General features: G+C 38.1%; 2 protein-coding genes across 2 annotated transcripts; both read right to left on the bottom strand.

Annotated features, from left to right (window-relative positions):
* Nucleotides 1–1,206: 1,206 nt before the first annotated feature.
* On the bottom strand, nt 1,207–4,160 carry LOC140229868 (uncharacterized). The gene is made up of 4 exons (XM_072310079.1): nt 4,088–4,160; nt 3,223–3,342; nt 2,186–2,395; nt 1,207–1,589 (listed from the first exon to the last, which is right to left on the bottom strand). Exons 1-4 carry the CDS (start codon nt 4,158–4,160, stop codon nt 1,207–1,209), a joined length of 786 nt encoding a protein of 261 aa, XP_072166180.1.
* A 14,297-nt stretch (nt 4,161–18,457) lies between these two features.
* Nucleotides 18,458–33,980, bottom strand: LOC140229723 (uncharacterized). The gene is made up of 4 exons (XM_072309963.1): nt 33,704–33,980; nt 32,040–32,123; nt 31,665–31,723; nt 18,458–18,568 (listed from the first exon to the last, which is right to left on the bottom strand). Exons 1-4 carry the CDS (start codon nt 33,978–33,980, stop codon nt 18,539–18,541), a joined length of 450 nt encoding a protein of 149 aa, XP_072166064.1. The 3' UTR covers nt 18,458–18,538.
* Between the last annotated feature and the right edge of the window lie 26,968 nt (nt 33,981–60,948).

Genomic DNA, 60,948 nt, shown 5'->3' with positions numbered 1-60,948 from the left:
ATCGTGCATTATGTATTTGTAATTACAATAAGTATTTTTGAAGATATTTTAGAGTGGCCCACAATCTACAGCCAATGCTTTTTAGAGGACTTCTCAGTTCTTTTTTTTTTGTTACCCTTGAAACAAAAGTTTGTGATTCCAGTATGTGTGCATATCTTTAGCAGTTTGATGATTACCACTTATTGCCATATTTTGTAATGTATAAATGCTTGTTATTGAATTTTTGATTTGCTTTCTGTTATGTTTTGCTGAAAGAAAAAAAAATGAGATTGAAATAAATGAAATGAGATGAAGCTATTGTTGATTGTAAACTGCAAACTACTGCGCACTTACGATTTATCGGAAAATTGATTGGCATAGGGTAAACACAGATCGACCTGCAAATTGCATTAGAACCAGCATATTTGAAAGAGATCTGTATAAATCTATGCAAGACCCACAGTCCATGATATTTGTTTCATCTTCATTTTTCCAAGCATTCTCTCGTATAATCTCTCCCTCGATAGCTTATTGTCTTTCTCAAAGCGGACTTTCAGCATGAATTGTAGTTGTTTTCTTTTCATTCGTTTTTAGTTTTCAGCCTACTTTTAAATCTGTTTACATTTTTGGGCCTAATAAATACAATATATGCTTGTGATTTAGCCCCCTCAACATCATACACATACTTTTGTTTTATGGATATTTCGTACACTATTGTTGCTAACGTATACTGTTGTTACAACATGGTTTCGATTATCTTTGACATTGTAGCAATCATTGGAAATTACTTATGTCTGTCACTTCGCCCTCTTTAGTCTCAGGAGAGCGGCGTGATTCTGTTTCTTCTTGCACTCCAGAGAGTATAATTGTTATATTCGTTATACACTAGTTTGTATGGAACATGATCACTTTCTCTTCAAATTATGAGTAACTAATTAGAAATCAATAATAAGAAAAGAAGAACAGATTTATCTGAATAACCAAAGGAATGCATTGTGATAAAGGAATTGAAAAATCTCGTCAATATTCAAGTTCCTGAACAAGGTTCAAAGTTCACTACTCATGCCTGTTTTAAACTAGTAAATGTCGATTTTAAATGTTTACACTTCTGAACGTAGACAGGTCTACCATTTATATCCAGGTACTGACAATCATTCTCGTTGGAAAGTAAAATAATACAACATGAACGACATAGTGGAGGTCTAATCAAGTAAAAACAAAAAATGATTAAATACCAATACTGATTCTTTTCGGTTGATTGATCGGCGATTTCGTCGACGCGACTGCGACTGCCGAGATAGGGATTGGAGTCGGAATGGATACAGATATCCGCTTCACTTCGGAGTGGGTGGACTTTATTTCAGCCACGCAGGCAAATGTTCCAGTTAAATCTGGTGTTAGCGTTACCGTGGCATAGATGTTCTGTGTTCCATTATTGTTGCTTACAGTCACAAGATTTTGCTTTTGATTCACTCCATTGTGAAGCCAGTATAAGTTGATCAGCTCCTGCTGCACGTTAACGGCCTGACATTGCAGTGTTGTACCTTTTCCGTTGTAACTAATGGAACAGTCTGAACTCGAACATTCATCGACCGTGAGGAAATCCGGGTCTGGAATGAAATCCAAAACAAACACACTTTGGTACCATCAGCTAGCCCTAAGAACATGCAAGTAGCATACTGTAAACACTCACGTCATCAATAATATTATGCCAGCGTTACAAGAATTACCTACTAGTATATGTTCGTCATAAGAGATATGTAATAAACTTTCAACGGTATTTCTTGTTAAGTCTCTCAGCACCATTATCCTTCATATTTTTCGTTCGGAAAATGTTTGTACTATAGTTAAGAAAGTCAATTACTTCCACTGACACAAATCATATCAAACTCATGAAGGTAAGGTCTAATTGTTGCAACTTTAGAAATGACGATTATTTTGAATTCGAATCGTCATTTCCACTACTCCGGAAATTAGAATAGTATTCAAGCTGCTTGATAGCTAGATGCGATCGACCGAGAGATATAGCCTTGCAAACGAATTATTTTGTATATAAATCTTTTCAGGAATACCCTAATGGTTGCCACCTTCATCTTTACAGCCCAGACATAGATTACAAAGTAAGGATAATAGTCACTATTTGCATGTATTGATGCATTGTTGATGCATTGCATCTTTATTCAAATTTTATACAATACGAACAAACCTGTGACAGACACATCCGTATAGTTTTGAATAAGGTTGTTCCTGACATCAGCCACTCTGCAGTAATATCGCCCAGCGTTTTCGTTATTGACTGTGTGGATGATCAGCGAGTAATTTGAGTCGATCGTCATCTCTCCACTACGGTAGCGGCTACCATCGGTCACATTCCGATACAAACTAACCAAAAGGGTGACAGAATTTGGAGTAGGTTCTGGAGGCAAGGTCAGGCAAGAGACAAGAGAAAATGAAGGAAAGACGTTCATACTGCGTCATAGATGATTTCACTTCTACTTACAATTATGAGCACATTAAATGCAAAAGTAGGCACAAACAGGGAAACTGTTGTCGGAGGAAGGACAGATCTTGTTTTTCTACAGAGTCGTATTTTTAGGGAATAGCTTTTTATGATAACCGAAGAAGTATAGTCCTGTAGATTACGTGTAGTGGTGGACAATTTTATTGTCCTAATAATTGTTTTATCGGTCCTGTATTCCTCTGAAACAAATCAATGTTCGATTACATAACGAAAAACAAACAAACAGACATTGGACATCTCCTAAAGATAATTTTGTTTCCGCTCGATAATGATAATGCATAGTCGGCATGTTTTGTACTTGTGAACGGATATCTGCTTCTCTCCCGGCGTTGTTCCAAAATAATACAAGTTCATTCTTATTCTTAGAAAAGGAAAAAAATAACCTTTGATATTGCTCTTCTTTGCTGATGTATGTGTGTTCTTTCCTTACTGGCTTGCCTTTTTGTTGTTGTTGTTGTTGTTGCAATTTTGTGTGTGCGTGCGTGTGTGTGTGTGTGTGTGTTTTAACCATACAATAGACAAGCTCGAAATTAATTTTGCCTCACATTTTTACTATGATAGTCGAAGACGAAAAGCATGGTTATTTGAAAAAGCTAGGTTGTGCCTGATAGGAGAATGACATGTGTCTATTAAATTCGCTTTATGGGTGCGTCAAATCACCAAAATTATAACCAAGAGCCAAAAATAAATATATAACACTCTTTCTCTCGTACAGTGATCACCTTTCAGCCAGTACACTGCCTGTGGCACTACGGAGAACTGACACTTGAGTTTCCCTGGAAGTCCTCTTAACAAAAGTGAATGACCATCAACAACCACGACGTCATCTGGAATCTGACAATCTGTTCAACAATTGAACACAAATGACACTATAAACACATTTCAGTCCAAAGTTTATGTTGTACATTGAAACCCCCAGAGACCCCCTCCTCTCCAAGATCAATGAAATTAGTTCATTCCTGGCAACATTCATTGAGCCATTTTAAACTGTCCTAGAAACTTTCTTGAAATGACAATTTTATATTTGTATCATGTTATGTGGTTGTTTAAGACCCTTCTTTACCAAATTTCATCTAGATTTGCACAAGGTGACTTTATTTGATAAAATCAGTTATGTTTATATATTTATTTGAGTGCTTTACTATCGATTGCTTTGTATACGTAATGACAAGTAAAGAGACAGTGCGGACCTGACCTTTAACCTGATTGGCACTGAATGAAAACGATAATATTATACATCGTGGATCCTTTTCATTGTTATTGTTATACAGAAAATAAATTGACATTTACCTGTCCAGAGTTTATATCATGATTTTGAGTAGAAGAAGAAGAAAAAAAATAGACGAAGCAAAATACATTTCACACCTTTGAAACAAAAATAAACCATCCAAAAGGTTACTTTAGTGTTAATTACACCTATCAATTAAGTCTCTACTTTCATGATAACAACAAAAAAAGACAGAGAAGAAAACAAAGTAATGTGAACAAATGCATATTGCGTGTAATTATGAACTATCATATCTTCATAAATTATGTGTTTTTATCTAAGTGTCGCAATAACTACCGTGTTACCATTTTGTAACTTACCAATTTCTGTACAGATTACCATAAGGCATGCAGTGAAGATAGCAAAAGCGGTCACGGTCCTCTGGTAACACATTTTGTTAAATCTTTTTCCTTTCCATAAAATCAAAAACTCTGTGAGGAAAGAATGAATATACAAAACAGTCTTTGAGCCATGTGTATCAAGCAAAGAAATAATAGCGCACTATGATAACAAAGTGCATTATTCTAAATGTATAGGGTAAAGTAAACCATAACTATATAATTATACACAGTGATGAGGGTTTCAAGAACTTGGGACATGATGCTAATCGAAGGTCTACAGAGAGGTCAATATTCTGTTTAAACAACTTCTGGTTGCCGTTATTTATGCTTCTCCATGCTTCTTATTTATTTATTTATTTATCTCTATCTCTCTCTCTCTCTCTCTCTCTCTCACTCTATCTCTTGCTTTTCCTACACCCTTACATTCATTCATAATGTTTCATTTCATGGGGGTTTGGTACCCTTGCCACCCCCTCCCCATCACCACAAGATATATGTACCCAAGTTAAAGTGGTACTGGTAACTCCGGAGTTTGTAGCAGCGTCATTTTATACTGAATTAATTATAACAAATAATAAAGGTATATAAGCCTTACATTGGAAGTTAAGGTGATCAGCACCTTGCGCACCACGAATATATTACCAGTGTAACAGCGATATTTTGTTCATAAATTTGCTCCTCTGCATCCATATTACAACAAGAAATTTGCACTGGCCAGGCAATAAGTCGTATGAAAAAGATATTTACATAAGCATGAATGATGAATGATTGTTTAATTGTCGTTAAAACTTCGTGTGATTTTTATAATCAATTGATGGCATATTGCAAAGTCACCATGAACTTCATTTAAGTGAATACGTGATGCTTTTATTACTGTTTTGAAAAAAAAAAATGTTCAATATAGCTACAGTATTCTAGTCCCCCTGAGATAAATAAACATTAAATGTAGTAGTCAAACACCAAATGATATCACGAAGTAGGACAATTCTGACCTTGAAGAAGTCCGTCTTTCAATGTGGTAAATAGTTAATGTTTGGATTATTTTTCAAATATTTTCTTTTCTGGTAAAAATTCCCATGGGAGAAATTATCGAATAATAAAATTGAGATATTAAAAAAATATGGCGTTTTCAACAGTTTGAATCGTGAGTCCATTTGAATCAATTTTACATATTTTATCATCTTCTTTGCTTTTCAATATATTTCATTAGCTCACAAGTCTCGTCTTGTATAGTTGCTCTGTTTCACAAAGAATTTGTAAATCCTTCCAAACCTTTTGGGAGAGGATTTTTGTTACAAGCTAAAGGCTCAAAGGGGAAGACATCTAGCAGCAATACTGATACCTCCAGGTTTAAGGTGTTTGTATTCATTTATTTTCTAATCATTTATTTCAGTCAACCACATAACAGCACTTATTGTAAAGAAAGGCTTGCAAGACCGTGTTGTAGGTGATCAATATGAAATAAAGAATCAATTAGGTACAGATAGTAAACAGCCACGTGCCATTATACGCCTGAGACTGCATGTGCCCTGCACTCAGTTGTTCTTGTTGGTTGTTATAAATGATTGACTAGTCCTTGCCCTTACACACAAAAAAAGAAAAAGAAAAGGATATTATACCATTGGCATTACCGTTCATTTATTTCCTATGGTAGACACAATTCATAGAACCTTTCAGAATTTGCCATGTATCCCTACCACTCATTTATCATTCAGACTTCTTTTACCATGAAATATTCAAAATTGCCATTCAAACCAATTTAAAAAAAATGGAACATCCAAGTCAGCATAACACTGACCATAATTCACAAAATACCATTCAGTCTACCACTGGTTTACCTTTCAGCATACCAGTCAAATAACCAGTATTGGTCTACCCTTCATTATACCACATACTGCATTAGCTTATCATTCAACATACCATTAGTTTACCCTTTAACACACCACCCCAATTACCATTGGTCTACCCTTCATTATACCACTGATGCAAGAACGATTCAGCATACCATTCAGCATACCATTGGTATACCATTCTCTATACCATTGAAGCAGACGTCCCACTTACCATCAAACATATTATTCGGCATGCCATCGGTTTATCCTTTGGCACACCACTCCAATTACCATCGTACCCTTCACTACACCACTGAATCTAACCATTCACCACAGCATCGGTTTACCCTTCAGCTTATTATTCAAATTACCATTCGTCTTCTCTTCATTATAGCATTATAATTACCATTGATCTACCGTACCAATAGAGCTTACCGTTCACGAGGCGCACAAAGACCTACGTGCGAGCTCCCTGTCGATGGCGTGACCTTATAGCTGATCCGTAGAAATTTCCACAAAATGGCTGCCATTAGATTTTGCTTTAACAAGAATGCCTGTACATTTTCAAAGGGAAGTTGAACCTTTACACACGCGATTTAAACATGATGTTATGATAGCCATCAAAACCTGACATTTAATGCTGAATAATCTCAAACCGGCGGTCAATCACATCAAACATGCACAAGTATACACAGAATGTCCATAAAACGGGGATTCCCCGCGAACATTATACTCTGGGTAAGTCCTACAGGATTTCGTGCGAGCAAACGTCACGAGGGCATGAAGATAGGTCGTATATGATGTAGGCCCTATGTTGCAGTGTAAGCGCACGTACAAAGTAGATTTAATCAAGAACGATCGGCTGGACTTTGGGGTCGACAAAGGAAATAAACCAGTGCACACTCCCTATCATGAAAAACTCTGCTTTTGTGTCTAAATCACTACCTACTCCAATTTTTATGTGCTCTCTCACTGTGCTTAATATTTTCTGTAGGCCTTAGATGCCATCTTATTCAATATTTTGTCAGTTTTTAAATGTATAGTGCTTGGGGCTGCATTTTATTCTTTTATTTGACTGGCCTATTTTGACATTTTTTTTTTTTCATGAATGGAGGACAAGGAGAAGGACAAGTTCTCCTTCACATAGAGATGTGGATTGAGAGAATACTGCAATATTCAAGTGATATTAGTAGAATATATCAGTGGAAGTTTGCGTGACATCTACCCTCAGCGACTATCGCGTGACGGAGTTCATACCAGGCTGTTTGGGGGGGGGGGGGGTCCACTGCAATCCGTTCAAAAGTCCCCGGTTGCATGACGAAGACTAATACTGGTTGTGATATCATATGTGTACAAAGATATCAAGAAAATGAAATGAAAATTCAATATATTTTCCTTTATATAGCATAATATGACGGCACATTACTTGCCTCTTTCAGAAAGCAGGGAGAATAATATTATGTCAGTGAAAAGTTTAGAGAATGCATTTTTTTCCCAAAAATTGTTATTTTTTATTTCTGTTTATGTTTTTCTTATGTCGTTCTGCGCATGTGACATCATCACCTGTGTATTTCTCATTCAACAGTCCACCAGTACTGCCCAGAAACTGTAAAAAAGTCATAACTTCTTGAATGGAATGTCCGATCTCTACCCCCCCCCCCCCCCCCAAAAAAAAAGTATAGACCTACATGAATCGCCAAACTTTTGATAAAAGATTACATGGTATAATCGACGGACTCTAATAGACACCTACAACATGTGTCTTATATAATGTAGGGTGCCTACACAATTAATCAGCAACACAAGTATGACAATTGAATCTCTAGACAGTGGAACAATGAGGTCAACCCTACAAAAACAGAAAAACAATAGGTCTGCATTTATTTAATTTGTTTTAATGATCCGAAACTTAAGAACAATTTAGAATTGCTCTTTCAGTAAATATGAAAAGCTTAAGATTGACTAGGTTGACCGGTTTCACCTATTTGAGTCACGGCGACTCTAATGTGGGTTTTGTGATACTCGAGTACACGGTCAAAACGACAATCGTATAGGCCCCTACATACAATTTAGGGGCTTCCCAAAATCATATGGCTAGATTTTATAACAGTAAAAGGGTAGTTTTCTGGTGTTGAGATCCACACACAGTTCTCGATGGGAAAACCTTTTTTGTGAAGATTAATTATTGTGTCCAGCCTCTCGTCACGTCGAAATAGTTTATAACATTAAGGTTTGGGTTGCATCTTCAAGTCTTCTATTGCCTTTTTGTAGTTCAAGTTCTGCTTTGTGATGTTCTCACAGGAATGCCCAAGCCGTCCGTCCTCTCTGTTGAGGCCAATGCTATGTCTAGTGTATTATAACTTATATAGATATTCAAATGGAATCAAAGAGGGCGCTTCATCAGCTTTTTATTTTTTTTTTCCTGCTGGCAAGTAATCGAATAAAATAAAGGGGTTTACTTCTTTCCAAGCTAGCTGTTTATCGCAATTTATCGGAGTTATCTCATAGTGACATTTGACAGCTATTATAGCGCGAGGCTGTTAGTGTAGACTTACATGTCCACGTATAGGATTCGGGGATCTATATGATTTTAACCAAAGAGGACCTCATCACGGAGCGACAGAAAATAGTCAGCACATGTGGGAGAATATCAAGCAGAAGCGCTTGACAAATAAAAGAAAGCATGGACACAAGATGCCCGAGTCTTCTTAAAGGGACACAGTCCTCACGAAATTTAAAAAAATATGTTGTTGTCGGTACCTCCAATGAACTACTTTCACCAAAAACAAACTTTAAAATCACCAAATAAGCTCGTACATTTTGTTTGAAAAAGTGTGACTCTGCATGGTGAATATGCTAATGAGCAAGTCTTGGCGGAGAGTCATACGTCGTCGATGCACAACTCTTCCCAGCCGTGTTCTGCTCGTTATCCGTACGCTCCCTAGTTTACCCGGATGCATGAAGACGTCGGTGGCTACTCCGACTCGTATTTGACATTGTTTCTACGTTGTGTGTGTGTGTGTGTGTGTTTGTGTGTGTGTGTATGTATTGTGTATTATATTCGCACGTGTGGACGGTACAACTAGATGATAGATCTACGGTAGATACGCGTACGCACCCCGTACGCGGTTTGCCCTTCGCACTTTTCCAGTCTCAAGCGCAGCTGCAGCCCTACCTGTCGCCGCTCATGCATGTTCTATAGTACGTACAGAGTGTACATATTTGTAGGTAGAAACGATTCCACACAGACCTGCTAGTACACTAAGGGGCGACCGCATTCAGCGTCGTCTGGTCAGGCTATCTTACAGCAGTAGTTTTGCTCGAATCGTGCAGAAAATTTCCCAGGAAAATCTTTTTTTCCGTCCCAGACCAACAAAGGTATCGTGAAAGGTGAGCTGTATGGCTGGGAAATATCGGTACAACGATGCCGAACATAAGAAACTTAGGGCCTACAAAATCTCGAAATCGTGTTGTGACCTACCTGTGCGTGGACAATTTGTGAAGCGATGTTTCTACGTGGACCGGCAGGCTGTGGCCCTCGGTTATAAACCGAGAAAACTCCTGAAACCAGATGCAATCCTTACCATTTGCTCACATGAGTTATAAAACAGAAACACCTCGAGCATCGACTTCGAAGAGAACCGAGGGAAAAAAGCGTAGAGAGGTAAGGAAAGTGGCTAGCTATGTTTAATTTACCGCGGGCCTGCAGCCGGGGTTGGACTGCAGTACAGTGCCACTGAGCTAGCTGCTGCCAGTGCCGACTGGACATGCACGGCAAAGTGGAGCGAAATCATATCCCTACGACCCCCTGTGTTTACCCTTCCCGGCTCACGTCATATTTTTTTTTTTTCGAGGAAAGGCGATTATTTGACTACTTACAGAAATATTGAGATACAAACAATGTTTTCTTTGAAGAATTCGACTCTCTCATGCACAGGTTATCTTCGGTTTGAATGCCAAAATCGACTGGACGGAGTCGAGTGTATACTGTGTATGTGTATACATTGGTATGGTAAGGATTTGCGCGCGAGAGTGGTTTCTACGCTATGAAGTATGCAACACGGACGGAAGCTAGAAAACGACCGTGCCTATTTGATGTCAAGTTCATGGTATATTTGGTTTAAAAATACATATAAATTTATGTTTACAATATTAATTTTTCGTAAATTATATATATCTAAGCTTGAAATATTTTGTTTGAAATTATAAAACCACAAACTTTCACATTATATGATAAAATTGCAACTAATCATTTGAACACTTAAATTGGTTTTTAGAGGCACGGCTGTCAACTTGGTGAGTAGGGCATGCACTACGTAGCATCTTTTTGCCGGCTCTTTCACGATCGCTTGCAGGAATTATTTTTCAAAAATTGCGTACGGAGACAATTTTTGATGTCCAAGCGTATAAATTGGTGAAAGTTTATATTTTTTACTCTTCTTAATTATCAGTACAGTGAAAATCTCAGGACTGCTTCCCTTTAAGGTAGACTTGCTAAGGAGGTAAACGCTGTATTTTTAGTAGAAATGTCCTACTTGGCACAGATGTTCCCTAAGGCAATTAAAAATTTTTCATCTAAAGAGACACTCTGTATCTATGCAAATAAGCCTTAATTTGCATAGTTTATGCAGAAATACATTATGAAAATTATTAGAAAATATATGTGCATCCAGCAGAAATACCTAATTTGGTAGAAGTATTCTATAGAGTAAGTGGAAACAATTCCTGCAAAATTGATTTCATACCTATGTAAATAAACATAAAATTGGCATTATTACGCAAGTTGTTGTGCCAAAATCTACATTTTTGAAAGAATTTCTAATCTATTAAGCACTGGATTTGTAGTAGAAAGTTTGAACCTGGGATGGATGTTCCTTGGGTCAAAAGCAAATGATTCATCTAAAGAGACAAAATGTCTCGATGCAAACAACCTGTTATTTGCGTAATATGCATATCAATACCTACATATAGATAATCAGAACAAACAAAAAGCCATTATGTGACAATGTTCTAAATCGCTTTAAACTTAATATCCAAAAAGCTAGTAGAATAAGACGATATCCTCACAAAACTTTTCCGTTGCTTAGATTGTTTCCATGTTATTTAGTTGACCTAGGCATTTTATGCATAAATTATGTAAATAAGTATACAAGACGTGAATTTTCGAAACATATCGATCTTTGAAATAATTTTTGCTATCAATTTTCTCTCATTGCATAAATGCTTTGCAGGGTTGGAAAATAGGAATCGATAGTGACACTCTTTAAATATGATTGTGCAAATATAACAGTAGGGCCAACATATGCAAATCGGAACAACATTGCTCACAAAAGGATTGTTTTTCCCTTGCAAATAGTACACAACTGAGGTCATGGTTAGAAAATCATTATGAAAAACACTACCATAGTGAAAGTGTGAATTCTGATTTTCATTGTATTTTGTTGGCAACCAGGCGAATGAGAGGCTTTTTACATCAAACTGATTATAAACTTATGCAAATTATGTGGATGCAACCTGGGTATCGGCACACATTAAGAACTTACAAGCTTGAGTTAGAAACCTAGTCTGTTTCTGAAAAGAAGAATTTCTCTCAGTCAACTATACTAAGAAATTTATACACGATTACATTTTGATCAGGCAATAATATGCAAAAATTGTCATGTGAACATTATAGGAGATGTTATACTTTAAGTCAAATAATCGTAGTCGCTGACTTAAAATCAGTCAATTTTAACCATAAATTAAAGCAGAAATAATATGTTCATAGCCATAAAAGAGTATTTAGATTTCCTTTACAAGTACTAGGATGTGATTTTTCAACAGATTGTCACATGCTACTGTTTACGAGGATCGTAAATGTCATATTCTCCCTGGTTGTGATTGTTTTCCCGTGGGATAATGTAACTCCCTGGCGGTCCAAAGAACGTTATATTCCACCACATATCAGCTTATACCTGTATAGATGATCATGGCCTACCTTATCCTGAAGCTTTAAAAAAAATTATGTTAACTGGTTTTGTGTACAGATGTCAGAAGTTAAAATAAAATAAAAAATACACAGGTAAAAATGTAAAAGGTAAGAATGTCAGAGGTTCTACATGTGTGCATAAAAATCAACTTTCATGCGACCCATACATTAAATGCAATGACGTTGATGATTATACCATGTCACTGAATTGCATGTCTTTTCCTACTCACCAAGAGGAAACAAAAATATTGAGAGGGGAGGGCTTAACATTTTTTTCGATAATCAACAAGGGTATTACTGTCAGGTAGAACATGCACAAATATGGAATACTTTTCATGATACCTTGATTCATATTCAAGATATGGAAGAAAAAGTGAACTACAGCACTTTCATTTCCCAGAGAATATCCATTAGGTAATACATGTATATATTAAGTTTCAAGAAAAATCCTACAAGCATTGCAAAAATATGAGGGAAATAGCGAAATTTTGAGGGCCCAATTGACCTTGATCTTTGACTCCTGAACTTTGACCCCTAAATTCCCTGGAAAATCCCTGCCAGAACCAAGTTCCTTAAGACACCTTGAACCATTTGCGAGATAGAGAAAAAAGAATGAACAATTTTAACATTTTCACCTGACCTTTGACCCCTTGATCTGAAACTCTCTGGATAATCTTATTTTGGTAGTACATCGTATTCAATCACTAAGTTTGAAGAAAATACCTTCAGACGTTGCATAGTTATGGGAGGAAATAATGCTATTTTAGTATTGACCTTGAACTTTTTGACCTTTGACCACTTTCCGATTTTACTTGCAAACATGCTTAATTAATTGCCCCGTCATACGTTATCCTTGGACCAGGTTTCGTGAAATTTGCTCAATCCAGTCTTGAGTTATCGCGTAAACTTATACCATTTCTTAAGCCGACCTTGACCACTGACTTCTGGTACATTCGGGTATTTGTATGCCGAATATGCTGATTAGGCGGTATTTGCATAGAGCAATAGTGTTTACATATTACAAACCATTTCCTTTTGACTAAAGAATATGCATACTACTTTGATAGTTTTCATCATAAAATGCACTTCTTAGACTGTAAGAAAAACTTTAAAAATAATGCTTTTGCTTTACTTTCTTCAGCAATTATGTAAATTAGCTGGTAAAGATGGTTCAATAATTCAAATTATTTTCCTCATTTTGTTTCAAAGAGTATTTCTAAAGGGTACTATCTATCTAGGATTAGATTTAAGGGGGGTTTCATTGTTTATAAATCAATTCGCATAACTCGCATAATTATGCGAATTTCATGTTTATTTACATAGGTATGAAATCAAGTTTTGCAGGAATGTTTACACATACTCTATAGAATACTTCTACCAAATTAGGTATTTCTGCTGGATGCACATATATTTTTTTATCATTATTAGATGTATTTTGCATGAATTCTGCAAATTACAGCTTATTTGCATAGATACAGATTGTCTCTTTAGATGAAAAGATTCCCATTGTACCGAGGAACACGTTTGCCAAATAGGACATTTGTACTATAAAATGCAGCGATCACCTCTTTTTTCGCCCTTAGCAAGCCTACTATATCAACTATTAGTGGATGGGAGGAAGGTGTGTATTGTCGGTGATATGCAACATGTTGATTCATTTGAAAATGTTTGACTTCCTACAGTAAATGTGATCTTTTGCCACTATTCTCCACATATGTCTATAATATTTTCAAACAGGCAAACACCAAATATCATGGCTTTGTATTAATGTAAACTCAATGTACTGTTGGTCTGTGACAGTTTTGATCGCGGTCATGATTCACTGTCGTTACTTCTATTTGATGATGCTAAGAACGGTTTTCTCTATTTAAAACAAATGAACCAGAGCTCACACATTTTAACTCAGATCGTTCATTACAGTTTTAGAATCAAATAATTATTATTGTTATATCAAAATATCATTATTATTGGAATATCAAAATGTTTGAATAATGGGTTCTCATCTCGTCTGAAGAGGAGAATCCTGAGGAATAACTTTCATCAGTTCACAGTTGAAAATATAGTCTTGTAGTCCCATAGATCTTATATTTTCAATATATGAATCATTGTTAGATGAATTGTTTGTTTGAATTTGGTTGTTTTGAATCTAGTAGTCAATGGTTATTCTGCAGACAGGAAAGACTTATACCATCAAGGGGTATATGTTTTTACACTAAACCATAAATATTTTTTTTTACATCACAGTAAACTAGATTGTGTTAAATACCAGCAGTTTTTCTGGATTGAAATAAGGGTAGAAAGTTTGACAAACACAACATGAAGGACGTAATACGGAACACGTTTACCATGTTGAAACATCTTGTGTTATTAATCTTTAATGTCTTCATAAATTTGAAAAACACATTGAAACGTGCAATTTTCGAAAACTATTGATTACATAAGGCTTATACAAGAATAACTAAGAGGAAAGGTCGTGATTATACTGTATAACGGTCTCATACCCTACATATTGACCATGGTTTATGCTGGGAACTATCTTCTCAATGCATTATGGCTAAACTACGACGCATTCCAGATATGGAAGGATTGTGTTGGATGAAGAATTCTGCACGTACATAATCATGAAATTAATCACGCTAGTAGTCTGTTTTCCAGAGAGATAATACCTTCCATTTGACTTGTTTATGCATAAAGCCTTTAATCATCTGAAATATTTGATAGTATTAAGAACTCTCCTGACATATGTACAAGATGCCAAATGCATCTTTTTTTTTTATATATATCTCAAAATCCAAACTAAGTATTGTATAATGTATATTGAAAGGTCAATACAGCACCATAGTTCAAGCAGATGTCATAATATCCCGCTTTTCGATAGATTTTTTGAAATGCAGAACAACCTGCATATCACCATCTTCAAGACGACATGTCAATTTCTTTCCACAACTGACCAATAATGATCACACTGGGCGGCGAGTTGGCTCAGTCGGTAGCATGTCTGTCTCACGATCACGAGGCCCGGGTTCGAACACGAGAGTTCAGTCTGGACCTAGCAATGTTGTGTGTAAGCATACCGTCCCCTCTAGCAAGAGTCAAAACACCCTGTCCCTCGGATAGGACATAAAATGGAGGTCCCGTGTATGAGAGAGTAACAACTCATGCACGTTAAAGATCCCGTGTCATTTATTCATCGCAAAGATCAGGGTGTTTAACCTTGTGAAGTGGTCTCACCTCACATCCAACTGGACCCTATGGAAGACCAGCTTAACGAAGCTGAATATGGGCTGTCCAGACATCTTCTCAGATTAAAAAATAAAACAAAAACATTATTCTTGGTACTCCCATATATATAAATATATATCACATATAAACTATTAAACCAGTTGAATTAATAAAATCCACTAATTTTGTTTTTTTTTTCTCTCTCTCTATTCTATGATATCTACGCAATGTCTTATTCCTACTATTATTACTATGATTGAATGTATTCTTGTGCTATTTTTATCTATGTATACTGTTCTTGATTTGTTAGCAGGGCCGTTTTGCATATCAAGTCGCTGGATCTGAAAAAGTTGTCCTGTACAAATGTGATGACATAACAACGTACTGTCTAACCTACAAGTTAAATCATAAACACATACTCATTTTCCTGTTGGTTATTTCGATTTTTTTTTTTGTATACGACTTACGCTAAACTTTTATATTCTGATCTCTATCTAAACTTGCATTCAGTTTGTAATACGTGTTGTTACTATAATTTACTGTATTTCGTGCAATTTGGCTTTTTTACATGTAAGCAGGGTCATTGTGTAAATCAGTTCCCCAATCTGACAGGGCTACTTTGTGCAAATGAAAGAGAGTTTATAATTATGGGGAAAAATGCTTGAGTGTGCACAACCCAGGTTTAAAAACTTTGCACCGCCTATATTCTGCCACGTCCCTTGAGCACCTTTTATAAATTCCATGTGATTCAGCACGAACTTCTAGGCAGAACAAAGGGAGGTTTTTGACATTGATGACTCGGTTAAAAAAATGTCTATACTTCGTAAAGGTAATTCATGTACGTTTTGAATGTTTTATCACAAAAATTGAAGCTATAGAATAATTATGGACATGTGACGCTCTGGTCATCGACGGAACCCCCCCCCCCCCAAAAAAAAAAAAAAAGAAGAAGAAAATCCACAACAACAACAACAAACAAGCAAACAAGTCATTCACCCAAATGACATAGATATATCAGGTAAACATCTACAATACGTTTATATTGCTAAACATAGTTGCTTGTTTCTGTTTTTACAAAATGGGCGAATATCAATAGCTATCGAAATATACTTTCTTTACTATAGTTCACACTTTCAAGAAGATGACATATGGAATGATATGTATAATTTTGAATTCACGGTACCACTATTTGGGTGAATGCCTATTCATCTGTATGTCCCGGCATTTGTCTCCAATATGTTAACTTCCTAATCTTAACTTCCATATTAACTTCCTGCAGTTGTTGGAATAGCAAGTTAAGATATAGTTCAATGCACATGCAGTAATTCAATTTTTGAAGAAAAGATAACCGCGATAACAAAACTTTAACAGCCTTGGGTTACACGCTTCTTTTACAGAAATACGGCAAGTGAAAGACAAGTATAAACATTGACTAAAGATTATGAAGACAGGACAAGGAGTATAGTTACACATTGTAATCCATATTTCCATAATAGCAGTGACGTTATCTACTCTGCGGACTAAGACGAGAACTGCTTTAAACGGGAATTTGGTTTATTCAGAATATCGTGTGTTCCAAACAAGGTATTTATTTTACATCAAATCTGTGTTTGTGTGTGGTTGTTAATATTTTTGTGTGTATGGTTACATCGTCACTGTACTTCATCATATAGTCATGGTTGTCATGTTTTTTGCAAACTCTCATCTGTATAATCTTAAATATGAAACACTTATAGGCCTAGTTTGCGGAAATCATGCTTCTGATGTTAGAAATCAAACTAATATCTTAATCTACAACTTGCATGGTGACAAATTAAAAAAAAATGGTGTCATGCTCAATCATGTAATTTTAAAATATTCACAAAATGTATAATGTATGTATTTATGAATACGATATTAATTCCCACAACAAACACCAAGTATGTTAACACAATATAATCATATCCCTACTAAAGGCATCACCGTTGCAAAGTAGGTGGAATTTGTTTCACTTTTGCTGTAGTGGTAGCTTCTACGAGCAGTTATAATTCTTTAAGAACTTCTTCATGATTCTGAAATTCATCAATGGGACACAATGAAATGCACTGGAAACTTTTGAATATACCGCCCAATAATTTCCAAGCAACCCTCTAATATTTCTTCGTAATTGAACTAAAGTGAACATATATTTGTTCGATCCGTACGTTAAAAAGACTAGCACTACTCTTGTGACTGGCAGTAATTAAAGCGGAAGGAGTAAATCAACTTTAAGATTGGACACCTTACAAATGACAAAATGCTTTACCTGTTGTCGGATTGCAATAATTTGTGATATTGACTCAGACTTTAGGTTTAATTCTTCTGTGTTCATGTACAGATCTAGAAACACAACAATGCAGGCACCAATGATAACTTGTTTAAGATGTCGTCAATGTTTTTGTTTTTTCACGTGCTGGTAAAGTGGCAAACATCACCATCTCCATCAGTCTTGTTAAAGTGCGAACTACAAAGCTAAATACAGAAAAGGAACCGCATTTGCTCATTCTCAAAGATGTGTAAATATATATATATATATATATATATATATATATATATATATATATAAATTTCTGGTAGATGGACTAGACAGTCTATATCCATGCACAGCGTACAAGTGGAAGTCACGTCATGACTTCAAATGTATAATACAATACAGCCCATTTCACACTATTGAATTCGTAGCAGAAATAATGCATACTCAGCGTTCTTCACAACCCCATATCGTAAGAGTCAGCATAATTCTGGTCCCTTGTATTTAGACTGTTCCATTAAAGAAACAAATACATCATCCTTTGCTAATCCCTGATAGTGAATAAACTCTACAAAAAGCGCAAAAACAATACAATTTCACCGCCGTAAAGTTCTTGCCAGATGTATACTATCCCCAAGAAGAGTGATATCCATATCTACATTTCACCTTGTGCACGGGGATTCACATCAACACGCACTGGTAAGGCCGTGTGTAGCTGAATCTTCTGGTGTGTGTAAGCAGCTTCTCCATTCGGAAAGGGTTTCTTTTCTAAAGTCCTCCTTGAACCAAGGCACCAGTTACGCCTTTGCGTGCAAGATTAATCTCATGTCCATAGGTACGTGTGTGAAATTTGTACACAGAAAAGGTTAAGAAAGGCAAGTAACAAGATGCTGAAAGTCCTGTTTCAGGGCTGACAATCAAAACACGTCTTCACGTTGGCGTGTGGGTATGAGACATAGCAACTTTCCACATTTCCACCATTCCATGTGATGCTGGTTGAGGTGTCAAGGATGAGTGTTTTCAATGAAGTTCATATCAAGACTTTTCTCATTTTCATTTTTTTTAACCCTCTACGTTCTACCGAAAGAACGAGACACGAAGACCAGAAGACTGTTCATATCCCAGACGTGACTGTCAAGTTATTTCGAAGCTATGGAGGCATCTACATGCTGGATTGTGCCAAGGAGAGGCAACGAGAAAGACATAGATTCAAGTTAATAATCATCCATTTTACTTCAATTGAATTGTCAATGTCATGACAATAATTCTTCGCTCATTTTGATTCGATCGATTTGTTTTGTTTCTGCATTTTCTAAACAAAGTATATAAAACATAGCAAACAATTTTCCATTACTATAACATATTACATTCAACACAAGATGAATAGAACTAATACAGTCATAATGTACCAAATAGGTGAATCATACAAAAACAATTGGAAAATCATTGATTATTCAATCGATTTAATACATACAAAATGCAGGAGATCGCCAACTTAAGCTGAAACTTGAGTTTGATGGCGGCCTCACAAAAATCAGGACATTTTTTTTTTCTTTACACTCTGTGTGCTTGACCAAAGTGTCACTCAATAATGGGTGACAGTGTGTCTCTTGGGTGTGATGCTTCTGTGTGTGTAATGTGTGAGTGTGTGTGTGTCTGTGTGTGTGTGTCTAGCAGCATGGTATGTTAAGAAGAGATTGTCACACACGAAAAAATCTCACGCTGCCCCATCGGACTCAACAGTTCGCTAAAGGACAAGTTCATCTTTTTACGCATGTGGATTGCATGAATGCAGAGTATCAGCAGCACACATTAGTGAAAGTTTGTGAAAAATCGGACAATCCATTTGATGTTATGACGGTTAAAGTTTCTTCGTAGTCGCTGTTGTATGTGAAAACTACTGCAGTTTAATGATGTCACTTGAGGAGAAAGATATAAGGGAAATATACAGAGTTACAACAAAAACAAAAACATATATATACATACGTGTATAATCGGTATTTTTTTTTTTAATAAGGTGAATATTCCCTTGTCTTGTCAATGACATACCTGTACTTATGTTAAAGGGTAAAATCATTCAACATGACTTCTAAACGAGGAATGTCGAGCGATGCTTCATTATGGGAGAAAAGTAAAAAGAAGATATTATGTTGAATATTTACGTGATACGCTTTTAGCGTATCACCTATTGTGATTGTCAAAATCTGTCTTTTTAGGTGATACGCTTACAGCGTATCACCTATTGTGTTTGTCAAAATCTTCCTTTCTTTCTTTTTATTCTTCTTTCTTTCTGGCACATTTTGTGTCGTGAATATCTCAACATTGACATGACGGAATAACATGACATTTTCAGTCAACATGTCTCATGACAACATCTAGCCACAATAAGGTTTTCATGACAGTAACATATCTATGACGTCATCTAGGCGCCATTTTGTGATTTTCGGACCATGTTACATGATCGATCATAACTTCATAACTAAAGGTCATTTCTGTATCATTTTCATTGAACATAAAGTTCAGGTCACGCTCTATCTTACTTTTTAATGCTAATTACCTAGGACATCATAACGCGCGCATTAGCGCGCGTCAAACTTTTAAAACGCTCAAAACGACTTCCCAATGGGAAATCTCGAAGTTTCAGACAATTTTAAGCGTTCCGCGCGTTCGCGTCCGTCCGCGCATTTCCGCGCACAGTGCGCGTAAGCAACATGAAAATGCACATTTTTTGACAGATTTGGATTCCTGATACATTAGGTAACAGTATCCATTGATTTCCGATCAATTTCGACCTATAACAAAGGAATGCGCTGGCGTCAAAGATGAAATTTCGTGTGCGCGTCTATGTGGAAATATAGCGAAAAACATGTCTTTGTTTATTTCGCCATAGCTCTTTAAAACGTCAGGTGACCCTATGTTTTTATTGCATATTACAAAAGCATATGAATTGAAAATAACGTTTCAAGTATCAATATTTCCCTAAATACATTATGACGTCATCATATCATCATCTGAAATCAAAAAAGTGGAATTAATTTTTTGAGGTACTGTTTCTGACATTCATTTGCTCGTATCTCTGTTGTTTAAGCTCAATATTATCCCAAATTCAGATATGTTGTACTTTGAACATTTGCCTTTTGAGTCCATGCCATGGTTATGAAATTTGATGACGTCATCATACCTTAAATTGTGATTAAAGGTAAAGATGCAAAATCGGACCATACTACGTGTTATGTCAATGGGAGGTGATTTTTTTTTCAAACCATGCATTGACTTGACAACGTTTAAGCACCTTTATCTCAGCTGATTTTGCTTCATTTCTTCTGAAACTTAAGTATGTTGTAGCTGAGACAATAAGCTTTAGTAATCATGCATTTTATTTTTTGAAATCCTATCATCAGGTTGACAATTTTGCAGTTTAAAGCTGAAAATGAGAATGGAATGTGGACAAAACGATTCCCGATTCAGCTTTCACATACATAAGTTTACGTTCCTCATATTTTCTCGCCGAGACGTATGGCCGAGTGGTTAAAGGCGACGTCTCAGAGACGTGAGGTTGCGGGTTCGAACCCCACAAGATCACGAAACAAAACACTTAGCTATTTTACTTTTTTTCTTCAATTTTGTATTACATATTCGTCCATGTAGAAATCACGTTCGTATAAACGCACCTATACACACACACAGACACACACCATATCCCTTTTTTTTTGTGTTGGAGACCACATTGCTTCGACTGCTGCACAATTTTGTAGGCTGACTTTGTCAAACCGATCATAGTATGTAATGACGACGACGGAGGTGTTGTACTTTGAACAATTGTCTTTCAAGACCATGTCATTGTTTTGTACTTTGATGACGTCATCACACTGAAAATTGTGATTAAAGGCAAGGTATCAAAACTAGCCGATTATAGGCTTTATGTCTACGGCGCGTATTTTTCCCAAGTTGCCAGAAATGGCATAGCGACATCAGTCGTTACAAGGCCGCATTTCCGTCTAGCAATGCAATACATGTTCACGCGGCCACGATTGTTGAGTGGGCATTGACTTTTTCCCCCTGTAATATCCATACATTTCTTTTTTGCCTTACCATGTCCGGGGATGTCCCGTGGCCGAGTGGTTAGAGAAACGGTTTTGCATGCACGCTCAATATAACTTCAAGGTGCCTATATCACATTCTTTTCTTTGTCGATCACAGATGACCGACACCTGATGACCCCAAGCGTATCACCTAACTCGTCAGCGTGACGAGTTTCATATCTCGTTTCTTATTCTTCTTTCTTTCTGGCCTATTTTGTGTCGTCAATATCTCAAGAATGACATTACGGAGTAACATGACATTTTCAGTCAACATGTCTCATGACAATATCTAGCCACAATAAGGTTTTCATGACAGTAACGTATCTATGACGTCATCTAGGCGCCATTTTGTGATTTTCGGACCATGTTACATGATTGATCATAACTTCATAACTAAAGGTCCTTTCTGTATCAGTTTTTGTGGACATAAAGTTCAGGTCACGCTCTATCTTTCCTTCTCTGATGCTAATTACCTAGGACGTCATCTAGGACGCGTAAGCGCGCGTCAAACATTTAAAAGGCTCAAAACAACTTTTCAATGGGAAATCTCGAAGTTTCAGACGATTTTAAGCGTTTCAAACAATTTTGCGCGTGCGCGTCCGTCCGCGCATTTTCGCGCGCACAGCGCGTCAGTAACATGAAAATGCACATTTTTTGACTGATCTGGATTCCTGATACTTTGAGTAACAATATCCATTGATTTCTGATCGATTTTGACAAATAACAAAGCAATGCACTGGCGTCAAAGTTGAAATTTCGCGTGCGCATCTATGTGCAAATATAGTGAAAAAACATGTCTTTGTTTATTTCGCCATAGCTCTTTAAAACGTCAGGTGACCCTATGTTTTTATTGCATATTACAAAAGCATATGAATTGAAAATAACGTTTCAAGTATCATTATTTCCATAATTACAATATGACGTCATCATATCGTCATCTGAAATCAAAAAAGTGGAATTATTTTTTTTAAGGTACTGTTTCTGACATTCATTTGCTCGTATCTCTGTTGTTTAAGCTCAATATTATCCCAAATTCAGATATGTTGTACTTTGAACATTTGCCTTTTAAGTCCATGTCATGCTTTTGATATTTGATGACGTCATCATACCTTAAATTGTGATTAAAGGTAAAGACGCAAAATCGGACAAGTTTACGTGTATTGTCTATGGGAGGTGATTTTTTTTAAAAGCATCAATTGACTTAACAACGTTTAAGCACCTTTATCTCAGCTGATTTTGATTCATTTCCTCTGAAACTTTAATATGTTGTAGCTGAGACAATAAGCTGCAGTAATCATGCATTTTATTCTTTGAAATCTCCTCATCAGATTGACAATTTTGCAGTTTAAAACTGAAAATGAAAATGGAATGTGGACAAAACGATTCCCCATGTATCTTTCACATACATAAGTTTACGTTCCCCATATTTTCTCGTCGAGACGTATGGCCGAGTGGTTAAAGGCGCCGTCTCAGAGACGTGAGATTGCGGGTTCGAACCCCACAAGATCACGAATCATTTTTTTTTTATTTTACTTTTTTTTCTTCAATTTTGTATTACATATTCGTCCATGTAGAAATCACGTTCGTATATAAACGCACCTATACACACACACACAGACACACACACTAGCCATATCCCTCTTTTTTGTGTGTTGGAGACCACATTGCTTCGACTGCAGCAACATTTTGCAGATTGACTTTGTCAAACCGATCATAGTATGTAATGACGACGACTGAGGTGTTGTACTTTGAACAATTGTCTTTCAAGACGATGTCATTGTTTTGTAATTTGATGACGTCATTACACTGAAAATTGTGATTAAAGGCAAGGTATCAAAACCAGCCGATTATAGGTTTTATGTCTGCGGGACGTATTTTTCCCAAGTTGCCAGAAATGGCATAGTGACCTCAGTCGTTACAGGGCCGCTTCTCCGTCTAGCAATGCAATAGATGTTCACCAGGCCACGTTAGTTGAGTGGGCATTGACTTTCCCCCTGTTATATCTATACATTGTTTTTTTTTTTTTGTCTTACCATTTCCGTGGATGACCCGTGGCCGAGTGGTTACAGAAACGGTTTCGCATGCACGCTCAATATAACTTGAAGGTGCCTATATCACATTCTTTTCTTTGTCGATCACAGATGACCGTCATCTGATGACCACAAGCGTATCACCTAACTCGTCCTCAATGTGACGAGTTTTCATGTCTCGTTTTTCATTCTTCTTTCTTTCTGCCACATTTTGTGTCGTCAATATCTCAAGAATGACATTACGAAATAACATGACATTTTCAGTCAACATGTCTCATGACAAAATCTAGCCACAATAAGGTTTTCATGACAGTAACATATCGATGACGTCATCTAGGCGCCATTTTGTGATTTTCGGACTTTGTCACATGATCGATCATAACTTCATAACTAGATGTCATTTCTGTATCATTTTCGGTGGACATGAAGTTCAGGTCACGCTCTATCTTACTTTCTAACGCTAGTTACACAGGTCATCATTACGCGCGCGTAAGCGCGCGTCAAAATTTTAAAAGGCTCAAAACGACTTCCCAATGGGAAATCTCGAAGTTTCAGACAATTTTAAGCGTTTCAAACATTTTCTCGCGTGCGCGTCCGTCCGCGCAATTTCGCGCGCAGAGCCCGTAAGCAACATGAAAATGCAATTTTTTTGACTGATTTGGATTCCTTATACTCTGAGTAACAATTCCATTGATTTCCGATCGATTTCGACCTATAACAAAGGAATGCACTGGCGTCAAAGTTGAAATTCCGCGTGCGCGTCTTTCTGCAAATATAGTGAAAAAACATGTCTTTGTTTATTTCGCCATAGCTCTTTAAATCGTCCGTTGACCCCATATTTCTATTGCATATTACAAAAGTATATGAATTGTAAATAACATTCCAAGTATCAATATTGCCAGGAACACGCGATGACGTCATCATATCGTCATTTTAAATAAAAAAGTGGAATTGATTTTTTTGAGGTACTGTTTCAGACATTCATTAGCTCGTATCTCTGTTGTTTAAGCTCAATATTATCCCAAATTCAGATATGTTGTACTTTGAACATTTGCCTCTCAAGTCCATGTGATGGTTTTGAAATATGATGACGTCATCATACTAGAAATTGTAATTAAAGGTAAAGACTCAAAATCAGACAAGTTTACGTGTTATGTCTATGGGAGGTGATTTTTTTTCAAACCATGCACTGACTTGACAACGTTTAAGCATCTTTACCTCATCTGTTTTTGCTCCATTTCCTCTGAAACATACGTATGTTGTAGCTGAGACAATAAGCTTTAGTAATCGTGCATTTTATGTTTTCATATCTCCTCATTAGGTTGATAATTTTGTAGTTTAAAACTGAAAATGAGGATGCAATCTGTACAGAACGATTCCCAATTTTTCTTTGCAACTGTATATTGATCGAATCCACGCTGCCACTTGTGAGAAGTTGAATAGCGCCATCACAAGTCAACTAGTCACGATAGTATTATTATATATTTAAGTTTCGCATTCACTCTTCAGGACATCCGTGTGGCGTAATCGCTTAGCGCTGGGTGTTCATAACGCCATACCGGAAGGTGAGAAGTTCGACTCCCGCAGGACTTTTCCCGTTCTTTTTGTTTTTCTTTTCTTTTTTTTTTTCGGCAGGTCAGCTTTACTCCGATGTCATTTATCATATTATTTTATCAAGTGTACGTAACCCGTGAACACGGCTGCTCTATTTCCCTTGTTTTGTATTGGAGTTTGGAGATTGGGTTTGCTTCATTAATTTTGTCACACTTAATGTTGTAAATTGCCCCTTGTTACAGTGTCCCGCTTGCCACCTTTCGTTTGCTCTTTCCTTTTCTCTTCATTGGTTATTGTTATACTGTAACAGGATAGGTAGGAACATGTACGTTTGAATAACTTGCAGGAATGGGAGCTGAATTGATTACTCTAGTCCAGGTGTATGGCGTCTCGCTCATCTCTTTGAAATTCCAGGTCGTTATTGTTTGACCCAATAACGGAGATGTAGACAGGTTTTATGTTGCTATAGAGGTATCTTGTGCCACATGAATTGAAGGCATCACTGTATAGTAGTAGTAATGAACTTTTTCATGTTGTAAATGATATAAAGATATGAATTTCACATCCAGTCTTCGGGACAGCCGTGTGGCTTTATAGTCGCTTAGCGCGCTGCATGGTCATTATGCACTACCTTAGGACGAGATGTTCGAGACCCGCAGGACGCTATTATTTTTTTTTTCTCTCTCTTTCTCTGTTTTTCTTTTGGCAGTTCAGCTTCATTCCGATGTCATTACCCCACGACACACAGTCACTCAAGTTCCCTTTTTTTTTTGTCGGAGGCTGGAGGTTGGATTTGCTTCATTTATCATACGTAATGTTGTAAATTGCCCTTGGTATACAGTGCCCCGCTTGCCACCTTTCGTTTTCTCTTTCCTTTTCTCTACGTTTGTTCCTGTTACACTGCACAAGACAGGTCGGGAAATAATTTACATAATTCAACTGGAGCAGGAATGGCAACTGAATAAATTAACTCTAGGCCAGGTGTATGGCGTCTAGCTCATCTCTTTGAAATTCCAGATTGTTATTGTTTGACCCAATAGCGGAATTGTAGACAGGTTTTATGTTGCTATAGAGGTATCTTGTGCCACATGAGTAGAAGGCATCACTGTTTAGTAGTAGTAATGAACTTTTTCATGTCCCTCCATGTCAGTTATAGGGGCTATAGGGGTTGTGTGTCTATCTGCCAAAGAAAAGGAAAACTTATTTTCGTCATGGCTGTTTCTCTATACGTAGCCGTAGGTGATGAGTGTTGTTGGTATCTGAGCAGTAAATAACGCAACATCAGGCTGAAATCCCCCTTAGTTATACGCGCTAAGCGTTCAATTGATATATTTATCATCTTGATTTATGCAGTCAATCGCTGCTAATGGACGGTTACAGAATTATGTTATGACACCTTTCACTGAAAGTTTGTAAAGCAAAGTTTGTGGACAAGGCAAGCAATTGTACATGAATAATACCATTGATTTCAGAGGGAAATTATGGTATACCTAAATGTAAGGGTATCATTGCTTTGAAATTGCTGAGACAATATTATCTTGGCACGAGGGCTTCCACTTCTAATAACTGATCCCTTTGAAGATGTGTCAGTCACGGGTGATCGTCATGATTCACCTTTCACGTAGAAGGTATACGTTCCACACTCTTAGTTCGAGAAGACTTACCATCATACTTCAAATTGTGATTAAAGGTAAAGACTCAAAATCAGACAAGTTGACGTGTTATGTCTATGGAAGGTGATTTTTTTTAACCATGCATTGACTTGACAACGTTTAAGCACCTTTATCTCAACTGATTTTGCTCCATTTCCTCTGAAACTTAAGTATGTGGTAGCTCAGACAATAAGCTGCAGTAATCATGCATTTTATTTTTTCAAATCTCATCAGGTTGATAATTTTGCAGCTAAAAACTGAAAATGAGAATGGAATGTGGACAAAACGATTCCTGAATCATCTTTCACGTATAAGCTTACGTTCCTCATATTTTCTCGTCAAGACGTACTGTCATGGCCGAGAGGATAAAGGCGACGTCACAAGAGACGTGAGGTTGCACACGTACGGGTTCGAACCCCATAAGAGCACGAAACAAAATACTTATGTCTTTTGCTTTTTTCCTTTTATGGAGTATTCACCTTCGTCCATGTAGAAATCACGTTTTCATGTAAACGTACACACACACACACACACACACACACACACACACAATATCCCTTTGTTTTTTGTTGGAGACCACATTGCTTTGACAGGCAACTTGGACTTGAAATTACAAATGTTAAAGTGAAGATGACTTTTAAAAGACCGCATGGCCATGTTTGATTTTTTTTTTTTACAATATAAAGACCTATTGGTAAATATTCATTCACATATCCTTTCCAATCAACTTACTTGGACACGCCGACACCACTACACGAAATTTTCAATTAGTTGCATGACAGAAACAATTTCATCTGAATTATGTAGGACTGTATAAAGAATTGGACTTCACGAACATTTCTCAATATTACTTCAAGTCGCTACTTTACATTATTTTCATTGTCGATCACTGAAAATGAGAATGAAATCTGGTTGAAACGATTCAAGATTTATCTTTGTAACTGTATATTGATCGAATCCACACGGCCACTCGTGGGAAGTTGAATAGCGCTATCAGTCACTTGACGTATATAGCCAAAAAACTGAATATAAATGTATAGCATACATAGATATATTTAAGTTTCGCACAAGATCTTCGGATCTTCCATGTGGCAGAATTGCTTAGCACGCTGCGTGTTTATAATGCCCGACCGGAAGGAGAGAAGTTAATCGAGTCCCGCAGGACTTTTTCCTTTTATTTCTTTTTTCTTTCTTTTTTTCTGCAGTTCAGCTTCACTCTGATGTCATGAACACAGCTACTCTATTTCCCTTGTTTTGTATTGGAGTTTGGAGGTTGGGTTTGCTTCTTTAATTTTGTCACACGTAATGTTGTAAATTGCCCCTTGAATTAAAACAGTACCCCGCTTGCCACCATTCGTTTTCTCTTTCCTTTTCTCTTCATTTGTTCTTGTTATACTGTAGCAGGATGTTTAGGAACGTGTACGTTTATATAATTAACAGGAATGGGAACTGAATTAATTAACTCTAGTCCAGGTGCATGGCGTCTCGCTTATCTCTTTGGAATTCCAGGTTGTTATTGTTTGACCAAATGACGGAGTTAAAGACAGGCAGGGAAGGAAGTGACGTGATATTGCTTCATAATGAGGAATTTCGGGCAACACCTTTCCAAGTGTAGTGATTATGACGGCGTTCTCTGTCGTTTATTTTCGTCATGGTTGTTTCACTAGTTCAGCCATAGGTGACATATGTTGTTGGCATCTGGGAGAATAGAACAGATCTGTACCAAACTGGAATAGCCCTATAAGCAATGTGGTAAGCGTTCAATTTTTTGCATTATCTTTCTTCTTTAAAGTCAGTCATTACTGATCGAAACACACAATATAATATGACACGTTCTACTGGTAGTTTAGGAAAAGGGAGTTACTGCACGATGCAATGATAAATGTGCTACCATTGATTTTAGAGACGTCATTGTGGTGTGGTACTGGTGATGGTAAGGGAACCATAGATTGCTTTTAAAGTAATGAGACAATCATTGGACCTTTGCATCAAGACCGTATTCCCATCTAGAATATAATGCATGTTCGTGCGGCGTTTTTTTTTAATCCTGACGTGGGCATTTTCTTTTTCTTGTTTTTAATTCAAGAATGTTATATCTAAATTTGTTTCTTTCCCCTAACATTTTTTTTTGTTGAATATAAAGTTGGACGTTCCGTGACCGAGTAGAAAAGCAGCGATTTAGTTACAGTTTCAATGCATCTTGTTTACCATCTTCTCTTACATTAAATTGATGGTTTTTATATTTGACATGGTGTGTCTATTTGCCAGTTTATGCTCATAAAACACTGCTATAACAACTAATACATTTGCTTCACTTGTCACACGCAATGATATGGATTGCAGTTGTGCATGCAGTTTTCCTTTTGCCACCTCTCGTTTTTCTCTCCCCCTTTCCCTCACTTTGGTTTTGTTATACTGCAGATGGGAATGATTACAATAACATAACCCAACTTGAGGTAGGAATGAGAACTGAATAAATTAACTCTAGGCCAGGTGTATATAGCGTCTCCCTCATATCTTTCAAATTTCAGGTTGTCATTGTTCGACCAACGGAGTTGAAGACAGGCTTTATGTTGCTATAGAGGTATCTCGCGCCACATGAATGGAATGCATACGCTGTTTAGTATTAGTAATGAACTTTTTCATGTCCATCCCTGCCAATAAAAGTGTGTTTGACGAGGTTCTGTGTCATTCTGCCTACGAGAAAACAAAGTTTTATTTTCGCCATGGCTGTTACGCTATGCGTAGCCGTGGGTAATGGATGTTGTTGGCATGTGGGCAGTAAAGAACCGAGTATCATGCTATAATACCCCCCCCCCCCCCCGTTAGGTTCTAAGCGTTCAATACGGTGATATATCTTTCTTCTTTATTATATCAATCACTGCCGATGGAATTACAGAATTATGTTATGACACGTTTCACTGAAAGCTTAAAAAACAAAGTTTATGCACGATACAAGTAATGGTGCATGAGTCCTATAGACCATTGATTTTAGGTGAGAAATTATGATATGCCTATAGTAGGGGTGTCATTGATTAGGAATTAATGAAACGATTAAGCACTCCTTCCACTTCTAACTGTCCCCTTTGAATGTGTGTCGATCACGTGAGATCGTCATAAATTATCATTCACGTATAAGCTTACGTTCAAAGTGTACTCTTAGTTAGAGGAGACCTATAGTTACATGGTTAAAGGCGATGTCTCTTTTGCTGGAGCCGTACGTTTGGCCCATTTTTCTTTTGCCCTTTTCTCTTTAATTGAGGTATCACTTTCGTCCAGGATAAATCACATTCTCATGTAAACAGACACCCTTGCTCTATATCCCTTGTTTTGTATCGGAGGCTTCATTGGTTTTAATGCTGGTAAATCTCACAGGCTTGTATATAGCTGTAAGAGATCTCTGAACTGAGCATTGTAATAGCAAGATTAGAGGGAGTCATATTGGTTATGTAAATAATGGTCAAAGGTCATGTTTTAAAAGGCCACTGTTAATGCCAGGATGGTTATAAACACTTAATTGTCATATTTTATTTGTACGTGCCGAGGATCGCTTGGACCCCGTTTAGAGTGCGAGGCTCGGCCGCGGCTCGGCCGCGGCTCGGCCGCGCCGAGCCCACCTTCATTTCGGTGTAAACGCGCAAAAGGCCAAATGCGGGGCCAAAATTGGCCTCGCATTATGCCACGCTCTGGAGGTGGTCTCGGCCGCGGTCGAGCCGCGGTCGCGCCCGGCCTTTTTCTCAGTGTAAGCGCAAAGTGGTCTAAATGCGCGGCCAATTTTAGTCTGGCTTCCAAACCCTCGCCTGTACTATTTCGCTATTCAGGATATTAACCACTTTAACGTCGAAAACTAGGATAGTTTAAGGTGATTTTGTCCTGCAAAGGATTTTCTCCTTCGGCAAAGGCCTTTGCCCGAACGGCGACTTCGTCGCCATGGAATTCAGTTGGCAAAGGATCTGAAAACCAGACAATACCAAATTGCGTTTGTTTAAAAGTAGAGCGCCACTACGACAAAATATTGAAAGGTTTGAATCAAAAGTGCGGCCGAGCCCGGCAGTGTAAACGGACTAAATTGCGGGGCTCGGCCTCGCAATTGAGGTTGGCCTTGGCCGCGGCTCGGCCGCGGCTCGGCCCAGCCCCGCACCGTAAACGGGGTCTAAGTTTATGCACTGTACGTACTCAAAAAGTCCGTAAATCGACTTAGTCGCACACGCACAGAATTTCCACTTAGTTTGTGTGACAGAAAAACAAATGTGATCTGAATAATGTAGGCCCAAAAAAGTTCAACTAAGTATCTCATTATTACTTCAATGTGCTATATTACATTCTTTTCTTTGTCGATCACGGATGACCGACATCTGATGAACCCAAGCGTATCACCTAACTCGTCCTCAGTGTGACGAGTTTCATATCTCGTCTGAGTTGTGTTGTCTTCATATCATACGCATATGACATCACAAGCTGTAGTAGTTTTCTCTTCCAGCAATGGCAGGACTAAAATTTAAAATTCATAACTTTCAACGGACTGTCCGATTTTCTTCTATCTTTTACTGGTGTCTCCTACTACTATTGCTGCATGTTCTCGATCTACATGTTATTATTATTATCATTATTATTATTAGTAGTAGCATTATTATTATTATTATTTTTATTATTATTATTATTATCATCATTATTATTCATAAAGGTTAATCTTGCCACGCCTGATTCTGTGACTATGTGCATAGGGTTGATGTAAGTTAGCGGTATACTAAGAAGCGATTATCAAGTACAATTTGTAATAGCAAACACTCTTAGAAATATAGGTTCATCTTTGCACCTTCATCAGTGTCATACTGGATGCACCTTTAAAGGGGATCCCATTGTGACTGAATCTGAACTGTGACTGAAGCTGAATCTATTCTTCCTAGAGTGTTCAACAGAAGACAAAATGCGCAGCTGCAAACGTACCTGTTGCTCCGTCGGACTTGAACTGTTCGTTAGTTGTGTAACCTTGCCATGCTTGATTCCTGGTTTTCCAAAAGAGTACATCAATGTACACAAAACGGTTACTTTCAGTTCATTTAAATTCTTTTTAGTTCACCTTTTTTTGACAAGCACTTCTTTGATCCATATAAATGCAATGCAAAAACTTGAGGTTTCTTTTCAAAATGTATTTTGTACGTATTGTAGGACCCCTTGTCAGAGCAGTTCCGAGTGAGCTTTAAAGGGATATACCCAGCTAAAGGAAAAGTAATAAATAAAAGGATAAATGCAACCAACTTTTTCACGTCTAGTTATACTTACGTTGACCAGCTACGAAACACAGTGAATAGATGGGCTTACCTGTCATGATTTCGTTCGCCAAGTTGATGAATCCGGCATCGTACACTTTATCGCTCAATTTCTTGTGCATTCTTTTGCGAAATTCTAGTATTAAAAAGAAATCAGGGTAAATACACGTGTACATTGTATTACTATTGAATTGAACCTTGTCATTCATTGTGCCCGTTTCCTTATGCGTGACCAATACTCTAATCACCGTTATGACTCAGACAATAAATCCAGAAAAGAAAAATAAAGTCCATAATCGTCAAACCTTCCCTTCATACTTTTGTAGTAAAAAATTGACCCCATTAAACTGGTGCATTTCATACGACGGGGAGTGTCACATAATGTGTATTGGTGTTTACTCCTTTTAGCGCGTTTTGTTCTTATACAAAGTCATTTGGCTTTGCATGGATGGATGCAAACATGCCGATGACGGGAAGCCATTAGTTTGTTTCAATCTGATGGATGAAACGCAACTGAAACTCAACTGAAATACATTACAAGCCGACCAAGCTGCGTGGTAAGACCTAATTGCAGTGTGGAGGATTTCGTTAAAGGCCCCGTCCCACTAGAGCGAATGACCAACGAATGACCAACAATTTCAAGACGCATATTATTTGTGTTGATACTACATGAGCTCTTAACATGTTTCACGTTCTCTCATTTTTTCTTATTCAAATGGATTCTCAAGGATAGGCTGCGCCCGATTTTTTTGAACATGTCCAAAATTTGGAGAATATCGCTACGAACTCCTCCGAATAGGCAATGTATACAAGAACGTCACACATTTTACGAACTTTTCTAAAGGGGCGCAAACGTGTCTTCGAATGCTGGAATTCATCGGGCATTCGTTAAGCATTCGCTCTAAAGTGACAGGCCTTGTTAACCAAGGACTTATTAAACGAAAAAGACGAAATAAGTAATTATGTCGTTACTTTTACCTACTACCACTTTATGACAATGAGAAAATGATGTGACCTCACTAAACAACAGAAATTTCATAGAAATGTTTAAAAACGTTAACACACTTTGAGATCATTCAGCTAGCAATGTCGAGATCGGCTGAATGAGAGAGTTTAATACTCAAATATTGTAATTATTGCATGGTTTTCGTCATGCTTTAAACAACACACACACACACAAGAATGAAATGGGAGTAAAAGTTCACTTCTCGTGTTTTTTTTTTCTTTTTTTACATTGACCGAGAATAAGATTTAGATCGTGACTTTTCAAAACCTACCAAAAAATACTGCCGCTGAGGTCCCTATTCAATCACAGCACTACATTAGTAACTAAAGTTGAATCTATTGCAGCATCAAAAACGTTTGTGTCATCGTCTCTCGCAGTCGATTACTAAATTTCTAATATCATCACAAGTTCGCAGATATATATATTTTTTTACTTGTATTGTTTGTTGTGATTGAAATTGGACACTTCAAAGCATGAACAACATGAAGACAATTGTGCGCCAGCCAGAGTCCGGAATCGGATTACACAGAAATCCGGATAAGTGAGATGGCCGTATACTCTGATGTCGCACTGCAGTGGATTGAACGTCATGTAAAAGGATGCATGTCCCTGCAAAGTTTCAAGCCAAGGGTCATACACACAATAACAGTTGCCGTCAACCCACACCTGCACGTTTTGACAAGTGGCCTTTCCAATCAAAAACCTTTTACCTTGTTCGGACTCAGGTGCAAGCTTGTTGAATAAATTTCGAGAGTTTTCCTTGCCCTGCTCAACCCATTTCACCAGCAGTTCAAGGACGTCATTGTCAGATTGTCGGTCGGACTGCTCTGTGTCAATATCCAAAACTTTGCACAGCCTGACGGCTTCACTCGTGGGAATGTGACGCGCCAGATCAGTGAGAACCTCTCTACTCGGGACGCAGTCTCTGTATTGGCCTAGTAACAGACATTGACAACAAATTTCGTTTGTCAAAGGATAAGTGAACATGTCAAAGGATTCATTATGTGGTACAGTCATATGAAAAACAAATCAATATCGTGTTACTATTTACGTAATATAACTCTTGCTACGAAACTAGCTTACTTAACAGAAACATCTGAATTTCCGGTTATTGTTGTATTGTCTCTTCCCTACTATATGAGATATCTTAATATCAAAGCGCTCAATTGACTAGACTGCAACTTATCGGACTTATTGTGAGACAGTAAAGGAAAAAAAGATCTTGCCAGAATACAATTGAAATTCCATGCTTCAAATATGAGATGCAACTATTTCCACCGAGATTGTATTTTACTTAAGTTCTGAATCATTTCCAATCAATACTAGTTTAATGCATAGCAAACAGAAATATGTCAGTAATTTGTTTACTTAAGTTCTGAATCATTTCCAATCAATACTAGTTTAATGCATAGCAAACAGAAATATGTCAGTAATTTGTTTCGTTTTGCATTCGCTGCCTTGTAATAAGAGGGTATCCAACCCCACGTTGGACTTAGTAGACTGATATTCAACAGACATATTTGTAGAGGTTTCGTTAAGATAAATATTGATGGAATGATATAGTATTTGTTGCACTCTGAAAATACAATGAAGTGATGATATCATTGCCTTTCAAATACCCACTGTTATGTTCAGAGAAATGTACACTGAAAACCATAATAGTAGTACCTGAGTGCAACTACCGGAAGCCCTTCACTTTTGTCACCCAGCCACTCTACGTTTTTTTAACACAACACCAGTATTTCGTATTTTCTTTGATTTCCTTTCAAAAACCATATCAAGAAAGGTGATCATGTAACAAAAATAATTATTTGTGTCAGTCAGTGGAAAACACGTGAGGCTATGACAACAGCACCTTAACTAGCGTACATGGTTGCCCTTCATGACAATGTTTTATGAATAATGAAAAAAAAAACTTTTTTATTAATAATTTTTGATAAAACTGAAGCTTTTGACGATTTAGTTCAGTTTAATTACGGAAAACAATTTAGCATGGAGAGTAGCCTATTTTCAGGGTTTGCTTTCAGGGAAACGTACAAAAGAAGAATACATTTTTTTCTGTTTCTTGTTCTTTTTTTCTTTTTTCTTTTTTCTTTTTTTTTTTTTTTGGGGGGGGGGGGTTGGGTTCTGGGGGCTTATGTGAGAATTACAATTAGGAGATCCATTCTCCCAAGTCAGGATGTCGGTATATCAACATTCTACATGAATGTCACCGGCCCACATCTTTAATCCATTGATATTCCATCTGTGATGCAGCTCTATCTTTCTATGCTGACTGATGCAGGTAAATGTAGGTTCTTCATGTGGGATTCATTATAATTCATAGAAATGTATCAGATTTAAATAAATAAATAAATAAATAAATCACTCGGTATCCAAGTTAGGTCTATATTACCCGTTAGGATTCCCATGGCAACAGGCTTATGTCCAGCGTCATACATGATATCAGCTAAGGTGGTACGATGGTTGCAGGCTGGTGGACACATCATCTTCCTCCACTCTGTCAGCATCTTCATGTTCTCTTGGATCTTGTCTCCTGTACGAGTTTGGGCCTCAGTGTGATCCTCAATGCAAAGCATTCGGGCTAGCACGGCTGGTTCGATTCGTGTTGCCACGACCATCAGATCGCTGGTACTCACGTCGAAATCTAAAATGTCACAGATAATAAGGGGTAATTCGGTCATAATGTTTCCTTACGAATATGCCATGTATTAGAGTGTTAAATTTAATATTGGATAGAAGCTTTCCAGGTTGTATGTCCCATTGGAAACGTCAAGAAACTGAACATGCTCGAAGAATAAATTTAATATCTCCATCATAGTACATGAAATCTTACGGTAATACGCGTCAAACCTGATTGTAAAAAAATAAAATAAAATAAATGATAGATTATCAAACACCATATCACTAAAAAGTATGTCCCTCCATTATTTGTGTATAATGTACACTATAATATAGTGTTAAAGTTTACTATTATTATAGTAAGCTTGATTGCGTCTGTACAGCCCTAATGAGGGTGTAAAGAAGATGATAAACAAAGAAAAAAGACTGAAAGCTTGGAAGGAAACCAGGTTGATCTAGCTACGTCTATGTCCTTTTTATGCTTTTTATTCTCTCATTGAATACTACACACACACACACACACAAAAGGAGGAGCTACGCTGATTCTGTAGACGGTCGGAACCCCTTCTTTCACCATATACATTGAGACACTTACCAAAGTAGAATGTTCGGGCTATTTGTTTGTAATCGCACTTTCTCAGTAGTATGGTAATCGCTGTCCTAGTCTGATCCATAGGCCTATTTTTATCCTCTCCACACTGTTGTCTTATAACTTCAGCTGTTCCTTTGTTACTTCCTTCTAAAGATTGATTGACTTGGAATTGGCTTAACCGGTGAGTGCTGTAACCCAGAGCTCGGGCGAATGGGTAGACGTCTCCCATGAGTAGGCGCATGGCCAATCGGGAAATCTCAGCTTTTGATGGTGCGTTGTATCTTTTCTCCCCAAGAAGCTCCTCTGTGAACAGTCGGAACATGACAAACAATTCATTATCAAATCGTAATGTGTATGATTGTAATGAAGGACATTGCATCGTTTGCACAATATCATGGAAGTCTACAGGCATCACGCCAATCAGCCTGTTACATTGATCACTAGCATGAAAACGTTAAGGCCGTGTCACACCAGCCTTGCGTGCGACTTCCGAAGAACATTTTTGCTATCCGGAGGTCCCCGCAGATGACCCGCACATGACAGTACCTAGCATGTATCTCAAAAGTAGTTACCCGGAGGTGCGCACGCTGGCTCTATTTACCCGCTGCCAAAAAAGGCCCTGTCACACCAGCTAAGCGGGCTTATTGCGTATGGAGATTTTTCAGCACGCAGAATAATTTCTGCGGCCGGACAAGGTTTAGGGCGAGTTTGGCGTGGGTATTACATGATAAACGTGTGATACCTAAGTCCTTCTTGCGTGTATTCCGTTGAACTGCATGTTAGGCGCGTGGGTGTCACGTGATAGCTTCGTGATAGCTTCTTTTATGTCAGTTACGGGCGACATACGGGCTCTGCGAAGTACCTGCCCCACAACTACGTGTTATCTGCGTACTAGTCGCCTGCGAGGTGAGTGCTAGCCTGAACAATAGGCTGCTTCGAGTGGATGGGCAAACAATCATTTGTCAACTAGCTTTCAAGAAGTGAAGATGCCCCGTAGACGGAAAGCGCACAAGGGCAGAGAACGTCCAGTGGATGGACAGCCACAAAGCCCGGAAGATTCACAGCAAATGCATCAAATTGCTGCTGAAGTCCATTCGGCCGATGAAGTCCTGTCCGAAAGGGACCAGGTAGTCCTCGACGCCACAGAGGACAGAGGACAAAGAAGAGAATGAGCCCACAAATGGCACGCACTCACCTCACATAGGCATAGATCAGCGGGCAACTTACCTACTTCAAGTGGGTCAAATGCCTGTGAATTGCGGCGGCTACGGCCCTCCTACGGGTGTTCTGCGTGGAACTCTTCGGGCAATCCTCGCGACTCATCCGGAAATAGTTTTGGTCATGCTCAAAACTTTGCTGCGGGAAAATTGGACTAGCGTGCGCACCTTCGGGCAACTAAGGACGAGATAAGTGCTAGGTAGCCTACTGTCAAGTTCGGGCCAACTGAGGAGAGCTCCGGGTCGCAAATTTGTTTCCCCGCAAGTCAAGCCGCAAAACTTCCCCAGATACGGTATGACAAGGCCTTGAGCATGCTCAAAACTTGTTCCGGAAGAGTCACGGGAGTTGCCCGTAGAGGTACGCGCAGAACACAAGTAGGAAACCCTTACCGGTAGCACCTCACAGTCAACTCCAAAGCAGGTACTTCGCAGTCCCCGTAAGTCGCTCGTAACAGAAAATGGATCGGTTTCAAAGCTCTCACGCGAGTCACACGGAACGCACGCAAGTAGAAGCTAAGTAGCACGCGTCTAGTAAGTAAGAAACAATTGCGAAAATTGCAAACATTCTTGTCCGCCCGCGGAAAATCTTCTACTTCTACAAGCCCGCGTAGCTTTCCCGGACAGGTGTGACACCGCCTTTACGCAACAATGTATGTCCATTAGAAGGTTTCACAAAAAGTGGCTACCAATATGAAATGACAAAATGGAAGAAAAAATTTGCAGCAGTGAATATCAACTACATACACACACACACACACACACACACACACACACACACAACACACAAACACACACACACACACACGTTTTGATGTGGATTCTCAAGTCAGGAATTGATATACACTTTGATGAGGGGTCGCAAGTCGTCTGGAAACGGTATCAGTGGCAGAAATGTAAACGGTACTTTCCTTCCTTTGTTCGCAAATCATTAACATTTCGAAGTGATTCTTTTCGAGAGTAAAGTGATGAAATTTTATTTGCGGAATTTTACAAGTGTTTTGTTTCCAAAATATATGTTTTTAAGCACTACGCTTTGTCTCCTTCCTATAATATCCCTCTTCTAAAGGTCATTTCTAAGTAAAGGTATTTACAAATAGAAATATAAAGTCATGCTACCTATCACGGAAGGTGTTTGTTTTGTTTATCACTTTCCATGTGAGAAGACGGCTGGATAACCCATATTCAGCTTCACTAAGTGGGTCTTCCATGAAATTCACCGTGATGACATATGGATTGACAAATCAGCTAAGTATAACCACACAGTATATATCCCATGGGCAATAAGCTTCTTGGCTTTCATGCAAAGCTATTTACATCTTTTGACACGTTTGATGTCAATTTCGATGACATGTGGGGTGTTTTTTTCAGATTCAGAAAAAAAAAAGCAGTGAGATATTCCACGGTTTTTTTTTCTCACAAATTACTAACGGACATGAACTATTACTTGAACGTGATGTAATAATAATTATAATGCAATGTTACTCGCTAATACTCCTAGTCAAACTATTGAACTTTGACATTGATGATCTGTGAGAAATCACCGTGATCAGATGAAATGGGATTTTTGTCTCACATCTAACGATGTCAAAACACCGTCAGTATTTATTATAATATTTTGAATCGGGTGACTGCTAGTGCACTTTATGCATGAAAGGTTATTAATGATGATAAAACAATTTCACATAGGACGTTACAATCATAGTACGGAAAAAAAAAATATAAAGGAAAAGCAAAATAGACATGCAGACCGGAAAAAAAAAAATATGTTAGAATCAAAATCCTTGAAGCAACCAAATGGCGCTTATATAACTGCTAAATATTGCAGATATGATTTGGTTTTATTAACTAAATGCACATTGAAATATCACTTACCTCAATACACTCTTTCAAAACATGGGTAGGCCTTGCTTCAGATTGGTATTTAATATATCTATTTTGTTCATATTAATTTAGAACTTTGCAAATGGAGAGATATACTTGATATATCTATATGACCAAAAGATACAAATAAAGAAAAACTATCCTGAGGGATTCGTCAGAGGAAAATGGAGTGAGAGTGCTGCATCACTTTCTAAATCATACCATGCAAGGAATGCAATTAGGTAAAAAAGTAATGTTACCAAATTTAGGATTCATCTTTCGCAGAACGTTTCTGATCTTCCACCTCTTGCCTTCCTTCTTTCCTTCATCCTTCACCTTTTCAAGAGCGCTAACGATGTTCTTATCATCGACGGGCTTTGGAATGTCGAGCTTGAACTCTTGCGCGATACTTTGCAGCGCCTCCGGGTCGGCATACTTTCTGATGAGTTGGATTTCCTCAATGGTTATACTGCTAACTACATGTGAAAAGACGGGAAATAAACCATGTTCCACATCGCATCATCCCATACACATTGGGGCGTACTTGTTCTTCTTTTTTTATAGTCATTGTAATTTAATTGATGAATATGGTTTCATGGCATAATTCGTCAGACTAGGAATCTTCAGTAGCAGAAGGTGAAACTTCACGAAATTTTGCCGTCATCATCTCCATAACTTCCCATTGTACTTGTAATGTGAATAATATACTGGATTATTGACAAATGGCTCTCTATATATGTAAAAGATAATAAAATTCATTTTAAGCGACAATACAAGACAATACTCACAACTTATGTAACCACTGTTATTAGTCAAAGCACTTATTTATCTTTCTCTTAAGGATTGTAGAATGAAGCAGGAAAGCGCCCAGCTAACGAAAAATATAACAATGATAGCCTTTCCAAACAATAATAGTGTCAGGTCTCTCCAGGGACACGGCGTCACAAAAAGAGTAAAAAAAAAAATAAAGCAGAATAGAAGAAAGTAAACACTTCATTCATATCATTATTAAGAAAAAAAATCACTTAAAAATCACTAAATTATAACTAACGTGATTACAACCCTCAAATTAACGCTACGAAAAGACATACTTTATCTTATAATGATTCAGATTACATGAAACTTAACCATTTCTTTAACAGTGACCTGCATGAATTCTTTTCACAGGGATAATGCCTCATTGGAAAAGAGAATAAAAATATAAACCCTTCAAAAAAGTTTGGAAATCTGACTCAGTTTGTAAGCACTATACAGTATATGCTTGATATCAATGGAAAGATTATTAAATTTTCTTTAAAATGATATCCTACTCATTATGATTATGTTATCAAGTAAAGGGCTGTACTCAAAAGTGTCTGATAAGGTCTGCATTGAAAAGTTGCAAAATGAACAAGAATGTTCCCTATGAAAGAGAATGGTCGCAAAGAGTAAATAGAGAACATGTTATTTTGTGTTATGTCTTTTGTTTTCAACTGGTCAGCCATGAAGGGAAACTTCAATAAACATCACGTCACACTAAAGTTTTTAGTGGTGCCATGCCAGGTAATTTTGATAGCTCATCAAGTTTTATGGTTGTACATCATGCCACGTGTAAGTAATGTTCAAAAAGCCCCCGCCATAGGGCAGATTGAAGCTGAGATGCTTTAAAAAGATGACAACACAAGACCACATAGAGCGAGACTTTTGCGCATCTTTCTCAAGAGAGAGGGCATCACTTGAATGGACTGGCCTGCATGCAGCCCAAGCCTCAACCCTATAGAACATTTCTGGGATCAACTTGGCCGAGCTGTGCGGAAGAGAGGGTCACAAATGCAACAACATCGGCAGGACTCCATCAGATACTGGTTGACGAGTGGTACGCCATTCCTCAGCAGCGAATCACAAAGCTAATCAACAGCACGAGGACACGACACCAGGCGGTGGTGCAAGCACTAACGTCTTGGGTCGTCCACCAGATACTGAACCTCGATCATGTGCATTGACCATTATAACAAGTTGACATAAAGTAAAGACAAAATGAATACAAAGTGAAGACAAAATAAAGATGAAAGTCCAATAAAATCAAGACCATGCCATTTCACTTTTTATGTCTTTGTTGTGGTTAATGTGGCGAGGTTCTGTGAGACAAAATGGTTTGAGTCATAATCGTCTGTGTGTACGTGTGTGTGTGTGTGTGTGTGTGTGTTTGTTTATCTGTTTGGTTGAACGCATATGTTTCGCTCCATAAAAATGCTGATGTTACAGTAAATGAACACCAAAGAACAATGGGTAACTCACTCATAACAAGGACGTCAAAAATTGGGTCATTTCGCTACTTTTAAATTCTGACTTTACCTTAGATTTGCACTGCACCTCCATGTATACGATAATCATAACAAGTATTGATATCATTTTAAAGATAATTAAACAATCTTTGTGTGGTACTAAGCACAAATGAAAATGAGAAATGAAAAAAAAAATAAGGAAAAAGGAGAAATGATTGATCAAACTCAAATTTCCAAACTTTTTTGAAGGGTTTATATACATATATGTGATCCTGCACCACAAAAAAAAGTCGCCAGACATGAAATTTTAGTTAAGAGCATAATAAAAAAGAACCGACTTTAAGCTTTAAAATGATGTATAACTCAAAGCAAGTGGACTCTAATAACCTATCTAAATATTGGAAAGAAAGGACACACTCAGGAAAAGTGTGACCTGAGAAAAGAGGCTCTGAAGTACAGTGTCTATACAAGCGCTTAATCTTTACCAAGCCGTGCTAGCTCTGTGATGAATGGGACAAAAAACAGGATGTAAACTGCTGTAGTAACAACAATGAAGGGATTATCAGATCAAACTGAAATTAGGAGAATTGTAAATTACATTCAGTTCTTAAATTTGTCTCATAAATTCCCAAGCTACTAAATTGGATAAAAGAAATACAGATTTCGATTTAGATTTTGACCAGTTATCATTACATGTAATTACTGTGTAATCACCATGTATATTGTTTGTGTTCTGCACATTGTTTACAAGGTGAAAGATTATCTGTTCATTTTTTTTCATCTTTGTACCCTCACTACATAAGTCATTTGAAGTATGAGTTGACAGAAAATTCTTAGTTTCCCCTCGAAAGTATCCCATTTTGATTTTGTTTCAGTTGAGAAGGAGATAAAGAGAACAAAACTTGCTATTTCATTAATGTCTCTCATTGTATTTAATTGGTCTTTTGTTATCAATGCTCTCTTGAAGTACATTAATTTTTGCAAGAGAAAGACTATGCCAATTTTTGCAATTTTTACTTTTCTGCGTTGGAGGACAAAAACAAATGTGTTTACTCATGCGTAAATTTCGCTTTCAATTTCTATTGTGTTCCCTGCTTTAATTGCAATTATTATGACAATTGTCAATATCTGTTATCATAGGCAAACTTCTACAAAATATGAAAGAAATATTCGAAAATATCTGAAATCATAGAAAATATCTTATGATAATCTACGCACTAAGATATTCATGAAAGCGTGTTTTATCTTAACGATCTTTTACCAAACATACCCTGTGTTTGCTGTGTCTCCTCCACTGGCTCATTGTTGACATTCTTCCCGTCAGCTGTAGAATCTTCAAGACCTTCAGTAGAAGACACTGTTGAAATAAAGAAATGACATTTTCTTCAGGATTAAGTGATGCATATAAGGAAATGTGCAATAATGTCACAGCCTAGCAGAAAGTAGCATCAAACCTAACTTCGCCACTTTTTTACTCTCATGTGTGCCTAATCTATCGAACAATACAGGGGCGGAGGAATGTTTATCAGAGAGGGGGGCGAGGAACGATGTGTCATTCGTTAATTGTTGCCCTATCTGAAACAATCATCATGAGCCATCGTACATTTGCGAGGTGTCCTCGATATTTCAATCTTCTAATGGGAGAACTCACCACAAAGGATAACACAAAACTGAATAGATGGACAAGTGCAATAATAGATTGCTCACCTTCTTTTACTGACCGTCCTGACGGTTTCCCTTGCTCAATGTCATTAGATTCGTCAGGCTCCTTCTTGTAGTAAACTTCGAACTGCTCTTCGGTGATGCAAATGTCTATTGCAAATCGAAATAAGAATGGAAATAAGAGTTTAGTGATTTTGACACAATTACTATTTTCTGCAATAGCAAGCACAAAATAATAATCGTTTCACATCGGCTAAGATTAATGCGACATGTATGCTCCACAGGGTTTGTAGAGAATAGTTCGAGGAATTGGGAATTGACCCTAGTCGAATTGTTATACAGATTGTGAGAAAACTACATTGTCAATATGGCCCAGGCAGTGTATACGCATACACGCACACACGCATACATATATATATATATATATATATATATATATATGAAGAGTTTGTTTGCAAAAACCGATAAGTCCATATTTGCCAAACGGAGATATTTGCGATTAAAGGTCAAGAATATTAAAGAGAATAATAAGAAAATTTTTGCTTCTTTTGACCCTAAATTCAAAAATGTATCTTTATATGTAGTGACCAATGTATCATTTAACAGGTATTCTTTTGTACTTTATGACAGAGATAATACTTCAAAATTTTCAAAAATGGACTTATCGGTTTTTGCAAACAAACTCTTCATATATATATATATATATATATATATATATATATATATATACATATATGATGAAGAATTTGTTTGCAAAAACGGATAAGTCCATTTTTGAAAATTTTGAAGTACCATCTCTGTCATAAAGACCTTTTAAATGATACATTTGTCACTACATATAAAGGTACATTCTTGAAGTTATGGTCAAAAGAAGCAAAAAATTTCTTATTATTCTCTTTATTTTTCTTGACCTTTAATCGCAAATATCTCCATTTGGCAAATATGGACTTATCGGTATTTGCAAATGTAAAGTGGTGGAGTAACATGCCCACTTTACTGTAGAGATTGTATGGGCAGGAAGCTGGAATATGGCTTTCCTGCCAAGACATGTAACATAGGTTTATAGAGCAACTTGCCCACTTTAGTGTACATAGAATTTGTAGAACCAGAAAGCTGGAATCTATTCATTACCAAGATACAATAGGTGCTTGGTACACAGTGTATGATATAGTGCCACCACGCAACCTAAAGGTTGAATGAGTTCATGAAACAAAAGAGGTACTGCCACCCTACTTGAATAGTGGATTTAGTGGCAATGACTGGACAGTGACTTAGAGATAGAAAACCACATAAAAGTGGCTGGTATTGTTCTATGTTACTTTGAAGTTTGCCACCTTGTGATGCTGTACAAAGAACCAGAGTACAGCATACATGTAAATTGCTTTGTATTAAGTCTCTTTCTCAATCTCCCCCTCCCTCTCCCCCTATCTCTCCCTCTGCCTCTTTGTCTCTCTCCCTCTCTCTCTCTCTCTCTCTCTCTCCCTTACCATTCATGGTCAGTTTTTGTATAAAGTTTTTGTATAAAGTTTCTTTGAGATGGGTTAGTCAGGAAAGCTTGGGTACGATACCAGAGATAAGTATTATATCTGACTGGAGGAATTCAAACAAAGAAGAAGATGATAGTAGAAACAGAAAAGTATATATATAGCATATATTGGAGTTGAGACTGAGTCAGTCTCTCTCCCCAGGGAGGTGGATTCCCACCTCCCTGGTCTCCTCCCCAAGGCCTGTGAAGTGGAATGACGTGTTCCAGTTTCTCCGAGATCAAGCTGCATGTTATACTTTAATGTTTTAGTGGAGAAACTCAACCTTTTGCATCTACAAAATTGTATACACGAAGTTCCGTCCTGGCATAACCAAGTCATGTCCAGTGTACGTCAGTTCAAAGGCGATAAGATGTTTCGAATGATATTTTATGGACGCTTTGCTGTACATTCGAAACGGTCTGTTATAACTACGTTGGTCGATCTACGGAGGAGTCAACTGACTACTTAGTGTTTCGGGACCAGACATGCAGCTATCAGAATGTGCAGCAATCCCGAAGTAACCTTCATTTGGACAAGGACCCACCTTCCCAACTGTATGATGTTCCGAATGATATCATTTATGGACGCTTTGCTGGACACAGTCGAAACGGTCTGTTATGATTATGTTGGTCGATCTAAGGAGGAGTCATATGACTACTTAGAGTTTTGAGGACCAGACATGCAGCTTTCGGAATGTGCAGCAATCCCGAAGTAACTTTCATTTGGACATGGACCCCCCCCCCCCCAACTGTATGCATGAGTCAACTCAACGCAGAGATGTCTTCAAGTCATCATTCGCGGCTCCTCTTCACTTCATGAACTGAGCGCTCCAACGAGATTCGCCATCAGTTAGCATGTTAAGTCGACCGCGAGGACTGTATCTGTGAGCATTTTGCGCAAATAATGAATGGTAGAGACCCAATCCCCTTCAATGAATATCAGAGTAGACTTATATGTGAATACATTCTTATCTCAGTCATTCATTGAATATCAGAGTAGACTTATATGTGAGTACATTCTTATCTCAGTCATTTGTATATGTACAATAACTATTTTTATTTTTCATGGTTAAAAGAAATCAAACTGGTTGCTCTGATGCCTGACTTTGAATAAATCTCAACACCAACAAGGTGATTAATGTAATCCAATGTGTACCACATTGTCTTTGTCACTGCTTTGACGCCCACATACTTGGTTTGTTTAATGTTTCTGTGTGATATATCCATTTGGCTGAAATTATGTATTCGGGGTGCGAATAAGCCATCCTGACAAGTGACTTTATTCTCTACATACACTCTAACTCCCCCTTACACAAACAAACTCTTCATATATATATCATATATATAAGGTGTCCCCAAATTTTCAGTACCTTTCATTCTAAAAGTGATACTTTTTTTGATATCATTAGAAAGAACATCTTTGCAGAAGACAATGATATTAAAATCATTAAATTTGGTTCAGTACTTTTTTATACTACGCACTTTTCTGTAAATGCAGTCATTTTCAAATTTCACTGGTTTTTCGCGACGTATGAGATAATAATTTGGGTGCGACATGCGTTCCATACGGTGAATTGTGTAAGCTCGTTGATCCATGTCAAGAGATACATAGTCCATGGGCCAGGCCAGATATTGGTACCACCTGAGGTGGCAATACCTTTTTGGTGTCATTTTGTTTGTCGGGCATGGATATGCTTATCAAGCTATGATAGCATTTCCAAATGAGTAGCTTAGTCATAATAAATGAATTTTAAACCAATTTGGTCTCGTTGTTATATCACTATACTTCTGAATCGAGACCAACCGCTTTACAAAGAAGAGCGCTGTCTTCTGTGTGTTCACAGGTGTTCTGTTGTAAACGCGGTGCGCTTAATCTTTATTCAAGGCGGCGAAGGGAATATTCAGGGTAATGATGTCCACAGCGCTTAGTCTAATATTCAAGATGTCGATTGGAATATCCAAAGCTTATAATACAGTGTATATCCCTTTATCTAAAAACAACAACAAGAAAAAAACAATTCCTCGTGAATTTTACCGTATTTTTCAATTATTTATCATTTTCCGGTGAAAACGCTACGGTGAAAACGCTAATACCACGTCAATGTCGCTTTATTTCCATCCAACAATGAAAGATAATGCAAAAACAATGTACCGGTACATTATAATACATTATAATAAATAATGTTGTAAATGAAGACAGTGATTTTTGTTTAAAACTTATGTATTTGTTGAGAGGATGGTATGAAAACAGTATAGATAATCCCTTATATTAGGAACTTTAAGTATGATAACGGTACATTGGTCTAGATAAAGACTAAGTACACCGCTTGACAGCTGTGGACATCATAACCCTTTGGATATTCCATTCGCTGCCTTGAATAAAGACTAAGCGCACCGCGTTTACAACAGAACACCTGTGGACATACAAAAGGCAGTGCTCTTCTTTGTATAGCGGTTTAGTTTCGATTCAGAAGTATAGGGATATAAAAACGAGACCAAATTGGTTAAAAATTCATTTATTATGACTAAGCTACTCATTTGGAAATGCTATCATAGCATGATAAGCATATCTATGTCCGACAAACAAAATGACACCAAAAAGGTTTTGCCACCTCAGATGGTACCAATAACCCATTATTCGGATCTTGGCCCATGGACTAACAGCTTTCCCATTTGGCGCGGCCCAGGAAAAAAACAGTGTTTGAGGAACAAAGAGTGTATGTGCGCGCCCAATGTAAAAGCTGTATCTTTTGTTGACATGGATCAACGAGCTTACACAATTATGGGTACAACCATGCGTACTCCATAGGCCCGAAATCACGAAGATGGTACAAGTGAAACCATGATTTAAACCATGGACAAAAACCATGGAGCGCCAAGTGTCGCACGGAATATTTCGTTACGAAATTGGTCATTTCGTCGACGAAATGACCGTTTCGTTAACGAAATTATCATTTCGTGGACGAAATGTTCATTTAGTTACAAAATGCTGTCATTTCGTGACAAAATAATCATGACTGATTTCGTAACGAAATATTCCTTGCGACACTCGGCGCTCCGTGCTTTATGTCCATGGTTTAAACCATGGTTTCTTTTGTACCACCTTCGTAAATTCGGGCCTAAGTGTTCAAGTTTACTCAAAAGGATTTTGTGGTCTATGGTCAACGGCGTAGCCAGGATTTCATCTTAGGGGGGGGGGGCGGTTAGTCTGCGAGGGAGCGAAGCGAGCGAGGGGGGGTGTGGGAGGGGGGTGTCCGCCCTCCCACGGTAAGAAGTTTTTGCATTTTGATGTTGTAAATGGTGCAATTTGATGCATGTTTTTGCGCGTTTTATCGACGTGAAATAGTCCCACTTGTTTATGGTAGCAGTTTATTTTGATGTAGATTATTATTTAACAATTTGCCAATAAAAGGGTATAATTTAGATACACTTCTTGTATTAATTCTTTTCACTGAATATCATGAACGCGACTCAACCCGAGCGAGCGGAGCGAGCGGGGGGGGGGGAGGGTGTGGGAGGGGGGTGTCCCCCCTCCCACGGTAAGAACTTTTTGCATTTTCATGTTGTAAATGGTGCAATTTGATGCATGTTTTTGCGCGTTTTATCGACGTGAAACAGTCCCACTTGTTTATGGTAGCAGTTTGTTTTGATGTAGATTATTATTGAACAATTTGCCTATAAAAGGGTATTATTCAGATACATTTCTTGTATTAATTCTTTTCACTGAATATCATGAATGCGACTGAACCCGAGCGAGCGGAGCGAGCGAGGGGGTAGGGGAGGGTGTGGGAGGGGGGTGTCCCCCCTCCCACGGTAAGAACTTTTTGCATTTTGATGTTGCAAATGGTGCGATTTGATGCATGTTTTTGCGCGTTTTATCGACGTGAAACAGTCCCACTTGTTTAAGGTATATAGCAGTAAATTTTAGTGTAGATTATTATTGAACAATTTGCCTATAAAATGGTATAATTTAATACACTTCTTGTATTAATTCTTTTCATTGAATATCATGAACGCGACTGAACCCTAGCGAGCGGAGCGAGAGAGGGGGAGGGGAGGGTGTGGGAGGGGGGTGTCCCCCCTCCCACGGTGAGAACTTATTGCATTTTGATGTTGCAAATGGTGCAATTTGATGCATGTTTTTGCGTATTTTAACGAGTTGAAACAGTGCCACTTGTTTAAGGTTGCAGCATATTTTAGTGTAGATTATTATTGAACAATTTGCCTATAAAATGATATAATTAAAATGCACTTCTTGTATTAATTCTTTTCACTGAATATCATGAACGCGACTGAACCCGAGCGAGTGGAGCGAGCGAGGGGGGAGGGGAGGGTGTGGGAGGGGGGTGTCCCCCCTCCCACGGTGAGAACTTTTTGCATTTTGATGTTGCAAATGGTGCAATTTGATGCATGTTTTTGCGTGTTTTAACGAGTTGAAACAGTCCCACTTGTTTAAGGTTGCAGTATATTTTAGTGTAGATTATCATTGAACAATTTGCCTATAAAATGGTATAATTTAAATACACTAGTCTTCTTGTATTAATTTTTACAATGGCTATCATGAACGCTGTCTGTTCAGCAATCAAACAGAAAAAGCATGCACACGAGGGTGTAGATAGGGGCATATCCTCTGCCACACGAAGGTGATTTTGCGTTTTCAGACCTGAAATTCAGCGATCTGGTGCAAATTTTTGGTGCAATACTTTTTCATCGAAGTGTTAAAATCACGGAATTTAGCTCTTATTCCGAATGTCCACCATCTGTGTGTATGTATAAAGTCTAGTGAGGTAGAGCTGAGGGGAAGGGGGATTCCCCCTCCCGCTCGTGGAGCTTTTGCGCTTTTAGAATTGAAATAAAGCGATCTGGGTATAGCCACAGTCTACTTCTATGCACGGCGGGGGGGGGGGGGCGAGCAGGGAGAAGGCTTGGGCGAGTGTTATCTCCACCCTTCCCTTTCGATGGAGCTTTTGCCTTTTTAAGGTTGAAATTTAGATATCTCGTATACGCATATTTGATGGAATCAACATTTGGGAAATCACCCCCCCCCCCCAAAAAAAAAAAACAAACAACAAAACAACAAACTGATAGGGGGGGGGTGAGGGAGGAAAGGGTCGATTAAAAGGGGAAATTCCCCTTATACATGAGGGAACCTTGAGTTCTCGGAATATAAGTGATAAGTCTTGTGCACTCAGAATTATTCATAATTTTTCAATTTATTTATTTATTTATTTATTTGTTTTGTTTCAGTAGGGTAGCTCAGTCAGTGGCTAAACACTGTTATTCTCAGAGGCCCTACACATATAATAACGTACATCACGAAATACATTGTAGACACATTTACCAAGAAAAATAACATAATGTACAATTACGGTACACTTACAACATGGCCAAATAATTGAGGATTGCGGAGGATGGTAGAAAATAGATAAATAACATCATTTTTATCATCACAGTTCATTGGAAAGTGATATGCCAAGACATATCTAAGAAAAATCAAAATGTCTAGGTTACAGCACATGTATATATTGCATAATCCATAATTCTTCATATCACTTCAGATTACATAGGCCTAATTGTAATCTTTTTCGGAAACGATCAACACACAAATTTATTCATTTTTATTATTATATGATAACAGGGCCTTTAAAAACAGGCTAGCTAAATAAACACAAATTTCCTGCTCACAGAACCTTTCTTTCATTCATTATATGTAATTACTGAAATACTATAGCATATGAGAGACATAGAGAAAAAAAAATCCTGTTTCAATCAGTATCATCTCTGATGGTGCAGAATTCGTAATATCCAACCATATGTAACATTGTTTGAGGAAATAAAAAAGTATATTGAAACGCTGTCAAACAAATGAACAAAAAAATCATTTCATACACATTATTCTGAACAAAATAAAATTACATTACTGGATATCATTTTGTACACAATCTATGCATAATGAAACGTACATCATGATATGAAATACAACACTAGAGATCACAGAATTCATATGAAGAAAAGAATAAAAAAATACTCTCAATATTACATCTGCAGTCGGAATTACTATCATTCCATATATCACTCTCATTAAAACACCGTTTTAACACAAAAAATACTATACAAAACATACTATTTGTCTCTTACACTTGAATAACACAGTATTCCTGTTACTCTTGTCTTTTAGGAAAAAAAAATGTTTCACTACAAAACATTTGGCACACATACTAATATCATATGAAAAAATGAAATGAAAAGGAGAAAGTCAAATAATAAAAGAAAAAAAAATGATAACTTAGTAACCCAGCTATTTCGCTCATTCTCAAGAGTGTCTCACCATCTCCTCCAGTACAGATTTGTAAAAGCTTGTTTTGAGGATGCCTGTTTAATATGATTTGGGAGTTGGTTCCAGATTATTGTTGCTTCATGGGAGAATCTGCGTCTTCCCATCTGTGTACGAGTTTTTGGCAAGATTAGACCCAAATTTACAGCACTTCTAGTTCTGTGACTATGCAATGATTGAGACTGGACAAACATGTTTGACAGATAGCACGGTGATTCAGTACTTAGAGCATGGTATACCATTTTGCATTTGTGAAACTTCCACCTTTCTTCAATGTGTACCCATCTCAATTCATCTAATACTGCCTGAGTCGGCGTTCGAACATCAGCTCCTGTAATAACTCTAGCCATCTTTTTGTGCTGTTTGATTATTACATCCTTTGTATTGTGTGTACAATTTGACCAGGCATTGCAGCAGTATTCAAAGAGGGGCATAATGAGTGAATTTGCAAGAAGTTTCAAACTACTTCGTGGTAGGTATTTTTTGACGCGGCACAGTTGAGCAATTCTCGCGCCAATCTTTTTGCTGGTATTTTGAATGTGTTCCTTCCATGTGAGCGATGGGTCTAACCAGACTCCAAGATATTTGAAAGTGTCAGCCTGTGAAAGCTGATGTTCATTTACACTGATGCAAATACCGTGAGACACTTTTGACAAATTATGTGGCGAACCAAATATCATGTACTGGGTTTTTTGTAAGTTCAGGGCCAGCTTATTTGCAGTCACCCAGTCATGTATTGATCGCAGTGCTGAGTTCAGAGTCTCTTCTATTTCTTGTGGATTTGAGCTGCTATAGAAGAGAACAGCATCATCGGCATACAGCATAATTTGACATTTTGTTGTAACCTTGGCCAAGTCATTTATCACAATAGAGAAAAGGAGGGGTCCCAGTATGGAGCCCTGGGGAGCACCTGAGTCAAGTTCACCCCAGCTGGATTCTACTTTACCAATCACTGTTTTCTGTCTCCTATTCTCTAAGTAGTTAGTAAACCAGGCCAATTCAATACCTTGCACTCCATACGTATGTAATTTTTCTAAGAGAAGGCTGTGGTTGACGGAATCAAAGGCCTTGCGAAAATCCAAAAACACTACTCCCGTTAACTTCCCTTGATCCGTCTGTTTCAACAAATAATCAGAAAAATATGTGAGTACTGTATGAGTGCTGTGGCCCCTACGGAAACCAGACTGTTGCGGTGCAAGTAAGTCATGCTCTATCAGGTAAGATTGCAGTTGATCGTGTACTGCACGCTCCAGAATTTTCATAACAATTGGTATAACATAAATCGGTCTGTAGTTATTTTTGTCTGTTCTATCCCCGCTTTTGTAGATAGGGGAGACTTTAGCTTCTTTCCACTCACGAGGTACTTTACCAGCTCTTAGTGTCAGATTAAATAAGTGAGTAAGCTGTGTGTATATGGCCGGGGCAGCACTTTTCAACAGCTGTGCTCCTATCATATCCAGACCAGTTGCTTTGTTTGTCTGTAGTTTCTGTAGCGCGTTTAACACAAAATGTTTCGTAATTTCAACAAATTTGAAATCAACATAGGGTATACGCGGCTATATGTGACATGGGTACGTAAGGACTTTTCATTACAACAAACATTTGTACCAATTGACACAAAATGACTGTTTAATTCATTTACAATATTCCCAATGTCATGATCAAGAGTATCATTTATCTGCAACCCTGTGATCTTTTCAGCAACTGACTTTCTACTTGGAGTTAGCTCTCTTAAAACATTCCACAGTTGTCTGTGATTTCTTCTGTTTTGTGCAACACTCATTCGATAATAATCACGTTTTAGTGTGTTAGGTAGATTATTCAGATGATTCTGTACTTTGCGGTATTGTCTCCAAATTACACATGTGTTTTGCGTTTGGTCTTGGTTTTCTGCTTTCTTCTTCAGCCTATCCCTCAAATAAGATAAAGATACATATTCCTCAGTGACCCACTTTGTTTGATTACCTTTGACTCTATGAGTTACGAGAGGGGCATGTTTGTCACATTCATCCAAAAACAAATGTTTCCAGATTGACCACGCTTGATCAGGATCACTTGGGACTAGACAGTTACCCCAATCCTTTGCATTCAAGTCTGTTACAAAAGAATTCGGGTCAAACCTTTTCATTGATCGGTACGTAATTAACTTGGGCGGTAACTTGGGTCTATACAATTTCCGTACAACATATATCAGGTTGTGGTCACTAACACCAAGGGTCATGTACTGACAAATATTGTTTGGGAAGTTTGTCATTACAATATCAATCAAAGTTCTGCTGGTCTCAGTAACACGGGTTGGATCTTTCATCATTTGCTTCAAATTATTTTCCCTGCACACTTTATCAACAGACCATGACTCATTCTTACAATACATATGAGTATATGAATATAAGAACGACCCAAGTCCATGGAAGACCATTTCGAGTAAACTAAAAAAAAACTTCATATCTTTTTCGTTTGTCCAATAATATTCTATTTAACTGTGATGGGAAGGCAACATTGTATCTACAAATTAGAACATATATTACTATGACAATTAACATTAACATTAATTGTGGAGAGGCCATTTTGTGTGATGGACTTGGGTCGTTCTTTGATTCATATGGACTTGGGTCGTTCTTTGATTCATATACATGATATTCTGCTATAGAGATGAGAGAAGGACGAGAGAGGGCGCTATAATATGAATGTAAGAATGACCCAAGTCCTTCATTCTTACATTCATATAAGATTTAACTCATTTATTTCAGGCACTTCCGGGGGTAATTAGGATTTATCATTTATACATAAGATGAGTCCATGCATAAGCTACAATTTCCCATGTCAAACTAAATTTGGCCAAAAATTGGACTTGGGTCGTTCTTATATTCATATACTGATATTGTAATTGAAATCGCCAAGTACGATGACTTCACAGTTCAGTTCTCTTACTCTGGATACACATTCATCAATATGATTTTGATAATCAACATTAGCTCTTGGAGGACGATAAAACGTTCCTATTAGAATGGGCTTAGCATTGGTGCATTTGACTTCTATCCACAAAGCCTCTAACTCACATGATTCTAAATCACATCTACGCACATATGTGACACTGTCGGCGATGTACACTCCCACCCCACCTCCTCTTCGGTTTCTGTCAATTCTTTCTATCTTGTACCCATCAATATTCAACTCAGAATCCAGAATTGTATTATCCAGATGGGTTTCAGACATTGTAAATATATCAAGAACATGATTCTTAAGCAAATCTTTCAGATAATCTAATTTTGCTGGTAAGCTGCAGATGTTCAGATGTGACACTTTTAATCCTTTCCCATCGATGTGTAATAGCTCACCTGGCTGATTTATATACTCATGAGTCAAATTTAATATGGGTGATGAAGATAACTGTCCGGTTTTCTTTTTGCCTCGTCTTGTCTTTTTTGTTTTTGCAATTCCAAGGGTAGATATTGTTTCCCAAATAGTCAACGGCAGCCTCCGGGACTGTGACACATATTGAGAGGGGCTCAGACTATGAAGAAACGTTGCGTCATAACAAATAATCCTCGAGTTAGGCAGCTGTGATACGTAGGGTGGTGTACCATCCTTTTGGATGACATTTTTCGGTCTCATAGGTGTTTTTTCTCCTTCCGGTCCAGGGTTGGGATCCACATCCCCTGCTTTAAGTAAAAGCTGGAACGTAGACACAGAGTTTGCATAGTATGGGGTCCTTGTAGATGCATATTTCCATCCATCTGTAGATTTTCCCATAGCTTCTGTACATGCAGGTACTTCTTGCACACAGCATGCATGGCTCCCTGTAAGCTTGGGTTGATCCAAAGAATAGTAGCAGTGTCAGGGCAATTGTGCAGGCATTAGGGAATTCCATTGCTGAGGCTTGCAACTATTGTCCCGGACAATACATTGGAGAGCACTGTACTTGGTAGCTCAATAGACTTTGTGGTTTCTCAAAAGACCCAAAGGTTGCTCAGTCAAGTAGGTCTCTTAGAAATGGCACCCCAGTCAAGTGTGTAGAGCCATATCATGGGAAAAATATATGGTCAACTTAGTCATATATTTGACCATTTAACAGCTTCAGGACGGTCTTGATGGATCCTGACGCGATACACAACAACTTGGTCATGAACATATACCACAAAAATCCACTGGACAGTACTTAGAAGCAAAAAGAGATGGAGCAGTATGAGAAGCTGCCTAGGCGCTCACTCACTCACTCACGTGTAAATCTAAAAAGTGTACTTAGCTAGGGAAAGAGGCACAGAAGGGGAGGGTTTGGGAGGGGGATACTCCCTTCCAAGCACGAGAGATTTTGCATATTTTGAATTGAAATTCAACGATCTGGTGCACACTTTGAGTGAAATATTAAAAAAAAATCTTATTTGATGAAAGGTTGCAAATGACGGGAAATGGAAATTGAGAAAGTGATGAAAATACTTTATTAGAGACTACTAGCCTATTGTGAGTTTATTACAGCTCATTAGACAGATGTTGTGAAACAGGAGTTGTTTACAAAGCGCTTTTTGTTGAACGTGCTTGGTAATCACAGTCAGGAATTCGGAATGTTTTAGGTATTCAAGATGACCATGTCACCGATGTATCAGAAATTAGTGTCTGGAATTAATGAAGTCCTTATTTGTGATACGTAATTTGGTATTATGTAGTTGGAAAATGGAAGGTTGGATTGGTGTGATTACAAATAGGAGTGAGAAGGATAATTTTCATAATTTTGTGAAATTTTGTTGTAAACAGAAATAGAGAGTAGGCGGATGAATATTAGTCATTTTCCAGGGGTTGAGTTGCACATGAACGCGCTCTTTGTGCTGGTCGTATGTACTGCGGGAAATTTGGACACTTGCACTGCACACTGCACGACACACACCTCACTTCGCACTCTCGCACCGTAGGACAAGCAACCTGCCGCAATGGGTTGAGTCTGGCTGTTTTCTGCCTGTTATGATGTCTTTTGGTTTGGCAGAGTTTCTTTTGGACAAGACAAACTTGTGCCATGGGTGAGATGGTCAGCCCTCCGCCGGTACTGGTGTTCTCATGTCTGAGGATGAGGGTTCATACTTCCAAAGAGCGAGTTGCTACCTGACTTAGGGTAGGCATGAATGATTTATGAGCAATTGTTCATCATTATTGTGTAATGTGCAACTGTTTATGATACAACTATGAATATTTTTGGTGCTTTATCTATTGCGAAAAAGGGGAAAAGCTTTTGGTATGCAGAAACTGAAACGGATTTACATGGAAGTAATTATTGGTATGTACATGATTTATGATAGTCGCTATGGGGTAATGATTAAATTGTTTATTCGAGTGCATGTTTAGATGGTACATGCGAGCTTAGATGGTGGTTGATTAGAATTTCATTGATACAATACTAGTTCATGTATCGGGCGATGAATGAGTTATAGAGTTTTGTGGATATCCTGGGAAGTTTAGATATTCGAGATAATTGTGTGGATAGTGAGTCCACGAGTGTTGAAGACAATTTATTGTGTATTGCATCATAGCTTCTATCTTGATCTGCATAGAAAGTAATTACATTTGTAGATTTAGCAAAAAATATATACATATAGTTTTCACATTTTGGGAAGTGCTCCTGCATTGCAAAAAGAGGGGGATCAATTTATTAAGAAATGAGATGTTGAATACAAACTTATGATTGTTTTCCTGTTTCTTGCAGGGTTTTCTTTTTTGTGTGTCGATTTACGGACACCAATAAAGTCAAGTGAACTACAATCCTGCGTCCACTCATTCATTTGAGTCCTGGGGTCTATCGCCACATCATCACAGCCCCCTAACGTACCACCTATCCACGACAAACTGGCGACGAGGATGGGATGGTCGTCGCAGGGATGTTCATCGCTTCAAACCCCTTCGTCGAGGCAAGCTGCAAGTAGCAACTCCACAGTTTGATCTGATCGGGCGGGATGTCTGGTCGGGTATTCAGCGCTGGATCTTCTGCTGGATGTCGTCGTGTCTATGGCGCGAGACTGTCGTCTGATGTCAGCTAGGAATCTGGACTGACTGCTGCGAGGGAGAATAGACCTGAACCTTATCTCTACCACTGATGGGACGAATTGGAGGGAAGCTGGGAATCCGGACATAAACAGGACTGGTTTTAAAGTAGAGATTAACATAGCGTTAAGAATTGTATTAACACGTAGAAAATAAGTTGTAAAGTACAATTCTTTCCCAGTGATATTTCTCTCAACAGCTCTTTGTAACGATGGCAGAATCAATGACAGAAATGTTACAAAACCCTTACGAGTGTACTTCAGGGACTGAATGTGCAAAAGGCACCACCGCCTGTCAAATTGAGCAAGTATAGGGGGATCCCTCAGATTGCTGGTGACTTGTCTTTGCAGGAGTGGCTAGATAACTGTGATAGTTATGTACGACATTATAATCTTGAGGGTAGCGAGAAGGCGCAGTCTCTCATTGATCACTTGGCTGGAGCAGCAAAGGAGGAGGTTCTCTGCAGAGGGGAAAGTGTTCAAAAGGACTGTGATAAGCTGATTGGTGTGTTGAAGTCATTGTTTGGGACAGTAGAAACAGTGCAGTCCTTAACCGCAGAGTTTCATAACAGGAAACAGTCTGGTACTGAGACATTGGCAGACTACAGCAGAGCACTTATGCGCATCTACAGCAGAATGGAAAAGGCAGCATCTAGTTCAGACGAGAGAAAGGCCTGAGAACATCTCAGAGATTCATCCTTGAAGGAGAGATTCGTTACCGGAACAGACCAAGCCTGGGTCCAACGGGAACTACGAAGGATAGAACTCGGTTCTAAGAAAAAGACTTTTATAGAGATGAGAGAAGACGTTCTCGAGTTCTTCCGAGACCAGGAACCCCAGCGAAAGCCAAGGGTGAATGATGCTAACGTGGAAGTAGCTGACGATTGTCCTGCGGCACACAAGGTTAATGTGGAAGAAGAACACTATCACAAAGAGTTGTCACAACTTCGCAGGGACGTATCTCAGCTTACAAAGTGTGTGAAAACTTTGATGGAGAATCAAACCACAAGTCAGCCCAGAAGACTCGGTGATGAAAGGTGTTATAACTGTTTACAGAAGGGTCACACCAGGAGGCTTTGTACAGCAGATACAGTGTGTTACAAATGTCGGGGACGAGGACATATTAGCCATGATTGTCCGCAGATGCAGAACCAGAATATTTCATCTACTACTTCAACACAAAGCAATGCAACCCAGAACCATGAGGCTAGGCATGGCAGCGTCGATATACATGCAGAGCGAATGGAGACTGAACTGGTGGATCGGTTGTTAGCCCGAAGCCCCTCATGCACAATGTCAATTGGAGGATTAGAAGTGCGTTGTGTCATGGACACTGGCGCTGAGGCCTCAATTATTCCTGCCTCCTTTTATAATGAGAAACTGAAAGATAGGCTGGGAGATCTGAAGTCCCCAAGTGGTCTTTTTCTAAATGTGATAGGTGTCGGAGGAGTTCGTATTCCTATTCATGGATACATTGAGGTGCCCATTGTTGTGAAAGGACAAGAACTGTTAGGAAGTTTCTTGGTAGTATCAGATGAAGCATGTACATCTGAAGTGAACTGTCCAGTGTTGCTGGGATGTAACATCCTTAGACATTTGAGGGGAGTGGTGATTTCAGGCAAAGAAGCTAATGTTCCTCAATCTGATGCAGTAGAAACATAGACTTTGAAAGTATGTACCACTCAGAAGGAAGTTCTACCACCACATTTCATCCGCAAAGTGGTTTGCAGTTTCCGAGCAACTGTCCAACAACCAACCAAGGAAGTTATCAACAATGTGATGGTGCGACCATCTTCAATTTCAGGCAATGAACTAGTGGAAATCTATGAAGGATGTCATTCAGTTCAGTCGGGGAGAGACATAGAAGTATTGATAGCAAATAAGACTGAAGGAGAAGTACAGTTAGACTCCCATACTATGATCACAGAGGCTTCATCAGTAATTCCAAAGGAAGAAGTACTATTAGATGTGGAAGGAAACAATGTGAAAGTTTCTGTGTGCGAAGTACTGCAGGAACATTTTTTCAGAGTGTGTCGCGGAAAACCATGGATCGGTGAGAGCAACAGAAGATACACCCCAGAAGGAAAGAGAAATTCAAGAGACACCACACTTCCTCATGTTTGGTAGACAACCTGAACTACCACTAGATCACTTATTGGATCGATTAGATGGAGAGTGGGAAGCAAATCATGTTGCAGAACAAGAGAAACTAATCAAGCGAGCTCAGCAAGTAGTTTCTGGCAGACTGAGGGAGGCAGCTAGGAAAGAGAAACAGAAGCACGACGAACGTACTACAGATCCATCTTTAGAGATAGGAAGCAGAGTCTTACTCAAAAGGAATGCTTTTGATGGTCGACACAAACTTCAGGACAAATTCTTTGAAGCAACTCACATAATTGTGAATAACAATGAGCATGAGGATCTTTATGAAGTTAGACCAGCGATGGGTGGAGCGTCACGATGGATTAATCGAAGACAAGTTATTCCTGACCCTCGACAGGAAGAACCACATGTTTTGGAAGAAGTCTTACCCAGTGACTGCTCTACCGATGAAGAAATGCAATCAGGACGCCTGGGAGATGTTGGCAATATTGATGATGATGATGATGATGATGATAACGACGATGAGGCGGAAGAGTTTGATTTTCGTCATTTTCGATATTGTTATAATCCACCTGAGACCCTTCATCAGACTGAGGAAATTGTAGAAGGGGATCAACGAAATGATGGACCTAGACGCTCAGCTCGTAGCAGCAAAGGAATTCATCGTAATCCATCCAGATTACCAGTGTCTGCAATCACTGGATTACCGGGGTGAAAGTTCAGGGTTAAAATATGTGATCAAATTTGATATGGCAGTAAATTATTGAGATTTTACTGATTTAAAAGAAAGAAGAGAGAGAAGTATGCTCTTTCACTTGTTGAAATTTCATATGGAATTTTGAGTAACTTATTGGGAAATTCATGGACTTACTTGTAATTTTGAGATTACATATGAAATTTTGAAATATTTGAGACGAATATTTTCTTTCCAGGGGGACATGACGGGATGTGGAAATTGAGAAAGTGATGAAAATGCTTTATTGGAGACTACTAGCCTATTGTGAGTTTATTACAGCTCATTAGACAGATGTTGTGAAACAGGAGTTGTTTACAAAGCGCTTTTTGTTGAACGTGCTTGGTAATCACAGTCAGGAATTCGGAATGTTTTAGGTATTCAAGATGACCATGTCACCGATGTATCAGAAATTAGTGTCTGGAATTAATGAAGTCCTCATTTGTGATACGTAATTTGGTATTATGTAGTTGGAAAATGGAAGGTTGGATTGGTGTGATTACAAATAGGAGTGAGAAGGATAATTTTCATAATTTTGTGAAATTTTGTTGTAAACAGAAATAGAGAGTAGGCGGATGAATATTAGTCATTTTCCAGGGGTTGAGTTGCACATGAATGCGCTCTTTGTGCTGGTCGTATGTACTGCGGGAAATTTGGACACTTGCACTGCACACTGCACGACACACACCTCACTTCGCACTCTCGCACCGTAGGACAAGCAACCTGCCGCAATGGGTTGAGTCTGGCTGTTTTCTGCCTGTTATGATGTCTTTTGGTTTGGCAGAGTTTCTTTTGGACAAGACAAACTTGTGCCATGGGTGAGATGGTCAGCCCTCCGCCGGTACTGGTGTTCTCATGTCTGAGGATGAGGGTTCATACTTCCAAAGAGCGAGTTGCTACCTGACTTAGGGTAGGCATGAATGATTTATGAGCAATTGTTCATCATTATTGTGTAATGTGCAACTGTTTATGATACAACTATGAATATTTTTGGTGCTTTATCTATTGCGAAAAAGG

This window comes from Diadema setosum, chromosome 6 (genome assembly GCF_964275005.1).
Source record: "Diadema setosum chromosome 6, eeDiaSeto1, whole genome shotgun sequence".
NCBI classification, from domain to species: Eukaryota; Metazoa; Echinodermata; class Echinoidea; order Diadematoida; family Diadematidae; genus Diadema; species Diadema setosum.
The sequence above is the reverse complement of the archived record's forward strand: the minus strand, read 5'-3'. Positions and strand labels throughout refer to the sequence as shown.

Excerpts from the sequence above, each read along its gene's own strand:
- LOC140229868 (XM_072310079.1), bottom strand. The coding sequence starts at position 4,160 with ATGTGTTACCAGAGGACCGTGACCGCTTTTGCTATCTTCACTGCATGC. Across the intron at positions 2,396-3,222 it reads GGCAGTGTACTGGCTGAAAG|AACCTACTCCAAATTCTGTC; the intron begins GTGATCACTGTA and ends CCTTGCCTCCAG. Across the intron at positions 1,590-2,185 it reads TACGGATGTGTCTGTCACAG|ACCCGGATTTCCTCACGGTC; the intron begins GTTTGTTCGTAT and ends ATTTCATTCCAG.
- LOC140229723 (XM_072309963.1), bottom strand. The coding sequence starts at position 33,980 with ATGTTCACTTATCCTTTGACAAACGAAATTTGTTGTCAATGTCTGTTA. Across the intron at positions 32,124-33,703 it reads TGCACCTGAGTCCGAACAAG|AATTTCGCAAAAGAATGCAC; the intron begins GTAAAAGGTTTT and ends TTTTAATACTAG. Across the intron at positions 18,569-31,664 it reads CAAGTCCGACGGAGCAACAG|CATGTAGATGCCTCCATAGC; the intron begins GTACGTTTGCAG and ends GGCACAATCCAG.